Source organism: Suncus etruscus, chromosome 9 (genome assembly GCF_024139225.1).
Source record: "Suncus etruscus isolate mSunEtr1 chromosome 9, mSunEtr1.pri.cur, whole genome shotgun sequence".
Lineage (NCBI taxonomy): Eukaryota > Metazoa > Chordata > Mammalia > Eulipotyphla > Soricidae > Suncus > Suncus etruscus.
This window is the reverse complement of record NC_064856.1, coordinates 104,814,915-104,879,661: the sequence shown is the minus strand read 5'-3', so window position 1 is coordinate 104,879,661 and position 64,747 is coordinate 104,814,915. Positions and strand designations below refer to the sequence as shown.

At 50.9% G+C, this 64,747-nt stretch overlaps 2 protein-coding genes across 2 annotated transcripts; one reads left to right on the top strand and one right to left on the bottom strand.

The window, feature by feature from the left end:
• The first annotated feature begins 9,193 nt into the window (after positions 1-9,193).
• On the top strand, positions 9,194-23,399 carry VPS37C (VPS37C subunit of ESCRT-I). The gene is given in 10 exon segments (XM_049779995.1): positions 9,194-9,249; positions 19,714-19,857; positions 20,909-20,932; positions 20,934-21,081; positions 21,566-21,648; positions 21,974-22,141; positions 22,143-22,328; positions 22,330-22,497; positions 22,500-22,554; positions 22,557-23,399. Coding segments are annotated over 9 exon segments (1,011 nt in total). The 5' UTR covers positions 9,194-9,249; positions 19,714-19,764; the 3' UTR covers positions 22,643-23,399.
• A 4,036-nt stretch (positions 23,400-27,435) lies between these two features.
• Positions 27,436-37,159, bottom strand: CD5 (CD5 molecule). Its single transcript, XM_049779914.1, has 8 exons — positions 36,916-37,159; positions 36,289-36,351; positions 35,796-36,128; positions 31,879-32,160; positions 30,820-30,945; positions 29,499-29,552; positions 28,114-28,227; positions 27,436-27,524 (listed from the first exon to the last, which is right to left on the bottom strand). The coding sequence occupies exons 1-8, from the start codon at positions 37,142-37,144 to the stop codon at positions 27,436-27,438; spliced, it is 1,290 nt and encodes a 429-aa protein (XP_049635871.1). The 5' UTR covers positions 37,145-37,159.
• Between the last annotated feature and the right edge of the window lie 27,588 nt (positions 37,160-64,747).

The following is a 64,747-nucleotide window of genomic DNA, read 5'->3' as shown; positions in this document are numbered from 1 at the left end:
CTGTCTCTCTCCCTTTCTGTTTTGGGCTACCCTGGCAGTGCTCAGGGGTTATTCTTGACTCTACACTCATCATCCCTGGCAGTGCTCAGGAAACTATATAAGATGCTGGGATCAAACCCGGGTCAGCCATGTGCAAGGCAAGTGCCTTACCTGCTGTACTATCTCTTAATTTTGGTTGCAGTGGGCACACCCAGAGGTGCTCAGGGGCTACTCCTAGCTCTGCACTCAGGAATCACTCCTGGCAGGGTTTGGGAGGGGGGACCATATGGGGGCCAAGGACCCAAACCAGGTTGGCTACATTCAAGGTAAACACCCTCTCTGCTGTACTATATTTCTGGCCCCCATTTCTCTCTTCATGAGGGACCACCTTAATTTAGTCTCTAAAATGGGGAAATGAACCCCAGAAGGCAGAAGAGACTTGGCCAAGGCTCCCCACCCACACAACTAATGGGATTTGGTTCAAAATAGTGTTGAGCTCTAAGGTGTGGGAAAGTGTGAGCCTTGAGCAGCTTTCTCTGGAGCTATGGGATTGTAGTCACTTGGCTACAAACTGGGGGATGAAGCTCTGGGGATACCAGATTTTCTTGGGCCAGCAGGCCTGACCAAGTCAAGGATGGCCTGACTGATCACTGACTGGTCAGGGCCTGAGAATAATGGCCTGCAGTAAGAGGGATTCTGACATCTGATGTCTACAGAAGCCCTGAAGCTTTGAGATTTGTCCTTTTTATCTCCTTCCTTCAGGTTCCCTGGGGTCCAGGACAGACTATGAGTCTGGCTTACACCAGCTGAGCACTTTATCAGCCCTCAGTTCATTCCCTGTATATTGCTCTTGGCAAGAATTGTGTGTTGGCATGTATGTGTCTTGGGTCCCCTTGTGTATGTGTGTGTGTGTGTGTGTGTTTGTATGTGGTATGCCCATGCCTCTGTACATTTCATGGTCCCTCATGGATCAAGCCAGTGTCAGTTCCTGTCCTGGGTTCTTAACCTTTGGAGTCTAAACAGATTCTTCTTGGTGGGGTCCTGCTGTGGTTCCAGAAGACAACAGGGTGTGTGGACTTTTCTGACACTCTCTGAAGCTGTGTTTCCCCTGGAATGAGGTGTCTTTGTTTCTACCAGCACCAGGGAGTTTATTGGAGGATCTGACACCCATCGGCCTTTGGTGTCCTTAGCCAGTGGTTCAAAGGTGCCCATGGATGGCAGAGTTCAGCTCTCTTGCTCCTGGTGAGAGCACTTTTGAAGCTGGACTTCCTATGGGGTCAGGTGGAGCATGTCTCCACCGGGTCTGTATGAAATCACCCCCATTTTTGTCTTACTTCCTCTTCTGTCCTTCATTCCTTGCTTGTTTGTCAAATACATCCTTGTACATCAAACCTCATTTCAGGACTGACTTTGGGGGATCTGACCTAACATGGACCCCTCCCAAGTATCCCTGGATCACTTTGAATATGTTTCTGCTGCTTGATTTTCTGAAGCCCCCTCAACACCCTACTGCTCAGATTTTAGGGGACTGGGGTCTCTCTGACTTGTTCAGGAGAAGTGGTTTGAATGAGACCAAGTTCTGTCAAAACAACATTCAGGGGCCCGGAGAGATAGCTCAGTGGCGTTTGCCTTGCAAGCAGCCAATCCAGGACCAAAGGTAGTTGGTTCGAATCCTGGTGTCCCATATGGTCCCCCGTGCCTGCCAGGAGCTATTTCTGAGCAGACAGCCAGGAGTAACCCCTGAGCACCACCGGGTGTGGCCCAAAAACAGAAAACAAAAAACAGAAAACAAAAAAACAAAACAAAACAAAAAAACCAACATTCAGGCAAAGCCTAATAGAAATCAGAGTAAACACAATTTCTTTTTCATGGAACCATCTAGGAGTCTCCAGGGTGGAAGGGTGTGTGTGTGTGTGTGTGTGTGTGTGTGTGTGTGTGTGTGGTGGGAATTCTGCTGGTCAGTTCTTTAGTGAGGAACAGAGATGAGCGCTGGCTTGCTTGACTCAGGGGAAGGGGGCATGTGACTCTTTGGGGTTCTAAAAGGTTTCTTCTTGCAGAAAGCTCATATTACATCGGCCATACTTCATTGCTGAGTGGCATGAATGGCCATGTGGGAGAATTCACATGGGTGAGTGTGAGGGGAAGGGTGGGGATCCCGATCAAGAATGTCCATCACAAGTCACAGTGGTCCCACTCGTCTTTCACAGACTGTTCTTTCCCTCCCCTGGGTCAGTGAATTCTTATTCAGCGGGATCTTGTGAGAGTCAGTCACTCGGCTGGCTGTTAAGGAGGTAGCAAATTGGAACCGGAGAGATAGCACAGCAGGGAGGGTGTTTGCCTTGCATGCAACTAACCCATGTTTGATCTCTGGCACCCCACATGCTCCCCTGAACATGACCAAGAGTAATTCCTGAGTACAGTATCAGGAATAACTCTTGAGTATCAGCAGATATGGCCCCAAGCCCAGACCAACCCCCTCAAAAAAAAAATAAACAAACAAAAAGGCAAACCAATCCGGAAAAAAAATTCACACACTCTGCTTTAAGAAAGCATGTTTATACACACCATTTTGCTAGGATAATACATGTCTTATGTCAACATTGAATACAATCACAAAGAAGATAAATCTGTGAGTTCTCAGGAAACTTATCAAACCCAGTAAAATAGTAAAACTGTCTCACATGAATGCACCCTTTCAGGTTTAAGATTAGCTGCATATTATGAAAGCCTTAAAATAAATAAAATTTAAAGGGAACAAAACTTGACCAGGTCCCCCTCCCCACCCCATTCAAACAAATTTGGATGTAGGCCACTTTGAGCTCAAAAACATTTCCTTCCCATGATTGCCTCATGGTGCAAAAGGGATGCAGGAGTGTCAGCCATTAATTTACGAGCAGTTAAGAAGCCTGCCCACGTTAGGGAAGGCACTGAGATCCAGCTACCAGATGGCCCACAGGCATTTCTTCCAAAAAAAAAAAAAAATTCCTGTCAAGACTCTATTACTGTCATAAAGTCTCCATCCCAAAAAGTGCCCGAAGGAGGGAGCCTTCTGAGCAGCAAAGTCACATTCTCTGCCTAAAGTGAGCTAGAGGTGTGGGTTGGGGCGGCAGAAGCGAGAGACAATTTGATCTGGGGGCATGCGATTTGCCAGGTGCAAGAAAGGATAGTTTTTCTTGCAGTGAATTCAGAGCATGGAATCAGACCTGCTACTTGTCTGGAATAACGTCTTTCCACCAGTTCCTAGTCTCTGTTTCTCAAATCCTTGGTCTTTGTTATCTTGGTAGCAACCTTTCATCTTCCCCTCTTTTGATGACAGATGACATCGGTTCTTTACCCGGTCAACCAGTAAAATAAAATTCAGTGTAGGGGAAACGAAACCAACAAGTTTTGGGAAGCCACAAAGACTCTTTTGACTGTAATGTATTTTCCCAGTCTCGGATCAGTCATCAGAAGGATCGAGATACTTTAGGGTTAGGGAAGCTCCTGCTTCTGCAGTCAGATCCCAAAGGGTTGAGACTTCCCAGGCTTGCAAATGGCAACTGTGCGTCACATGCATGAGAGTGAAGGAGTGAAATGGGCAGAGATTTTCCTCCTTTTTCCCTCCCTACTCCTCTCTCTCTCTCTCTGTCTCCCTGACTGTCTCTGTCTCCTCTCTTGTCTTTTTCTTTCCCATTTCCTGTCTCTGTCATCTCTTCTCTTTTTCCCTGTCTCTGTCTCTCCTATCTTTCTCTCCTCACCTGTCCTTCTCCTCTTTCCTATCTCCTGCCTGTCATCTCTTCTCTGTCTCTCTCTCTGTCTGTCTGTCTGTCTGTCTGTCTGTCTCTCTCTCTCTCTCTCTCTCTCTCTCTCTCTCTCTCTCTCTCCTTACTTGTCTTACTTTCACTCCTTACTTGTCTTTCTCCTCTTTCCTATCTCCTGTCTGCCATTCTTTTCTCTCTTTGGCTGTCTCTCTCTGTGTCTCCGTCACTCTGTCACTCTTCCCCTACTCCTCTCTCTCTCTCTCTCTCTCTCTCTCTCTCTCTCACACACACACACACACACACACACACCTCCTCTCATATACATCAGGGTCACTTTGATTATGAGCAGAACTGGGTATATACCTAAGCCATGGTACATGGGAACACAGTCACTGATCAGAATCCCAGAGCCAGTGGGTTAAGCTGAAAAGGCTCCTTAGAGGAATGCCAGAAACCCAGACAGGAAAAGAGAACGCTTTGTCAGGAACACCTCTGTTGAGAGCTCATGTCCTGACACTTTCCCAGACTCTCTCCCTCCTTTGCTCTATTTCTCCTTCCAGTTCTTCCTCAGATGGGCCAGTGTATCCTGCCTGCTCCCTAAGCAATGACGCTGTTGATGGAGAGTGAGGTGTGGGGCCTCGTCCACCTTCCATGTCACATCTGTGGCTACCACGCACACATCACTTGCAGTTACCACTGTGGGAAGTGTTGGTAGCAGCTGCATGAGATGATGTTTAAAATAGTCTCTGCTTGTTCTTTGAGAAGAACTATGCAGAGGGGGTGAATGCCAAATAGCAGATAGATGCTGACAAATGAGGAAATGATAAAAATAAAAAAGGAGAAATGTGAGTGCTGGAAGAGCATACAATATATCCAGTCTTGGAGGGGTATAATAGGACTTTCCAGAAGGTTAGTCTCAAGCAAAAGGGCTCGAGGGGCAGAATTTGAAACCAAAGAGACTCACTGAAGGCGGCTTACTTATCTTTCCGGTGGAAGTACAGCGGGGTACAGTGTTCCCCCAGAGAGTCAGTTCTCAGGATGCTTCTGTGTTGTTGTATTACCAGGTGTGATTACCCTCCATTTCTCTGACCACCTCACAGTTCAAAATGATTACTTTAGCTCCAGCCATCACATTCATTTTTCTCTCTCCAGCACAGTTCCAAGGAATGAAGGAAATGCTGAATATAAATCCTGCTAACCCTTCAGTATTGTTTTCTGTTCTTGCCACTCAACCACACTCCCTGCTCCAGGAGTAAAGGAAGGAACATAGGACTAAAAATGGTAGCACATTCTAGGAATATGCCCTGGGGGGCCCCCAAAACACAATTTAGAAAAGCCCTCTGTGCTACTATGTTCATTGTAACATTATTTACAATAGCCAGAATCTGGAAATGACCCAATAGCCTGAGAACAGATGAGTGGATAAAGAAATGATGGTACATCTGTGCAATGGAATATTATATAACTGTCATAAGAATGAAGACTGAAATTATCTTATCTGTGGGTGGATATGGAAAGTAGTATACTGAGTGAAATGAGTCAAAGGGAGAGAGATAGACATTGAATGATCTTATGTGTGGGATATAAAAATAGATAGTACGGTATTATACCCAAATACAATAGATATGAGGGCCTGGATGATCCGTCCATGGTTGAAAGCTTGCCACAAATAGTGGAGGAGTGAAGTTAGGGCATAGAGGGGACTACTATGACAGTGAGAGTTGGAAATGATCCCTCTGGACAAGAACTGGGTACTGAAAGGAAATGAAGTGTTATGCATGATTACCCCTTCGGTAACCATGTGTCTAAAAGGAAAAAGAGGAAGAGAGAGACAGAAAGTGAGGGAGAGAAAGAGAAGAAAAATGTCTGCTACAAAGACAGGCAGAGGGGCCGGAGAGATAGCATGGAGGTAAGGCGTTTGCCTTTCATGCAGAAGGTCCGTGGTTCAAATCCCGGCATCCCATATGGTCCCCCGTGCCTGCCAGGAGTGATTTCTGAGCATAGAGCCAAGAGTAACCCCTGAGCACTGCCGGGTGTGACCCAAAAACCAAAAACAAACAAACAAACAAACAAAAAAAAAACAAAGACAGGCAGAGGGGAGGGCAGGGGAGGAACTGGGAACATTGGTGGCTGGAAAAGTGCATTGGTGAAGGGTGTTGTGTCTTGTATGACTGAGACTCAATCAGAAACAACTTGTAACAGTATATCTGATGGTGATTCAATTAAAGACTCTATTTATTTAAAAACTGTAGGACACAAATAGCTTTATGTCTCATCAAAAAAAAAGTTAATATCACCTGAATTCTCAGAAACATTTTCTTTTTTTTAAATTATCTTTATTTAAACACCGTGATTACAAATATAATTGTACTTGTATGATTACAGTCATGTAAAGAACACCCCCCTTCACCAGTGCAGGATTCCCACCACCAATTTCCCAGATCTCCCTACTCCCCACCTCACCCACACCTGTACTCAAGACAGGCTTTCTTTTTCCCTCATTCATTCACATTGTTATGATAGTTTTCAGTGTAGTTATTTCTCTAACTGCACTTATCATTCTATGTGGTGAACTTCATGTCATTAGCTGCACCTACATGGGAGGATGGGGGGAAGTAAGGGTTGGGACTGAGGCAGTAAAATATTAGAAATGAGCTTTGTAGGGCAGTATCAAGGTCCCAATACAAGATGGATATTATGGATATATAGAATATATGCACACAATAATATCAATATGAAAAAAAGAAAAAAAATTTCCAAAGTGTCCCAATATAAACCAGTGCTAGAACAGCCTGCCCTCCTCCCAGAGTGCATTCCCATTAGTGTAGGGAGAGATAGGGGGGAAGCCTGTTGACCCCTATAGAGTCCACCTAGACCAGTGTCCAGGGAAAGACTGAAGTCCAGGGGAGAAAAACCCTATACCTGGCAAGAGCTGGTCTCCAGAATCAAGGACGAAATCGGAAGCCAGATGTCTGCCCACCCTCCTCCCCATGCACCTCCCCCCCCTGGAGTATGGAGGGAGGGGGGACCCTGAGGACCACTAAGAGTCCACCTGAACCCACTTCTGGCCATCTGAGCTGGCACCCAGGGAAGGCCTGGAGTAAGGGGAAAAAGACAAGGACGGCTAGGGGCCTGCCATGCCTCCCAGCACTCGCCAGGCTAGGGAGAAAAGCTCTGGTATGGGGCTTCCCCAAACCCTATACCTGGCAAGAGCTGGTCTCCAGAATCAAAGAGGAAACCGGAAGCCAGATGTCTGCCTGCCCTCCTCCCCATGCGCCTCCCCCCTGGAGTACGGAGGGAGGGGGGAACCTGAGGACCACTAAGAGTCCACCTGAACCCACTTCTGGCCATCTGAGCTGGCACCCAGGGAAGGCCTGGAGTCAGGGGAAAAAGACAAGGACGGCTGGGGGCCTGCCAAGCCTCCTAGCACTCCTCAGGCTGGGGAGAAAGGCTCTGGTATGGGGTCAGAAACATTTTCAACCAGGATTCCAGGCAGCTGGTAATGGGAATTGAGCTGACATCATTAATGTTAACCGCAAACCATTTATGGGATGGAGCCATAGAACAGTGAGGAGGTTACATATGACCTTACATGTGGCTGACTTAGGTTCTAGCCTCAGCATCCATATGGTTTCTGAGTCTGCCAGAATTCCTGAATGCAAAGCTAGGGAAACCACCTGAGTATTGTTGGGTATGGCCCAAATCCCCTCTCTCCTTCCACAAAAATAAGGGAAATGACTGTTAACCAACCCTGACCTTCCTCAGAATGAATCCCTGTCTCAGAAAGGTCAGATTTGAAATAGTCTCTCTCACTTATCACTTCTGAATCCTCAGGGATGACCAGATTGGACAGGGGCCATTTCCTGACCAGAATAGTATTGATTCAGACCAGTCAATGACATCTGTCTTAGTCAATCTGGATGGTTCCCTTTAGAAACTGAAATAGAAAATGCAAGACTCTACTGAAAAGAGTGATTACACCAATGAGAGAGAGGAGGGTCCGATTCAGGCCAAGGCCTTGAAAACTGCTCTTGCTAGTGTTATGAGGTAGCCCTGAGTTCTATGAGACTGACCGATAACACAAACCCCAAGTGCTTTTGGAGAAGCTGGCTTGAGTTGGGTTTCATTGGTTTAAACTTCATTGTCAAATAAGGTATTGAATTTTGCTTGGCATGGTTTTCTTGGCCCAAGAAACCTTCCTTTTAGTATCTTGTGTTGACAAAGCAACAGTTCTGGATATCACTGAGAGGCAAAATGGGATGGGCTTTGGTTCCTTGTTGTTGGGCTTGCTTAGGCCTAAATCTGGACCATAGAGATTTGTGAAACTTCCATAATTTAGGACACCCTTACCCCTCGCCACCCCTTATACACATCCACACCCAGGGCCTGGCAACATCCAAGCTCTCTTGGGAAGACTCTGGAAGAATCCTTTAATCTTTTAGCACCTGTTTTCTTCTCCAGTTCCCTGTCCAGCTGTTGACCCTTAATATCTTGCAGTGACCCCCAAACTCATTTTCATGATTTCCATCTCTGGACCATGAAACACCTTGGGAGCCAGAGGAGAGAAACATACAATAATGCATTTGCTTGTTTGCTTTGGGGGCACACCAGGGGATGCTCAGGGGTTACTCTGGTTGGACTCTGCATTTAGGATTCACTCCTAGGGGAGAAACAGTGCTTGACAGGAACTGCAAGCTTTGCTAGGGGACATTGCACTCAATTTCAGTCCTTGGGGACAAATGTGCCAAAGATGTGGAAGTGTGATTTGCCATGGCAGAGGCTGCATTCGATTCTTCTTGTATCCCTAAAACCTAGTAGTCTCAGTTTCCCCTAAAACCTAGCCCAGAAAACTTCAGAGTTAATGTCTTTTTGTATTTAGGCTAAGGCTTTAATTTTTTCATTTTACCCATATTTTTCTGGGCCAATGCAAACAACAATTGCCACTCTCACACCGTTATTACTGTATTTTTTAAACTCTTATCCTTTTTTTTTAAAAAGAGCTTACTAAATATTTTGCTGGTACTTCAATGAATTCACTGTGAGTCAATAATTTTCAAAAATATTCTTTCCTTCCTCTTCCATCTCTTTAGTTTTTCTGTCAATTTTCTTTTTTTAAAAAAAAACACGTAAAAAAAAGAAAAAAGAAAAAAAACACGTTGCTTTTGGACTCCCTAAAAATGTATGATTATCAGTTATGTCAACTATGTAATGCATTTTCTTTAAAGAAATTAATAATAAAAAAAATTCCCACTAGCATCTTTGAAAGACTGGCAAGGGAAGCCTGCGCAGGCGCACTCGCTGTAGTGAAGGCACACCAGGCCCCGCCTGGTGGGCATTTCCGTTTCCGGGTCGGGGCCTATCGCCCAGGAGGAGCGAGTGGAGGAGCAGGCCCGGTGGCCCGGACGTTGGCGGGGGGGGGGCTACATCCGGTGGGAGGGGGCGGGCCTTGCGGACCCCGGAAGTGTGGCGCCGGCCTCGGGTTACTCCGAGGCAGCAGCGGCGGCGGCGGTTGCGGCGACAGTCCCGGAAGGTGAGCGGGACCCCGAGGGGGAACGGGAGAGGACGGGCTTGCGGGGGGGGGGGGTCGCAGGCCACCTCCCCTTAGCAGAGGCCGGTGATTGGGCGTGAGGGTCGCGTGACTCCGCTGCCCCAGCCCCTTGCACGCGGCGGGGGGGAGAAGGGAAGGGAGGAGGAAAAAAGGGGTGGCCCTGCCCCCTAATCCCAGATCCCGCCTGCAGCCCCGCCCGCCCCAGCACCCCCAAATCTCATCCCCAGACCTCTCCGCCCTTCTGTTGCAGCACCGGTTTTGGTGATCTGAGAGGAGTTTTGCACACTGTGCTGACTTGACAGGGCCCAGGGGCCCCAGTTGGGGGGCTGGTCTCTCAAGGAGCAAAGTGGGGGGCAAAGCAGGGATCCCCCCCCTCACTGCTGGGCTTTGGCTTCCCAGGCCCTGAGCTGGTGGCTCAGAGAGGACCTTGACCCACCCTTCCTTCCTTAGCCTTTGTGGCAGAAGCAAGGCAAGCTCTGACCTTCCTGCCTCTGGTCGCACCTGTCTGTCCCGCCTCAATTTCTGCACGCAAGAGGCTTGTGTGTCATTGTGGGGGGTGTGTGTGTGTGTGTGTGATTTTTTTGCAGGAGGACGGCTTGCCCCCGGTCTCCCTGTCCCCACCTCAATTTCTGCATGCAAGAGGCTTGTGTGTCATTGTGGAGAGTGTGTGTGTGTGTGTGTGTGTGTGTGTGTGTGTGTGTGTGTGTGTGTGTGTGTGTGAGTTTTTTTGCAGGGGGACCGCTTGCCCCTGGGCTCCTTTTTAGTGAGGTCCCTGGTAGAGTTGTGAGGCCTCCCTTCAGGGTTTCTGCAGCTAAGCCCCAAGTAGTCCTTGCTGCTTTCTCTGCTGCAGTGTCCCGGTTCATTAACCAGGCATAGGATATCCTGTCCTAGGACTTCCCTTGGTCCTCCACTCCAGGAGTTCTCTGCCCCCTGGGGTTTTTTTTTTTTTTGGGGGGGGGTACGGGCTCTCTTGAATCTGGCAGTGGATTTTTATTGGTCTGAGCTCCGTTTTCTCCTATCAACTGTCCACCTCCTTCTGTCCTTCTTTGCCTGCCCTGGAGTTGGTGTGTTGACAAAGAGATGTGGGGACGTTTTGAGGCAGTTTTCCCAAATTGCCACCCTACAGCTCTATGCATTGTGGTTCTGGATAGGGGGTGCCCAGCTGCCAAGTTGAGCATCCACTCTCCAAGTGCCCAGAAAAAGCATTTTCCCCTTACATTTCCCCACAGTCTGGCCCCTGCCTTTGCCATTTCCAGGAACTAGAAACTTGGCTGTGGACTCATGGGGAGCATTTGTCCAGATGCTGCAATTTGTTTCCTTGCCTGGCTTCCATGTGCTGTGGGCATGTTCTAGGGCCTGTTGTTCTTTGTGAACAAGTGGAATCCCGAGTTCACATCTTGGAAGGTGGTGGTGACTCTACAGAACAGTAAAACTGAGTCATTAGAGGCTTTGCGATAACTGCTAAGCAGTTGGGATATTTTTAAACCCCTCAGTCTTAAGTCGGAGCTTATGGACTTGTCCTGGCCGGAAGGAACTTCTATGATTGTTGGTAAAGACACAGCTCACCCCGATTGGGGTCTCGGAAACTGAGTTCCTTCCTTATGTTGGAAGGGGAATCCAGGAAGCTGCATTTTTTGTTTGCTTTTTTGGGCCACACCCGACTATACTCAGATCTTATTCCTGGCTCTGCACTCAGGGTCACTACTTTTCTTTGTTTTTGTTTTTGTTTTTGTTTTGCTTTGGGGCCACACTGGGTAGTTCTCAGGGGTTACTCCTGGCTTTGTGCTTAGAAATCACTCCTGGCAGGCTGGGGGACCATATGGGATACTGGAGATCAAACCCGGGTCCATCCTGGGTCAGCAGCATACAAGGCAAATGCCCTACTGCTGTGCTATCGCTCTGGCCCCTTAGGGCCACTTCTGACAGTGCTCAGGGGACCATATGGGTGCAGTGTATCCAAATTGAGTCAACCTCCCGCAAGGCGAACACCTTCCCCGCTAGATTATCGCCTCAGCTTCCAACCCTGCATTTTAATCAGGTACACTGGGGGAGCCTTATTCATGTCAGGCAGACTTGGGAGGCGCCACTGTATGAAGCTTAGAAGTGCTGCACTTGGCAGTGGGATTATGTTACTATTTTTTTTTTTAGCCACACACAGGATTACTCCTGGGAGGCTTGGGGGACCATATGGAGTGCCAGGGATTGAATCCAGCTCAGCCGTGTACAAAATAAGCGCCCTTCCCACCGTCCTATCACTCTGGGCCCCTGGAACTGGGCTTATTTCTAAGAGTTCCTGCTTTGTGCATTTTGCTGTGAAATGCTGCTGGTTGGTCCCTGGTCACAGTGGTCACCTGATTAAGCAGCCGAGTGAATCATCTTTGGACACTTTGGCCTGGTAGTTAGGGGCTTTCCAGGCTGACACAATAAGTTCCATGAGGATTGGATTTGTGGGGAAAATCTGAGTTTCTGTTCTCTGTTGGGAGTTGGCAGAAAGTTCCGATCTGTTGCACTGTGCCGTCGATCTCTTGTTTTGTCCACAATCTCTGAGGTCTAGGCACCCATGAATTCAGCAGCTACTGTTTCCCTGGTCTTCCCATCCTTGGTGTGCTTTTGCACACCTTGAGCATTGTCAACCAACAGGTTTATCATGATTTAGCTGACAAGCAGAGGAGCTCTGGGGCTCCTCCTGGGGCTGGGTTCCCAGGAGAGGAGAGGCGAGGCAAGAGGTGAGGTTCTCCATGTACTTGACACAGCAGATAGCCTAGGTCAGGACTTGACACAGATAACCCAGGTCAAGTATGCAGAGCATGATGATGACTCCAGCCCACTGTCACACTTTCCTTTTGGGTTTTGGACCCCACCCGATGATGCCTAGGGGTTGCTCCCGGCTCTGCACTCAGCAGTTACATCTGGAGGTGCTTGGGGGAGAGATTATATGGGATGCCAGGGATCGAATCCAGGTTGATTGCATGCAACGCCAGAGCCCACCCCATTTGCTGCACCTTACCTGGGGTGGAAAGAGTAGGCACAGCTGGGCTCTGTTCTCCTGCTCAGCCAGCTCTGAGTTCCAGTTTAATTTCTCTGCGAACGAGGCTTCGTAGTGTGTGGTTTGGATTGGGGGAACATACGAGGCTTGTGGTTGGATGGTTGGCCCGAGTCCAGGTTCTTGACGGCTCTGTTTATATACTCTCTAAATCCAGTTCTGTTCAGTGGCTGGGTGGGCCTCTCCTGTGGCCTCTGTTTTCTTCTTCTACAAGCTATTCACAGAGGGCGGTGAGAATTGTGGTTGTGGTTAGATTCACCCATTTCTTCTGGATTGCTTTTTGCTTCACACAGCTCTGTGATGGAGCCCCAAAACATTCTGGAGGGTTCTTGTCTTTGATGAGTGAGTCTCTTTTGTCATGAAGTCAACCTTTTCCTCTTTGCTCTGAAATCACTATGCATGGCTCTGTCTTAGTCCGAGAGATGGTCCGCTTTTAATTTTTCCTGTTTGTTTGTTTTGGGGCCACACTCAGGGGTTACTTCCGACTCTGTGATCAGGTATTCCTCCTGATGGTGCTTCGGAGACCATATGGAATGCCAAGGATTGAACCCGGATCAGTCACATGCGAGACAAGAACCTTCCCTACAGTGCTATTGTTCTGGTTCCCATTTAAAAAAAAATAGTTGATGATATTTTGAATACAGAAAGTACATCTCTAGCCCAATGTCAAATAAGCAACCTGATTTAAGTATGACGAAACCTTGACTAGATATTTCTCCCATGAATGAATGAACAGAGGACGAATGAGCCCTCACTTGTGATCAGGGCCTGCAAAGATGAAAATCCCACTGAGCTACTTCTGCCTGCCTGATCCCCAAGACCTGGGACTCGCTAGTTCTGCCTGGTCGGAATGTGAAATGCACAGCTGCTCGAGCACAGAAGGGCAATTTCTTAACAGCGAGACAGAGCATCTGGTCCTGCGACTCCTGTTATGCACACATGCCCACAGAAAGGGAAGCAGAGGCATAGACACAACCCCCCTTCCATGTTCCTGAGCACCCGCAGACAGAGCGGCCACAGACAGCATTGAGGTGGACAAAGGGTGGCGGCCCACATGCCTCATGACTCATTTTACCAGGAGCTTGATGGGAGAGGATGGGTTTGCCACATAGGTAGATCCCATCTTGGCACCCAGGAAAGGAAGGAAACTCAGAAAAGGGAGAATAGCCTTGGTGATGGTGATGCCAGAGATGGTCCTCTGGCCTCCTCCATGCACTAACTCTAGGAAGGACATTTTGACACTTGTCAGCCCCTCAAGGAAACCTGAAGAAATGGTGTTAAATAAATAGTGCTTGAGTGTTAGTGGATCCAGTGAAAGGTTCCAGAGGTAGGATGCAGTGACAGCCCTATAACAGTCCCCACACTGCAGACTTCAAAAATGGCACGGACATTAGTGAGAGGGGCTGTGCCTTGGGATTCCTGTGAAGCACCCCAGCTCTGGCAAGAATAGAGGCTAGGGACCAGGACAGGGCAGGGCAGTAGACTACTGAGACCAGAGTCCAAGGGACCACGGGGCCACAACGGGCCTGCAGGACCCCGAGGGCTCAGTCAAGTCTGCAGTAGGCAAGGTCCAGGGCGCGGATACTGAAACCTACTGCTTGGGTTCCGACTGAGCTAGTAGAAGGGTGGGTGAAGAAGTTGGTGGGAGCGGGAGCTAGCTGCCGGCTTTGAACTCTGTCACATTGGGGAGTGGAGGAAGGGGATGCCAGCAAGGGGGCCCAGCAGGAGCAGAGACAGGGAAGCCGAGCTGGGAGTCCTGGAAGGGTCCTTCTGACTAGGCTGGACATAACGGGTCACACTGTTAGTGATTGGGTTGTTCTGGGATATAATGTTATGGAGCTGGACTTGGTCTGAGGACGGACAGACAAGAGATACACAGACAAGACAGATACAGAGACAATACAGACAGACACAGGACCGCCAGGGCTCATCCCTGAGCTCAGAACTAAGAGTCAGCCCTGAGCACTGCCGGGTGTGGTCCAGAAACTCCCAAGAACTTGCTTCTTGGCAATTGCATTGCTGGAAGCAGAAAGCCATTGATTGTGGTCGCCGCCAGTTTGTGGCTCTATACAGATGCTGTCCCAGGAGAGATCTAAGTTCTCTCTGCCAGGCTCATGTGGGAAGTGAGTAATTGGCGACGGAAAAGGAGCTCAACCCCAGTGAAAAATCTCGGCGAGAAAGCCACCCATCAGCCCGGCCAGGCCCTGCAACCTCTCCCTGTCCTTATCATGGCCCTGTGTCATAGAAGACACCTAGATGCAGAGAGATTAAGTGAACGGTCTGAGCGCTCCCGCCAACAGGTGCTCACTGGCCAGGGGCCGCTTCTAGACCCATGTGTCTAACTTTGGTCGAGCTCCCCTTCAGGGCAGCTGCTCCAGTTTGGGGATTCTGGGCCTTGTGGCCTGGCTGAAGTGTTTGACCTCTCTCTGGGGTGCAGGGAAATGTTGTTCCCCATTTTTATTTGTGGGAAATGGGGCTTCTGAATATGCCCCGCTTCTCAGGAGTTAGGTGGAAAGATTTCAGGGCTGTGGAAAGATTTCAGGGCTAGTGCTCGCCAAAGCAGAGCTGTTTCGTGGACTTGAGCATGAGGTGGGCCATGTCATGGCGGAGATCTTGGACGTGAAGACAGATAGTGGTGGCCACGACTCTCATTTGTCCTTCTGAGCTGGTGGCCACTCAAGACTTTGTTTCCCCGTTCTGTGGACTCCATGGGCAGTGCAGGCCAGTGGAGAGACACATATAAGGAATAGCACATGGACTGGACACTGCAGACTTGCTGGGAGCTGCAGTGCCACTTCTCACTGTCTGCAGAAGCTGGGGGACCCCTGCCCTCAGGGTCTTGGCCCTGGACCCCTTTGTTAGTTGGTCCTGCCCTGTGCTTCTCCAGGTGGGACCTGCCTGCTGGAACTTTTCGCCTCTGCTCCTTGGGTGCTCTGATATACAGGCTCCCTCTTGCCTGAGTACCCAGAGACTGGCCCTCACTTCTCTGCCATGCTGGTTGGCATCACCCCTGAGAGTGCCCAGGTCCGGGGCTGGACTAGAAGGGGTGGTGTAGAACAGCAGAGCTGGGAGAGTAGTTAGTGTGCCCCTTGGACACAGGGACTGAGAAAGTGGGGAGAGGAGATGGGTTGGCCAGAGGGTGGTGAGAAAATGAGGTACCCGGGTCCTGGAGGTGGGGAGACCCTGGTGGTTTCTGGTTTGGCCGAAACCTGGCATGCAGCCCTAAATGCTCTGAGCCACTTGGATAGAGATGCTGGCTCCTGTGCTGGCCCCGGCCTTAAAAGGTGAGCGCTAGGTCTTAGGGCACATAGTGTTGGTGGAGAAGAAAGGAGAAAGGAGAGATGGGGAGGGTCAGAGTGCACCCCTGGTGGAGGGAGGTGAGCAAATAGGTTATGGAGAGGCCTGAGAGGCCAGTCGGTCTGGGGAGCCCATTAGTGGGGCTCAGTTCTTGGAGTAGGGAGCTTTTCTTCTCTTCCTGCCATGAACAGGCTTGCTCATCTGTTCTGCTGCTTCCCACTGGGGAGGGGGGGCCCTGCCTCTTGGAACGGGGGTTCAGGTGGCAGGATTGAGTCAGTGGACTCCAGTGCATTTCTTCATGTCAAAGTGACTGTCCTTCAGAATGCCTTGTCCTAAGATAGTGCCTCATGATAGAAGTATGAATGGAGCATGCAGCTTACAGATGTACACACATGTAATGTACATTCCTCATGGATGCATGTTTGTAATGTCCACCCATAGACGTGCATGTATATAACATGTTTCCCCTGGATGCATGTTTGTATGTTTGTAATGTCCATCTCACACAGATGTGCTTGAAGCATTCATGTGTGTGCCCCACAGATGACATGTAATGTCCACCTTGAGTCTGAAACTCAGGAGGTGTGACCGGGTCTCACAGTTAAAGAGTTGAGAGCTGTCAGCAGTCTTGGGGTCAGGGGACCCCCGCCTTCGCCTTACTCTGCATCTAGAGGTGGGGGACGGCCTGGACAGAGCGGGCCGCTACTGTAAATTGCCTGGAACTGGCATCCCTTACTCTGTTCAGTTTGAGCACAAATTAAAAATCCTAGCATTTCGTTTCTATCTTTGTGCTTGCATGCATGTATGTATATATGTACATTTATTCACATGCATTTTTGTGTACAGGAAGGTACACTTCTTTGCGTGCATATGCACTTGCGTGTGTGTGCACCTGTGCCTGTGTCTGCCTGGTTCATTCCTGATGCGAATGAGGATTTACTGCACTTGGGATGGGCTCCCGAAATCCCAGTGTGGAAGGTGGGATCGGGAGCATGGAGGAGAGCTGAGTTTTGCCCCCTCAAACCTGGCAGGTGAGTGGCAGAGCTGGACCACCATGGTCCTGTTCTGTCTTGCCAGGCTGTAGGACCAGGTGGAACCGTGTTGGTGGTGTGTGGGTGTGTGTGTGTGTGTGTGTGTGTGCTGGCCAAGATATGGCACAAGGTATGGATATCAGGTCCTGTTCTGTCTTTGCCAGGCTGTAGGACCAGGTGGAAACTTGTGTGTGGTGTGTGTGTGTGTGTGTGTGTGTGTGTGTGTGCCAGGGTTCCTGTTTCTGTCTTGCCAGGCTGTAGGACCAGGTGGAACCTTGTGTGTGTGTGTGTGTGTGTGTGTGTGTGTGTGTGTGTGTGTTGCCAGGTCCTGTTCTGTCTTTGCCAGGCTGTAGGACCAGGTGGAAACCTTGTGTGTGTGTGGTGTGCTGGCCAAGATAGGGGCACAAGGTATGGATATCAGGTCCATTGGGCCAGTCTTGGCGCCTGGGAGAGCTGTGGAGTTCAGCTGCCCACAGGTCCAGAGGAAGAAAATGGCTAGGAACCCTGGACTGACTGGATTGGGATTCTCATGATCACACACCTCACAACCTCACATTAACTCCCAAACCAAGAAGGTTTACGGGCCTGAACCCTGATTTTCTTGGGACCCAGGATGGGGACATGGGTATTTTTCTCAAACTTAAGTTCCATGCTCAGGAGCCCCCAGCGGCCTGTCCCAGAGATGTTGGGCTCTCTGGGCTGGCACCTTAATGTGAGGGCCTGAGGATGGGGAGCACTCCAAGGCTGCACCTGGCAGTGCTGGGGGGCCAGTGTGATGCTGGGGCAGCACCGGGGCTGGGTCCTGCCTGTACTGTCTCCCCCGCACACTGTGCTGTCTCCCTGCCTCTTGCTCCCTCCCTCCCTCAGTGAACAGAATTAGGACACAGAGTGGGAGGGGAGAGAAAGAAGAAAGGGAGACACACAGACACCATCCGTCAGTGGGCACCATCCCAGCCAGGGCTGCTCATGGAAGGCAGCGATGGGCAGCCCCAGGCCAGACTTTGTTGCCTGAACCATCTTGTCCTCTGCCCTGGCCCATGTCTGGGGGCATTCAGGCCCATGCCTCTGCCAGTCTCATGGCTGGCAGGTGGCTGTGCCTGAGACCCTGGTCCATGTGAGCCGAGCCTCCCATGGTATTGGCGTTTCAGAAGGTGCCAGGCCTGGGGGACTTGGGGTGGTTTCTGAGTGCTGTATTATTATTTTTTGTTTGTTTAGGTTTTCTTTGTTTGTTTGTTTTTGGGTTATACCCAGCAGTGCTCAGGGGCTACTCCTGGTTCTACACTCAGAAATCACCCCTGGCAGGCTTGAGGGACCATATGGGATGCTGGGATTCGAACCACTGTCCTTCTGCATGCAAGGCAAACACCTTACCCGCTGTGCTATCTCTCCAGTCCCTGGTGCTTGTATTTTTAAGTTTATTCAATTCTGGGGCCTGCGTACCTGCTCTTCTCACCCTCACCTCGCTTTGGACTAAGGGGTTTCTGAGCAGTAGAGGGGAAGCATGGACAGATTGTGGGTTTGGATGTCCCCCCTTTTTCCCTTCCACTGCTGGGTGCATGATTGCCACCCCCATGTAAGCTTTGGAGAAAGAAGGGGTTCAGAACCCCAGTGTCGGGCCACCAGCCTTGGACTCTTTGGTCTGGCTGTGGAATATTCTGGGGTTGGCATGCAGCTCAGCAAGGAGAGTGCTCGCCTCACATACAAGGGGGGTCCCTGAATTTCCTTCTGGCAACCCCCACCCCCAAAGTGGCCTAGATGTCTGTAGGGCTTCCCTGTAGTTGTGGGCCACCCGTGGTGGAAAGTGGACAATGCTTGGGCCCTGGCGGTTAGTTAACCTCCAGGAAGTTATTTCAGCTGTCCTGGGATGGGATCAGGGCACACTCACCTTCTAAGGAACATGCCCCGGGGTTCAGGTGCACACCCAAGGCCTGGCATGCCTTGTCCCAGAGGGGAGGTCTGGGGCAGAGATTCTGGCCTTTGGAGAACAATCAGATTGCTTATCAGTAATCAGACCTTTGCTGGCCAGAATTAGCTTTAGAATTTGTTGTCTGATCACTCGGACACTTTAGAACATGTAAAGGTGCCTTAATAGCTGAATAAGCCCGTTCTAAGAGAAAATAGGAGGGGAGGAGGGCCAGGATTGGGGTTCTCTCCCCAGCTGCATTGCTGTGTTCTGAGGGGACCGAGGGGGTGCTCCGGGTCCCTCCCTGCCTCCTGTACACAGGGCCCTTAAAGCTCCCTTTCTGCCCCACCCCATCACCTCATACGAGATGGTCACACCAACCTGACATCTACCCTCGAGATGTCATTTGGGTCCCATGACAGAGAAACAGCCTGGAAGGTCACCCTCGTGTGTTTCCATGACTCCTGAGTAACCCCTCTGTGTTTGTGCGAAGAATGTGGGGACCAGATAGGTTCCTGTAGGTCTGGGATCCCTAGACAGAATGGAAAATGCCCCACCAGGGTCCCAAAACACACCACCGACAGAGATCCAACCCAGAGTGAGCTGAAGCCCCTGTGTCAGGAGATTAGGTACACAGGAGCTGGGTCCCTCCAGGGGCCTGACTGGGACCCCTCTGACTTCCCCCTTGTGTCCCCATGCAGAGTGACCACTCTCTGGTCAGAGCAGGTGTCCTATGCATGGTCTGCCTCAGTATCCCGGTCTCCTGCACGCCTGTTGGGGGATTTCTCTTTTGTTCATCAACTCCCAGAGAACATAAAGATGACTGTCTTTGGGGTGTGTGTGTATGGGTTGGGGGGTTGTAGTCAAGAGAATCTGCGATCCACTGAGGGTAGCAGCTATGGTGAATGGGCATGGCTAGGCCATCACCACCTGCCCAGGAGAATTTCCGACTGAAACATTCCTCGAGTTGGGGGGCATGTCTGGATCCCGGGCTGGATCCCCAAAACCGGATTTTTGGTCTGTTTCTCAGTGAGCCCATCACCTAGCCCCCAGGAAGTGTGATTTGCTCTCCTCTGGCTGCTTAGCTTCCTCTCACCCTCTCCTGATGGTTTGGGGGGCTTCCCTTTGGGGGTAGGTATAGCAGCAGTAAATCCTCAGGGTTTGTCTGACAGAACTTATCTGGGTTAGAGGTCCCCCCTGTCACACTGTGTCCCGAAGGAGAGATGGAGACGCTCAGGGACAAGACCCTAGAGGAGCTAGAGAAGATGCAGAGTGACCCCGAGATCATCGACAGACTGGCCCAGGAGGCCCCCCAGGTGAGTGAGGGACCCACAGGAGGAGTGCCAATCTGCAGCCCCCCAGACTGTGTGTGCCTTGAAATGTGGGTGGGACCTGGGAAGATGCCTTTGTTTGCTGCTGGGTCTCTATGTACATTCAGGCCAAGAGGCCTGACCTCACCCCGTACTCCACTCCCATGTTGGTGGTGCCACCCTGGGGGTATCTGGGGTCACAGTGCACTCTCCCAAGAGTGTCACACTCTGGGGCTGGGCGGGTGGCGCTAGAGGTAAGGTGCCTGCCTTGCCTGCGCTAGCCTAGGACGGACACACGGTTCGATCCCCCGGCGTCCCATATGGTCCCCCAAGCCAGGAGCGACTTTTGAGCGCATAGCCAGGAGTAACCCCTGAGCGTCAAATGGGTGTGCCCAAAAAAAACAAAACAAAACAAACAAAAAAAAAGAGTGCCAACACTCTCTGTTCTGGTACCACTGACTGCTGAGGGCCCCAGCAAGTAGAAGGGCCCTGGGGTCATATAGCAGCTCTGGGCTAGGGTCCTGAGGCTGCCAGCTCCCAGGAGGGCCCAAGAGCAGCTTGTCTGAGGAAGTCCTTCCTGGGGAACCCACTTCCTCTGTTGGCCATGTCCCTCATTTCTGCTGGTCTTCTGTCACCTCTCCTGAGCCTGAATCCCCAGGCCTGGTTGCCCCACTTGTCAGAGGTCACTTGGGGCGGGGCTCACAGTGACCTCTGTGTCCTCCTCAGTCAGCTCAGGTCTTGGGGATAAGGGCTCAGGCCTTTGGATCCCTTCCCTCCTGGAAGGCCCTTACTCTCATGTCTTGGGGTTCCCTCCTTGCAGCCCTGTGCACCCCCAGAGGGCTTGATGTGTTCTGTGGCTTTGGACACGCTGATCATAGCCTGTACCACACGAGGGCCATGTCCCTGACATGTTAGCACCACAGCCGGGCACCCAGCTGCCACACTCAGCGATTCCTGAGGTGTCTGGACTTGGGGACCATCCTGTAGATGCCGCTGGGCCCTGGGGTCCCCTTGTGGCACAGTGTTGATTGATAGTTCCGTGTCTGCCATATCCCAGGTCCAGGATCTGCAGCTTGAGCGAAGAGATGGCCCTGGCTACCAACCGGAGTTTGGCGGAGCAGAACCTGGAGTTCCAGGGTCCCCTGGAGATCAGCCGCTCGAACCTTTCTGACAAGTACCAGGAGCTGCGTCAGCTGGTGGAGCGGTGCCAGGAGCAGAAGGCCAAGCTGGGTAGGGCGGTGGGGAAAAGGTGTCTCTGTTCCTCAAGGCCCTCTCAGACCCAGGATATGGGGTACAAGGCCAGATCCCCAATCCCTCTACCTCCAACAGGCTGGAGGTGCTGAGGGTCACAGTCTCCTCTCCACCGGACCACCGTTGCAAGGGCCACCTCCTTCCCACCCCGTGCTGATCCCCTTCCCGACCCACCATGGGATGGGTGGGTGCCAGGAGAGAGCCGGGCATGGGCAGGACCCCACATTGCCAGGGACTCTGCTGGGTCTCAGGGACAAAAGAGTCTTGTGGGGTTGATGGTCAGAAGCCTGATTCTCCTGCACCCCCATTGTCATCTCTGTTGGGGAAGGCTGGGGGGGGGGCATGTCACCTGCCAGACTGCCCCCCCCCCCATCCCTTCTGCTCAGGAAGGCGATCCCAGGGATGGAAGACAACCCCCAGGTGAGGGACACTAGGGGACACTGACCTTCCGCCCTCCTCCTAGAGAAATTTTCTGCGGCACTGCAGCCTGGGACCCTGCTAGACCTTCTGCAGGTCGAAGGCATGAAGATCGAGGAAGAGTCTGAGGTGAGGCAGGCCTGGCACTGAGGGGAAACAGACCAGGATGCCCCTCAACTGGGGCAAAGCCCCATGAAAGGAGTCATAGCAGCCCTCTCTGGCCTCCATGCTGGGGTCTGGCACAGTCTTAGTGGGTGGGCACAGGTCGGCGCTGTCCCGTCTCCCCGGGCTCTGTTGGGTAGCGGGAAGCCACCTACCATCCAGTGGCTGTGCCCGCCGTAGCCACCGTGGGAAGGACAGAAGCCCTGGCAGGCACTTGGGGGTGGGCAGAGGAGGCACAGGCGTAGACCCCTGGACCCCCACCCTCATCTCAACCACTATCTATCTCTCCCAGGCCATGGCTGAGAAGTTCCTGGAGGGCACGGTGCCCCTGGACACCTTCCTGGAGGCCTTCTCTGCCATGCGGGTCCTGGCCCACCTGCGGCGTGTGCGCGTTGAGAAACTGCAAGAAATGACACGGAGGCCGGTGCCGCCTGTGAAGCCTCCGGGGGACGCGCTGCTGGCCCCCGCGCACCGCCGCCCCCGTTACCCCCACAGCGCCCGGCGTGCCCTCTGCCACACCCCCCATGGCTGAAGAGCCCCGGCCGGTGCCCGCTCCCTCACCGATGCCCTCCTACCCGCCGCTGCCCTACAGCCCGGCCCCTGCACTGCCCCCGGGTCCCATGGCCCATGGCGCACTTCCACCCGCACCCCTTCCCCGCGATGCCCCCGCCTGTCTTAGCCGGCACTGGCCCGGGCTACCCTTGGGGCCCCCAGCAGCCTGGGCCGGGCTATCCTGTGCGCCCCCACTCTGGTGCCTTGGGCCCCGGCTATCCTTTGGCCGGGGGCCGGGCCACCAGTGCCGGCTATCCTCAACAGCCCCCCCCTATCCCATGCCAGGAGCGGGGAGGCCCCCGTACCCCACACAGCCTGCCGTGGCCCCACGGGCCCCCCCTACCCAACGGGCCCAGCTCCACCCTACGGCTTCCCCCCGCCCCAGGGCCCAGCGGGGTCCGGGTATTAGTGTCCTGCTGGCCCTGGGCCCCCTTAGGGGGGGCAGGGGCTGTCTTGGTGCCTCCGGGGGTAAGCTGGCACTCGGCATGGACCCCCTCCCTGGGGGGCTGTGGGAGATGAGGAGTGAGCCCCCCTTCCACTGATGAGTCTTCCTTACTCTTCTGGCGCCAGCCTATGGCGTTTCTACCTCTCCCCCTGTCTGTGGGTGAGTGGGGTGGTGCAGGTAAACGCCTCCCCTCCTGCTCCCCCTGGGTGCGACAGATTGTCAGAATGCCCACATAGGAGGCTGCCCCTAAGGCTGTGCCTCCGTGACCCCTTGACTGGTGCTGGCTCAGGGAGCTGGCAGATATGTCTTAAAGCCAGAACTGAGTTCCAAAGCTGAGGCGGTTTGCCCAGGGGGTCCTGGGTGCGGTAGGAAGTCGCAGGTGTGGTCCGAGCCACAGCTAGACAGGAGGGGTCATCCCAGCCTTACCCGCACTCTGGGAAATCTGGGAGGTTGCATGGCACCCTCAGGCAGGATGGGGAAGCCGGCATGTTATGGGACGTTTTGCTCACGCCCTGCCCATATAGGAGAGGGCCAGGCCGCCTCCGTAGGGACTGTCCTTTGGCTGGCAGTTTCTGAGGTGCCCTCTACACCCGTCCATTCACTCCTCCAGTGCCTTGAATCTCATTCACAAACACCCTACCCCCAGCTTCTTCCCGAACCTCCTGGGATTTAGCTCCCCCCAATCTCGCTCCTACCACGGTGTGAGAAGACATGGGGGCATTGGCTTCCCAATACCATCTGTATGGCGAGGGGACCCCATCTTTGTATCAAAGAGGGGTCTAGACCCTGACATGCAGCTCCCCAGCACCCGGAAGCATGTTTGGTCACAGAGGCGACCTCACTAGACCAAAGCGTGTGAAAATGGAGCATTAACTTGGTAGTCCTTGGCCTGAGCTGGGTCCCCACGGCGCAGTGGTGCCGCCGCTGCTGAGGAAGTCCTAGGTGCCTTGACACGTCTCCCCAGTGCTCAGCAAGTTGGGGGCCCTGAGAAAAGACTTCTGGTGCTTACGCCCCTCCTCGGTCCATGACGTGAGTCCTCTGAGCATGCCCCGCGCCTGGCGCCTTGGGCCAGGTCCGTGCTGTCCCTGACCCTGGAGCTTGCTGCCTGTAACTTATTTATCAAGAAACATCGCTCATGGACGCCTCTGGTCCTAGCACCTCCGAACCTGGACCAACTATCGATTGCCAGTATAATTCATTGCCAGAATAAACTTGGATGAGTTCCACGGAGTGGTGGTGTGGCTGCCAGCTTAGGTGGTCTCTGAGTCTCTTTCCCAGCCTGGGGGGAGGGGGGCAGAAGGTCACTTTGATTCCCATCCCTTCCCATCCCTAGAGCTCTGTAATCCGTATATTTCCCCTCTCTGGTGCTCCTCTGCTGATCCACCTACTTCTTACAGCAATCTCATTGCTGGGGGTGTCTGGGCGTGCAGCACCAGCAGATTTCACTAGTGGGCGTGTGAGCTCCAGTCTGGCCCTAGCAGTGTTGCAATCCTGCCCCCTGCTGGGCTCACGGCAGATCGACAGTCTGTCTGCTAACCCTAACCCAGAAAACCCCGGGTAAGGTGGGGAATCTTGCCATACATTTTGTCAACAGGCTCAGGGCCTATCAGGCCACTAGGTGAGGTGCTACCACCTGCCCCCTCAGCTGTCCCCCAGAGCCTTGCAGGTTATGAAACTGGAAGGGTGCCTTTTGGCAGCTTTGGGGATTGTGGTGGGGTCTGATTTCCAATGGGCCTCGAGCCATGGCTGCTTTCCGTTGCCTGCAAATTGGCCCGGGCAGGCTGCTCTTGGGTGATGTCCAGAGATACCAGTAGTGATCACTGCTTCGTATTTGGCCAGGCTGTGTGTGTGTGTGTGTGTGTGTGTGTGTGTGTGTGTGTATGAAACCGCCTGGGTCCTCAATTATTTTTGTTGTGGGCGGAGGGCAGGGGTGCTCAGGAGCCCAGGGATCACTCCTAAAGTGCTTAAGGGGCCATATGTGGTGCCAGGGATCATATCTGTTCTGACTGCATTGCAAGGCCAGTAAGTGCCTTATCCCCTCTCCCATCTCCCATCTCTCCAGCTCTGCTGATTAATTTTTGCCTGCCAGTGCTCGGGTTACTCCTGATGGGTCCCTTGGGAGACCCATATGGGATGCTGGAGATTGAACCCAGGTCTCCCACTTGCAAGGCAAACACATTACCTGCTATACTATTGCTTCGGCCCCTGCTTATTAATTTTTAATCAGATATTTTTAAACCAGTTAATATAAGAGAGTGAAAAGTTCTACTGATTGAAAACTTAGTTTAAAAGTAGTTGAAAAGGCTATTTAAGGGGCCGGGCGGTGGCGCTAAAGGTAAGGTGCCTGCCTTGCCTGCGCTAGCCTTGGACGGACCATGGTCCGATCCCCCGGTGTCCCATATGTCCCCCAAGCCAGGAGCAACTTCTGAGCACATAGCCAGGAGTAACCCCTGAGCGTTACCGGGTGTGGCCCAAAACCCCCCCCCCCCCAAAAAAAAAAGAAAAGGCTATTTAAGTTCATAATTAGGGACTGGAGCAATAGCACAGCAGGTAGGACACTTGCCTTGCATACAACTGGCCTGATTTGATCCCTGGTATTACATATATCAGACCCCATATGGTCCCATGAGCCTGCCAGGGGGATCCCTAAGTGCAGAGCCAGGAAGAAGCCCTGTGTGGCCCAGAAACCAAAAAGAAAAAGAGAAGTTGATAAATGGTGGCTCACAGGCTATGGTGAGCTGCTCTAACTTCGTATACCAATGCCATGAACTTTAACCCGGCCGGAACCGTGTTACCTAAATGATAATAATTGGGAGCAATCAGTCACACTCAGCTGGGATCAGGGCTACTCCTGCTGAGTCTGCACTTAGGGATCACTCCTGGCACTGTTTGGGGGACCATATGTGGTACCAGGGTTCCAACGGGTGTTAATTGCATGCAAGGAAAGCTGCCTTAACCCGGGTGTCTCTTCAGCTGACCCTAAATTTGATCCTTTGTTTTGTTTTTGTTTTTGGGGTCACACCCAGCGATGCTCAGGGGTTACTCCTGGCTGTCTGCTCAGAAATAGCTCCTGGCAGGCATGGGGGGAACCATATGGGACACCGGGATTCAAACTAATCACCTTTGGTCCTGGATCGGCTGCTTGCAAGGCAAACACCGCTGTGCTATCTCTCCGGGCCCATTGATTCATATTTATTTTGGTTTTAGGGGCACCACTGGCTGTCTGCAAGGGCTACTCATGGGGGAACTCAGGGACAGAAACCCTGATAAAAATCCAGGTCTCCTGCATGGGAACGAAACCTGCCTCAGCCTTCAGCACTTTGGGGTGTCCCCATCACCCATTTGGGAATCCCCAATGTAAGCTATGGAAGTCACCTGTCCCCCAGAATAGATACCAGGTCAGACAGAGCCTTGGAGAGGCCCCTTGGAACAATCTTTTGTCCACAGCACTCCCGAACCAGGGCCAGGACAGCTTTGTGGGGAGACTGGTGCTCACCCACCCTTTTGTGTCCTCACTTTCTGTGACTTCCATATGAGGACAAAGTGCCAGAGATCGGGGCAGCACACTCAGATGTTTCTGGGGTCAGGTGGGTAACAGAACTTGGGCGTTTTGGGAACCCCAAGTGGGCACTCCCTGGTGACAGTGTATGCAATTATATATATCTTTGCACATTGTGCACTTGTGATGGATACATGCATGTGTGTGATCACACTCATGTATTAGGTATGTGTAGTTCTCATGTGCGCATGAAATCTGCATGCATGCAAGCTTGTGCAACCTACCCACACTTGTACATGTATGTGTGTGCACTTCCCCTAGTCTGCCCTGTTTCTTCTCCACAGTCACTCTGTTCTTGGGTGTCTGTCTGAGCTCTCAGTGGATGCAGAGCCAGGGTTGGCGTCTCCTGAGGGGCTCCCGTGCACTGAACCCCAAGTTCCTGGGGCCTGCAGATGGAGCAGCCCAGGCACCTGGATTAGGTGTGTGGCTCTGGCCCATTGAGCCTTTGGTGGGTGAAGGATGCATCACTCCTCTCCTTGCAGTTGTCACTAGGCTGGACCCAAGGGTTGCTGATGTCCACTGGTATGACAGCCATGAACCCCTGTTTTTTTAGCGGTGCCTAAAAGCGGGGGACAGAGAGGTCAGGAGTGGGGAGTAGCCAGGACAGGGTTCTGGGCCAGGCAGCTGTTATATCGTGGTAACTGACCCCCAAATCCCTTCCCATGGTCACCCCCATGTGGAACAGGATAGAAGAGGCTGAACCCCCCAAACCTCAGGATGGACAAAAATTTTTATTTACAAAGAACGTGAGAAACTCACTAAGACCCTACCAATCCTGAAGACCTTCATGCCAGTCGTGGTGGGGGTGTTGGGGGACCCCACTTCCACAGGAAAGGGTGCTTGGGCTGGTGTCCTTAAGGATCTGGCCCTTTCCAGTGGCCATCCTGGGAGGAGCCCCTGGGTAGGGTAGGAGGTAAATGGAGTAGAAAGAGCTGCTTGGGAGTAGAGACTGAACCCTGAGTGGTGGACAGGACCCCTACTCTTGCTTTCTGGGGCTTCCTGGTTCTGGTTCTGCAGGGTGAGAAAGGAGGACCTCAAGCTAGATGAGGTTCAGGGGTTCAGGCAGGCCCCAGGCCCCTCATCCTCCTAAGCTCTCTGGGGGTGATGTGGGAGAGGCGCTGGGCTCCCACTATTTGGTGAGGCCCCCCACTGGGGTGGACAGTGGGGGGCGGTGCAGGGCAGGTAGGGGTCCCCATTCCTATAGTCTCTGGGTCATGTGCAGATCATAGTCGCTGTCAGAGGAGTTGTCGGGCTGGACCGAGGCACGGTGCAGGGCACCCTCCAGAGCTGCGAGAGATGGGAGATGGGATATAGGACATGGGGTAGGGGGACACAGCACACACCACATCACACCATGCCATGTCATAGCACACACACCACAGCACCACATCATGGCATGCCACACCACACACATCATACCATGTTATACCATGCACACGACAATATGCACATGAAACCACATGACAACATGCTAGGCCACACATCATGCCATACTAGCATGATGCACACATTGCATCATGCTAAACATACCACACACCATGCAACATCATGTCATGCCACACAGCACGAAACATCCCGTTCCAGATGTTTCCCAAGTTTCTGGCCAGCATATCTGAATCCCTCAACCCCCCTTGCCCTCAGGCAAACTGGGGCTCTCCAGAAAGTGCCAGGCAGAGAGGGGCCCTCAACAGCTCCTTTTGGCTTCCAGGAAACCCAGGGCCTTTGGTTCAGCCTGCTAGCTGCAGAGACTCAGCTCAGGGCAAGGCTGGGGACTAGATCAGAACATTGTCTCCTGCTGGGGAGATCAGGGTGTGTTTCTGGCCCCCCACCCAATGATCCCCTGCAACCCTGGTGTGGCTTGGGCACCCGGGCTCACCTGGGTATGCGGAGCAGGCACTGCTGGGAGGTTGGCTGTACTCATTCTCCATGGCAGGGGCAGCGGAGTCTGTCGGGGAGCGCACGGTGGCCGTGTGGTTGCGATGGAAAGACACTGAAACAGAGAGAAGCAGGAGCCGTGCTCAGAGGGCGTCCCTTTCCCCATCCTGTTTCTTGTGCTCATAGGGTTGGGGTGGGGGACGGGGGGCCCCCCTCCCAAAACCTGCCCTTCTTTGGGGGGTGGCTCAGTGCTGCAGAATCAGACTTTCAGTGCAGCGTGGGGCTGCCCCCCTCAAGCCTTCTGCCCTCAGTCAGCAGCATTTATGAATGTGTCATTGGATAGAAGTGATGGGCAAGTACAGACCCTGTCCTTTCAGCGTGGGGGGGTGGCTGGGGCATCTATAAACATCTATAAAACAGACTTGAGGGGCTGGAGTAGAGTGGGGAGGTTGCCTGCTTTGCACACAGCCAACCAGGGTTCGATTCCCCGGCATATACTTGCTTTTGAGATACCCTCAGCAGTGATCAGGTCTAGGAATGGATCCCAGGTCAGCTGCATGCAAGGCGACTGGCTGCCTTGACTTTGCTCTGTCTCTCTTGCTCATGCCTGATCTGTTTTTATTTTTATTTTTGCAGTGCAGAGATGAAGCCCAGGGCCTCACACAGGCCAAGCCTGTGCTTCATACTACTGAGCTACATCCCCTGGGGAATGTGTGTGTGTGTGAGTGTGTGTGTGTGTGTGTGTGTGTGTGTGTGTGTGTGTGTGTGTGTGTTTGGGCCACACCCTGCAGTGTTCAGGGTTACTCCTGGCTCTGCACTTAGAAATCACTCCTGGTTGACTCAGGGAACCATATGGGATGCCGAGAATCAAATCTGCTGCGTGCAAGGCAAACACCTTCCATGCTGTGTTATTGCTCTGGCCTCACTGCCCAACTCAAGGCTTTGGAGATGAGCTAACTGAAGCTGAACTTTCGATCTCAAATATCCAGAGAGAAGGGAAGGAAATGAGTGGGGTTTTAGAGCAGTTTCTCAACCCTAAGCCCTGGCCCCCCCTGCCGGGTCAGCCCCAGGACATTCCAAGGAGGCCACAGATAAGAAGCTTGTAAGTGGGCAAGACTAGGTGGGGGTCAACCAGTCAGCAGGGCTTGGAGGGTGGTGGTGGGGAGCAGGAGGGAAGCCAGGCTGGAGAAGGGCAGAGGAATGGCCCCTCAACGCTGGCTCAGGCAAAGCCTCTAGGGTCAGGCAGCCCCATTGACACTTCCACCAAGTGTGGTGGCGGTCATAGGCCACAAGCAGCTGTGGGCCTGTCTGTGGTCAGACCTGAGCCTTGGTCTGCCTCCTGCCCAGTCCTGAACATGCAGGGTGGGGGCCCCAAAAGACACGTACTGTTCTGACTCATCTCCGTGGGGCCGATCCACTGGCGCTTTTTCTTCTGGCGGACTGAGGGACAGAGACAGGAAGCAAGTGAGGCAGTGGAGGGAGGTTGGAGGCCCAGCTAAGCTGCAGGATGAGGGAGTTTCAGGTGGGTCTTGCCCTTTGTTTCATGTCTCCTCCCTTGTCCGGGGTGCTGCAGAACCAGTAGAATCCACCGGAGCGTTCGTGTAGGGAGCAGCCGGCCTGCGCATGCCCACTTTGGGATTCCGCTGTCCAGTTCCCATGCCCCCATCACTTTCTTTTGTTGTTTATTTGTTTTGGGGCCACACCCAGCATTACTCAGGGGTTACTACTGGCTCTACACTCAGAAATCTCTCCTGACAAGCTCAGGGATTATATGGGATGCTGGGAATCGAACCTGGGTCCACCCAAGGCGAACACCCTAATACTGTGCTATCTTGCTCTGGCCCTCTTTTTCTTTTTCTTTTCTTTCTTTTCTTTCCTTCCTTCCTTCCTTCATTCCTTCCTTCCTTCCTTCCTTCCTTCCTTCCTTGCCTTCCTTCCTTCCTTCCTTCCTTCCTTCCCTCCTTCCTTCCTTTCTTCCTATCCTTCCTTCCTTCCTTCCTTCCTTCTTCCTTCCTCCTTCCCCCCTTCCTTCCTCCCTTCCTTCCCTTCCTTCTTCCCCTTCCTCCTCCTCCTTCTTTTCTCCTTCTTTCTTCCATTTTTGTTTGTTTGTTTCTTTGTTTTTGGGCCACACCCAGCATCACTCAGGGGTTACTACTGGCTCTTCACTCAGAAATCGCTCCTGGCAGGCTTGGAGGACCAAATGGGATGCCGGGGATGGGACTCAAGTTCATCCTGGGTCGGCCACATGAAAGGCAAACGCTCTACCACTGTGCTATCCCAAAGGCCCCAGCCATCACTTTCTTATCTTTGAACAATCTCTTCGGGGCTTTGCAGGCCAAGGGCCACCCCTCCCTTGGAGCCCTCTCTGACTGTCCCCTCCTTGGTGGATGAGAAGATGGAGACTCAGACCGATGTGGCACCCTCACACCCTGAGTGATGGGGGAAGGTGGGGATGGCCCAGTGCTCCTGTCTCCCAAGGTCCGAGGCCATGTGACCTGCCCCCTTGGACCGGGGCTGAGTCTGATTGGACACTCCATTTCCTGTGACTTCAGGAAGGAAATAGCCAGCGGGCAGTGGAGGGGCAGGCTGGCAGGTGAACAGAGGTGCCCTGGGCTGACTCTGCTGGGGGGATCCTTCCCTTTAAAGCCCCGATACCCCCCCCCCCCAGCCCCGGGCTGGAAGGCAATGGATGGGTTCCTGCACATACGTTTCTTCATCAGCTTCCTGTAGGCCATGGGCCCGAACATGGCCAGCAGCACTGCCGCCAGCACAAGACCCAGGATGATGCTCAGAATGGTGCCTGCGCCCAGACCCACGGGGTTTGGATCCTGGCCTAGAGTGAGGGACACAGTAGTTAGAGGGGACCAGAGAGAAGCTGCCATCTTCCTGGCTGCCTCAGAAGTCCAAGGATAGGAGTGGGAGGAAGCTCTGTGGGATTGTCAATCCACCTGTTTCTAGAATTCTCGGCTACTCATTCCTCCAATAATCGATGCTTTTCCAGATATATCTACTTTGAAATAACTATTTTGCTACCATATGACAGGAATCACTTTGCTAGCAATATAAGCCAATATCCATCCATCTGTCCACCTACTCACCAACTCATCATCCATTTAGCAACAGAAATAACACATACATAGAACTCATATTTTCTCTTTTTCCACATTTATTCACCCACCCACTCATCATTCATCCTTCAATTTACTTTTACTCATCCTTCCACCCATTGACCCACTCACTCATCCATTAATGCATCTATTCCCATCTATCCTTCCTTCCATCCATCCATCTACTCATCATCAATCCATCCATTCATCCATCCATCCACCTATCCACCTGTCCACCCATTTACCCATATGTTCATCCACCCATCCACCTATGATCAATCCATTTGTCCATCCATCCATCCATCCACCCACCCACCCACCTATCCATCCATCCATCCATCCATCCACCCATTTCTCTGCATTTGTTACTCAGTTGCCATTACTTAACAGTAAAGCAAGTATCTACCATCTATCTCTTGCTTTTCTGTCTTGCATTCTTCAAAGAGAGAGGAAGACAGGATGCAGAGTTCTAGAATTCATCCAATCTCCTGCTTAGGGTTCCTGCTCATTGCTGACTGGGTTCTTCCTTGTTGCTCCCTTCCCGCTTCCCATGTTATCTCTCCACACCCTCTGTCTAGCTCTGTCTAGTTTCCAGGACTGTTATTCCTAGAGAGGACCCAGGAGTGGTCTCTGTATCTTGACTGGCTCTGCCTACTTACATGTGACGAACACCTTCTTGCAGCGGACTCTCTTCTTCAGCAGGTGGCACTGGGACAGCTTCTCCTGGGAACACAGGTACCCTGGGGAGTTCTCACTGGCTTCCAGTATTCGGTAGGATCTGAACTGGCCACACTTCTGTTCCTGGCACACCTCCTCCCACCGTGCTGGGGACCTGGAGGAGCTGCACAGCGCCTCCCACTGGCCATCCTGCCGCACCTCCACGGACCCCGCACATGGGCTGCTGCCCCCTACCAGGCGGCTTTGCACCTGGGGCTGGAACCCTGTGGGGCAGGAAGCAGTGGGTTTGGAGGTTCAGAAGATGCTGGTGGGGGGGGGGGCAGAGAGATAGCACAGCAGTAGGGCATTTGCTTTGCATGCAGCCGACCCACAACGGACAGTGGTTTGATTCCCAGCATCCCATATGGTCCCCGAGCCTGCCAGGAGTGATTTCTGAGTGAAGAGCCAAGAGTAACCCCTGAGAACCGCCGCCAGGTGTGACCCAAAAACCAAAAACCAAACCAAACCAAAACAACAACAAAAGAAGATGCTTGCTTAGTGATAAGTCTGCTAGCCTGGGGTCAATCACAAAGCAAAACAGGGATGGAGGAGCTGCTTTCCCTGTGTCCTTCCCTCCTGCTACTGTATCCCTGATCCTTTCTTCATTGATCTCTGGCCTGGACATCCGTGGGCAGTTCCTGGCAGCTCAGGCACTTCCGGTGGGGATGCCAATATCTTGCCATGGCCCAGTACTAGGGAGTCACCGAGAGAGAGCTGCAGGACATACTCTCAGAAAAAGCCTCATCCGAGGAGTTTTGAAAAAGGGAAAACAGAGGCTGGATCGATAGCACAGCAGGGAGGACGTTTGCCTTGCATGTAGTCAATCCAGGTTCGATCCCCAGCATCATATATGGTCTCCCAAGCCCGCCAAGAGTAATTCTTGAGCACAGAGCAGGAGAAACCCCTGAGCACAGCTGGTGTGGCCCCTCCAAAAAGAAAGGGGAAACTGAGGCCCAGAGGTGGAACCACTTCCTGGTAATGCTGGATGGGGGAGGGCACTGCTGCAGCAGAAACTAAACTCACACATGTGTGTGTCAACATTTTCCTGGAGCTTCAGAGCCAAGACCCTCTCCAATATCTCCCCAAACTCAGGTTAGAGTCAGGTGTGAATGCTGTTGTGCTGTTTTGGGCCGTTTCCATAGCAACGACATCCTCAAAGCTCGGGTAAATTGTCCTTTTTTTTTTTTTTTTTTAGCAAGCCAAGGGTTTGAGCTGGGCTGCTGGCCCGTAAGGCCTCAGTTTCTGGGGAGCACGTGGAGAAACACCCTGCAAGCAGGAAGGCCTGTGTACCCTCATCAGGCTTTAGTCTGTCACAGGGGCTGCTTTCCGCCCACATCTGGGGGAGGAGAGTGGGGAAGTTTGCATCCTTTCTTTTCTGTTGTTTTGTTTTGGGGTCACACCCAGCAATGCTCAGGGGTTACTCCTGGCTCTATGCTCAAGACTCACTCCTCAAGTTTCTCAGAGGACTATGTGGAATGCCAGGGATTGAACCTGGGTCAGCTGCAAGCAAGGCAAGTTTGCTACCTGCTGTGCATCTCTATGGCCCCGTAGTCTACATTTCTAATCACCAGTCTGACCAAGCATCCTCAATTTAGTCGCTGGCTCTCGAGGGGTGGTCCCCTCACCACTACCAGGGCTCAGAAATCTTGGTCAAGATCTGAGTTTTTTCAGACCTAGGTTCTTCCATTCCTCAGCTAAATACAGCACCCAGTTCTCCCCACTGTGAGGAGGAGACTGTCAGGAGGGCTAAGCACAGCAGGGAGGGCCTTTGCCTTGCATATGGACAACCCAGAGTCTATCCCTGGCATGCACATGGTCCCCTAAGGAGTAGCTGCTGCTACTCCTTCCTTCCTTCCTTCCTTCCTTCCTTCCTTCCTTCCTTCCTTCCTTCCTTCCTTCCTTCCTTCCTTCTTCCTTCCTTCCTTCCTTCCTTCCTTCCTTCCTTCCTTCCTTCCTTCCTTCCTTCCTTCCATTCTTTCTTTCTTTCTTTCTTTCTTTCTTTCTTTCTTTTCTTTCTTTCTTCTTTCTTTATTTCTTTCTTTCTTTCTTCCTCTCCTTTCTTTCTTTCTTTTCTTTCTTTCTTTCTTTCTTCTTTCTTTCTCTTCCTTCCTTCCTTCCTTCCTTCCTCCTTCCTTCCTTCCTTCCTTCCTTCCTTCCTTCCTTCCTTCCTTCCTTCCTTCCTTCCTTCCTTCCTTCCTTCCTTCCTTCCTTCCTTCCTTCTTTCTTTCTTTCTTTCTTTTCTTTCTTTCTTTCTTCTCCTTCTCCTTTTCCTTCTTTCTTCTTCTTCCTCCTCCTCCTTCTTTCTTCTTCTTCTTTTCTTCTTCTCTTCTTCTTCTCTTCTTCTTCTTCTTCTTTCTTCTTCTTCTTCTTCTCCTCCTTCTTTCTTCTTCTCCTTCTCCTCCTTCTCCTCCTCCTCCTTCTCCTCCTCCTCCTCCTTCTTTCTTCTTTTTTTTTTTTTTTGGTTTTTGGGCCACACCCGGTAACGCTCAGGGGTTACTCCTGGCTATGCGCCCAGAAGTCGCTCCTGGCTTGGGGGACCATATGGGACACCGGGGGATCGAACCGCGGTCCGTCCAAGGCTAGCGCAGGCAAAGGCAGGCACCTTACCTCTTTGCGCCACCCCCGCCCGGCCCCTCTCCTTCTTTTTTCTTCTTCTTCTTCTCTTCTTCTTCTTCTTCTTCTTCTTCTTCTTCTTCTTCTTCTTCTTCTTCTTCTTCTTGTTCTTCTTCTTCTTCTTCTTCTTCTTCTCCTCCTCCTCCTCCTCCTCCTTCCTCTCCTTCTTCCTCTCCTTCTCCTCCTCCTCCTTCTTCTTCTCCTTCTTTTCCTCTTCTTCCTCTTCTTCTTCTTCTTCTTCTTCTTCTTCTTCTTCTTCTTCTTCTCTTCTTCTTCTCCCTCTTCCTCCTCTTCCTCCTCTTCCTCTTCTTTTTCTCCTCCTCCTCTTCTTTATTATGTTTTTTTGGGGGCTACACCCAGTGGTTACTCCTGATTATGCACTCAGAAATTGCTCCTGGCTTGGGGGACCATATGGGATGCCAGGGATCGAACCATGGTTTGTCCTGGGTAGACTGTGTGCAAGGAAAATATCTCAGGCCCTGTTTCTGAGCACAGAGTCAGGAGTAACCCCTGAGAACCACTGGGTGTGAACCAAAAAAAAAAAAAAAAAGACTGGGGAATGGTCCTGACAGCTCTATCATTTGGTCCAAAGCCTCCAGAATCCCAGCTCAGCCTACTCCCTCCAGGCTGGCTGAGCCTCTTTCTGAACCGAATGTCTCCTTGCCCAGGCCCCGAGGATCCTGGCTTTGGGGTCTCACAGAAAAGCCTCACCCAGCCCAGCACTGCCATGGGGAGGCCAGCAGCCTGGTCCCTGCAGGAAGCCGGTGGTCTGCTCTGGTCTCTCTCCTCTATACCTTGAGCCCTTGTATCTCCTCGAGACTCACATATTTACAGTTCCTTTCTGGCAAAACTCTTCTTCTTTTTTTTATTTTTGGATCACACCCAGCGGCGCTCAGGGGTTCCTCCTGGCTCTGTGCTCAGAAATCACCCTTGGCAGGCTCGGGGGACCATATGGGGTGCTGGGATTCGAACTGCCATCTGTCCTGTGTTGGTTGCGTGCAAAGCAAATGCCTTACTGTTGTAATCGCTCCAGCTCCAAGATTCATCCCTTCTGAGTGCTCCCTGCCCCTGGGGCCTGGGGAGCAAACCGTACTCCTCACCTAAAAAGCCTTCTCCCTTTGCTCTCCCATCTCCAGGAAACCCAGCACCCCCACAAGGCATTCCCAATCCAGGGCACATTTCCACTGTGCCCTGTATCTTGGAAGCCAGCCCTGGACTTCCTCTGTGGGGCCCGAGTCTCACTCACCAGAGCAGAGCAGAGCGAGAGGCCTGCTGCTGTCCTGGGGCTGTGTCGGGATGAAGCATTGATCAGGGAAGGCGCAGCTGGCATTCCGGAGTCTCCAGCGAATGGGCAGGGGCTGACTGAGCGCTGGCTCCTGAGCCCTGGCTGTCTCATCTTCTGGAAGGTCCTTCACGAAGGAGCCACATTGGAGGGCCTCACAGATGCGGTTCTTGAGGCTGTGAGTCCTGTCCAGAGCCTCAAAGAGCACTGATCCGCCCAGGCCCCTGGCATAGAACTCCAGCAGACCCGCACAGTGCAGGCCCCAGGGGCCCGCCACCAGCTGTAGCCTGGGAGGAGCTGGGGGAGGGCAGAGAGGAGAGGGGGGCAGGTCTGAGTGCTGAGGGTCCTGAGCCACTTGTTCCCCGATCGCTGATGGCCAGTCCTGGACACACGGCGAGTGACAGACATGTCTGAAACTCATGGACTGGGGTTTCCTGGACACCCAGAATCCTCTTACCTGTGGGCTCCGGAGTTGTCACGGTTGGGGGGCTCGTGGGTGGAGGAGCCTTCTTTGGGGGTTCTGAAATGAGAATCTCTGGTGAGGTAGGCACAAGGGACTCTGGGAAGGAGGAATAGGGTGGGCAGGAGATGAGGCTATGGGCAGGATTGAGGGCATCTGGGCTGAAGGGTCCTTTAGGTTGCCTGGACCACACATGAATTTGTATGTATGTATGCATGAATGTATGTGTGTGTGTGTGTGTGTGAGAGAGAGAGAGAGTGAGAGAGAGAGAGATAAAATCTTGGAAGAAATAGAATAATGTGTGTGTCTTTGTGTCTTTGTATATGTGTTTGTGTGTATTTGTGTATGTCTATTTGTGTGTGTGTGTGTGTGTGTGTGTGTGTGCTTGTGCCAGGAACCTATCCCAGCCTCTTTCACTGTTGGGAACCCAGAGGTTTGCATGGCATAAACCAGTCTTGGTTTGTTTTCATCTTCCCAGACAGGCCTGCTTCAACCTCAGGCTACCCCCTGTGGTGTATGTTTGTCCAGGTAAGATGAGGCGAGCAGGGCATATAAATCAAGGTCCCCCCTTCCCACCGTGTGTGTGCCCAGGCTGAAAGTCCTTGTATGGCTGCTGTCACCCACCTTCACAGATGAGACTCAGGGACTTCCTTGAGATGCCTCTGCTGATGCTGCAGTTGTTGAAGGAACCCACTTGGCCCCAGCAGCTGAGCTGGTTCCTGGGTTGGCTGACGTGGGTGGAGTAGGCCAGGTCCACGGCCTCTCCACAGTTCAGCTTCTTGCAGAGCTTTGAGGCCTGTTTCAGATCGTCCTGGTGGTCGCTGCCCAGGCCCCAGCTCTTACTGTCCACCATGTATCGTGTGCTGTTTATATAAACTTCCACCTGGCCTTGGCAGGGTGAGCTTTTAATTTTGAGCTGCACTAATAATCCTAGGGTTCAAAATGGGGTGTAAGGGGAGGCCAGGAAAGGACAAGACCTCCCTGTCCCTTCCCGTCATCCCTGGTGCCTCCCGCCACTGTCATCCCAGACCTTGGGGTCCCTCTTTTGTTTTCCTTTGGGGTCATACCTGACAGTGATCAGGGATTACACCTAGCTCTGCTCTCAGGAATCACTCCAAGTGGGCTCAGGGTACCATATGGGATGCCAGGGATCGAACCTGGCTGGACCATGTGCAAGGCTAGTTCCCTACCCACTATCTGTCTCTCTTGGCTCTGATGGATCCCCAAAACTGGATACCAGGGAGATGATGTACAGAAACGTCCCAGGAGACAGTGGGCAAGGGGGGACTCTGTATCTTCTGTCCAGTGGAACTGCCAAGCCTGAATATCTTTTCTGTAGTAGAACTGAGATAGGCTTATTTCTTTCTCCCCAATCTCCTTCACCTTTAAAATCAATTTTATTGGGATTCTGTTTACAGCACAGAATACTTGCTTTGAGGCTACTGTTTCTGGGGACTTGTAACCATGTCCACCTCTACACTCTGGCGCCCAGAAACTCTGTCACTTCCCTGGATACAGCCTTTGGAAACAGTCACTCACAGCCCCCTCCAAACTTGTTTGTTTCTATCTCTGAGGTCAGAGGAAGGGAACCAGCAAGTGTGTGTCTATGTGTGTTATTGCCTGTGCCTGCAACTCCTTCCTCTATTTTTTATTTTATTTATTTATTTATTTTGGGTCACACCCAGCAGTTCAGGGGTTACTCCTGGCCCTCAGCAGGCTCAGGGGACCATATGGGATGCCAGGATTCGAACCACCGTCTTTCTGCATGCAAGGCAAATGATCTCTCCAGCCCCGACTCCTTCCTTTTTGATATGGGATTCTGGGGTTGTGGGACAGTTTTCCCCGATGTGAACATACCAGCACTGGCTCCTTTCCTTCCCCCAATGAGCAGCTCCAGATTTGGGCTACCTCAAGTAAGGCTGTGATCTCTGCTCATTTGTGTATGATTAAAAAAAAAAAAAAAAGGAAATTGGAGCCGGAGTGATAGCACAGCAGTAGGGCATTTGCCTTGCATGCGGCCAACACAGGACGGACCCCAGTTGGATTCCCGGCATCCCATCTGGTCCCCCCCAAGCCTGCCAGGAGCAATTTCTGAGCACAGAGCCAGGAGTAAACCCCTGAGTATAGGCCGCAAGGTATGACCCAAAAAACCAAAAGCAAAACTAAAAAAGAAAGAAAATGAAATTTGTGTGTCTATGGGGTCTTACTCCTGGCAGTGCTCCGAGGGCCATATTGAATTGGGTTCGTCTTCATGCAAGGGCAGTGCCTTAACCCCTGTACTATCTCTCTGGTTCTGAAAGTTTATTTTCTTTTTGGAGGGAAAGAGAAGAGTTTGGGCTGTACTAGCTGTGCTCAGAGCTGGATCAGTGCTCAGGGACCACTCCTGGTGAGGCGTGGGACCATATGTAGTAATAGGGATCAAATCAGGGTCAGCTGCACTCTCTGCTGTACTGTCTCTTCAGCTGTTGCCTCTTGCGGGCATCTGCCCCCCTTTATTTACCCAGAAAATAAATACCCATATCCATGGGTGAAATTGCTGGAAGAATCATAGGGATATAGCTTGTGTGTTTCAACACAGCCGAAGACAGGGAAAAACAAGAATCTATTTTTGGCGCTGAATGATAGTATAACTGGTAGGGAGATTGCTGTGTATGCTGCCGACCTGGCTTCACCCCTTGGCATCCTGTATGATCTCTTGAGCCCTCTAGGAGTTATCCCTGAATTCAGAGCCAGGAATTACCCTTGTACATTGCCAGATTTGGCCCCCAAACAAAAGGTTGGAAGACTGGGCTAGAGAGAGCCCACAGGGCTGAGCGCAGGGTTTTGCATATGGGGACCTAAGTTGGATCCACAGTAACACATGATCCTCTAAACACTTTTGGGGTGCCCTTCCTCAACCCCCCAACAATAAAAAAGAAAGGTTGCAAGGCTCCTTCACAGCAGGACCTTAGAGCTCTTCCAGGGTTGAGTGGCACATTCAGACAGTTCTTGGTAATGTGAAGTGTTCTTTCTGTCTGGTTCTAGAATATTCCAAGGAGCCTTAACCTCAAGGAACAAGAGTATCCACAGGACCAGGTTCCACAGACACTAGCCTCAAGGTTTAAGGCCTGACCTCGAAGCAGAACATGGCACAGATGTTACTGCTGTGGCTGCTAGTGTCTTGGGTGAAGGAGCCTCTGATTGGTTTTGAAATTGCAGAAACGGGAAAGTGCTTTCCTGGTCAGAGCACTTCCTGTGCGGGTGAGGGACTTGTAGGGACAGCTCTCTCGAGAACTAGTCTGACGGAGTGTTCAGGGGCACGGAAGGCATCTACTTGCATTTTCAATGTGTGTGCATGTAGGAGGCACTGTGAGGATGGAGTTCACCTTGGTTGATGGTCTTGCTCTCCCTCTCCCATCCCCTACATAGGCCCTGGAAGGTTCTTCCTTACCTGGGTTCTCACACCTGCTCCCTTCAAGGCAGAAAGTGACTGTGGAAAAGACAGAGAAAGTCAGGAAGTTTTGCCTCCCCTCCCTTTCTCCCTACCTACAGCCCAACCTCACCCCTGTCCCCCAGGGCTCACCATAAGGGCCTCCCTACTCCTCCAGGTCAGGAGGGAGGACCATGAAATAAATGGTCCTTGAAGGGGGTGCAACATACTGAATCATATACATATACTTTATGAGACTGGAGAGATAACACAGCTGGTAGGGCGCTTGCCTTACATACAGCTGGCCCAGGTTCAATCCCCAGCATCTCTTAGGGTCCCCAAGACACTGTCAGTCCTCTGATGTCTGAGTGAGCACAGAGCCAGAAGCCATCTAGGAGTGATCCCTGACACCTCCACATGGCCCACATAGCCAACAGATAGCTTGACTTTTCAAACAAACACATGACCCATGGATGTTCCTCGGGCGCACACAGCTCTAGGCAGAGTTGCACATCTGCAGACCTGTGCCACCTTCTTCAAAATTAAGGCACAAGACCGTTCTGTTGAGGTCGGAGCCAGAGTACAGTGGGGAGGGGGCTTGCTTGCCTTGTACACGGCCAACCTGAGTTCAGTGGGTTTAATCCCCAACATCTTGCACGGTTCCCTTGAGTCCAACAAGAGTGATCCCTGAGTGCGGAGCCAGGCATAAGCCCTGAGCATTTCCAGGTGTAGCCCCCTACCTCCAAAAGTAAAAGTAAAAAAAAAGTTCTATTCCCTACCCAAATTTCCTCCTGCCATGCTTCTGTAGAGGAGAAACCCACAATTATCCTTTGAAGGCATGTGGCTGTTAGGGCCACACCAGAGGTGCTCAGAAATCACTCCTAGTGGTACTTGGAGGGGGTGGGTGGGGTGGGTGGGTAGGAATGTGTTGCTGGCAATGGAGCCCAGGGCCAGCTCTGTACCTCCGTACTATCTCTGGGGCCCTATAAAGTGAGGGGCCAGAGCAATAGCACAGCAGGTAGGACATTTGCCTTGTATATGGCTGACCTGAGTTCAATCCTCGGTATACCATATGGTTCCCTGAGCCTGTTAGGAGTGATTCCTGAGTGCAGAGCCAGGAGTATCCCTTGAGCACGTCTGGTTATGACCCCCCCCCCCAAATAAGTTCTAAATGAAATGATGCATGTGTTGGGAAGAAGGATCACATTTTAGGTTGAGAGCTAAAAAGGAAAATGTGCTGTGGGAAGTGCCCCATCCAAAGAAGGGAAGCATGTTGGTTTCCAGGGGAGAGGGGGAGGAAACAGAGACTCAACCTCGGGGCTCCAATCTCCAGTCCCGGGGAACAGGCCCGACTTGTGAGCACATCTATTGCCTGACCCTGAGAATTGCATGTGGGTCTGGGCCAGCCTGCTGGCCTGTCCCACTGGGGCAGAGGCTCCTTGGAGAGTTCAGAGTAGCTGTGACCAGCTGCCCTGTGGCTGCTCCAGGTTTGATTTTGGTGTGGACAAGGCCGGGATGCTGCCTGAGTAAGAAAGCCTGAGCTTTCTCAGAGGGGCCAGCTCTGCTACTGTGGAGTTCATGCTTAGATCATCATCCATTTGACCCTGAATCGCTTTTTTTTTTGGGGGGGGGTTACAGCTATCATCTAGATGACTGTGATAAGTCACTTCTGAAGAATGTTTCAGGGTGTTTTATCAATACAAATCAGGCCTTAAAGAGTCTATTCCTAGTAGGAATGTAAATCAACCACAGTGCCTAAAAGGAAGACAGACAGAAGAAAACTGTCCCCCATAGAGGCAAAGGTGGGAGAAGGGTAAGGGGGAGGGAAACTGAAAACATGGGTTGTTGGGAAATGGACACTGGTGAAGGTGTTGGAACATTGCATGACCTGAAGAATTCAACCATCAACTTTGTAATTGCATATCTCAGGGTGATTTAATTTTTTTTTTTTTTTTTTATTTTTGGGTCACACCCGGCACTGCTCAGGGGTTACTCCTGGCTGTCTGCTCAGAAATAGCTCCTGGCAGGCAGGGGGACTACATGGGACACTGGGATTCTAACCAACCCCCTTTGGTCCTTGATCGGCTGCTTGCAAGGCAAACGCCGCTGTGCTATCTCTCCGGGCCTGATTTTAATTTTTTAAAGAAAAAGTTCTATCCTGTGGAATGTTCTGAAGCTTGTGATGGAATTACAGAATTTGAATTGGGTGTGGAGGTCACTCCCTAGCAGTGCTCAGGTTTTAGGCTGAGGGTCTGAGAATATGGGGCTGCTCAGAATCTGCACTGCCAGGGATGGGGATGACAGGTTTTGACCCTTCGATGCTCAGGAGCCTCTGTGACTCTACCCCACAGTGCTCAGGGAACATGTGGTACTGGGGATAAAACATGAATCAGGGGGCCAGAGTGAGAGCACAGTGGTAGGACATTTGCCTTGCATACGCTGACTGGGGATGGATCTGGGTTTGATTCCTGGCATCCCACATGGTCCCCTGAGCCTGCCAGGAGTGATTTTTAAGCACAGAGCCAGGAGTAATCCCTGAGTGATGCTAGGTGTGACCCTAAAACCTAAATAAATAAATAAATGTTTAATAAATAGATAAATAAATAAATAAAATTCTTTTAAAAAATCCTGAATCAAGTCATGCTAATCCCTGTTCTCTCTTCCTGGTCCTTGATTTTTTAATTTGTTTGTTTTTGTTTAGTTTTGTTTTTCGTTTTTTGGGCCACACCTGGTGACACTCAGGGGTTACTCCTGGCTATACCCTCGGAAATCACTCCTGGCTTGAGGGACCATATGGGATGCTGGGGGATCGAACTGAGGTCCTTCCTAGGCTAGCGCAGGCAAGGCAGATGCCTTACTGCTTGCACCACTGATCTGGTCCTATTTGTTTGTTTTGGGGTAACACCTTGTGATACTCAATGCTTACTCCTGGCTCTTTGATCCAGGTAGGGCTCGGGGACTGTATATGTTGCCAGGGATTGAGCCCAGGTCAGATGCTCACTTTACCCTCTAGGGTGGAGTTTAAGGGGACCCTCTCAGCCCACCCCCAGCCTTGAGCTCAAACTCCTTGCAGTAAAGTGCTGGTGACCTATGACAAGTGTTCCCAGCAGAGTGAAAGTCAGTCAGTGTCCTGGAGCACTGGGCCAGGGAGAAGGAAGCTGGTGTTCCTCTTCTCAGGGAGTGTGAGACCCAGGGCGGTGGCCGGGGCTCTGAGGTAGAACAGTTGACTGTTACCCCCCACTTAAAGAAGGCACGCACCAGTCATGGCTTTTTGCCTTCCTGGGGCAGTGCCTTCCTCCCAAAGAATTATTTGCCAAAAGGCCCGCTCAGCAAAGTCAATCATTTGACCCTTTGCATGGATTATTGGCGGTAAGTCCAACATGGCTGTAACATTACATTTTCTCTTTATTTGGACACTATAGAAATCCAATCTCAGCTTTCCTACAGACAAAGAAATGTCAGTACCAAAAACCCGCCAAAAGTTCCCTGCTGGCTAGTTTATTTGTGACTCGTATTTCTAGTATAACCTGGCGCCAGCAGCTTGTTTTTCTAAGTCTAGCCTATGATGGTAAACAATTATTTCCGTCCCCCCTAAAATCTATTTTCCGGCAACTACATAAACATCATAAATATCTCTGTCTCTCTCCTCCTGGTTTCTTGAAAAACCTGCTTTTTGCTATACCAAAAACATCTCTAGCTCTTGTTTCACAACTCTAGCAGGGGTCTTTCTCACCTATAGGATAGTCGTTTTGATATGTAGATTCTAGGTCTGGTTCCCCATTGTACTGCTCTCCTGCTCTTTGTTCTCCCTGAAGACTCCTTGCATAACAGAGTTTGTGCTTATAAATGTCATCAGCTGAAAAGTAAATTTGTCTCTTGTCCCTTGGATGAGGGTCCCCATATAATGCATTTTGTGTGGTCTCATTTATTTCATTTTCATTATTTCATATTCGTCCGCCTTGTGTATCCGCTTATTCCAGTGGAAATTTATCTGACCCACTAAGGTTTTTGCTTAGGGATGCTAACATGTCTGCAGCAGTTGACCTCTTTCTGGGGACCAGTTTGCCCTTGCTTGAGCATCATTTCCTGTATCTTCTCCCATCACCAACCAGTACCATTGTCTCTTCCATCACCATTGTCATCAGCACCATTTTCTTCATCAACATCATCACTGTTTTCATCACCACCACCATCATGATGTCCACGATCATCATCCCACCATCCCGTATCCACCATCCCCAACATCCTCCTTAGCACCACCACCACCTTCTTCCCCATCCTTCTCACCATTAGCATCACCCCGCCATCTTAGAAGTAAGTTACATGTACCTGGCGCCCAGAGAGTCTATGAGAAACTCTGTACACAGGGCCACAGGCTATTCACCTCGTCTGCCATCTACAACATGCCCAAAATGTCTGTGCAGGGACCCAGCATCTTCCTCCAGAGTTCCCCTTCTGTCCATCTTCAACTTTCCTTAAGAGACAAGCAAGTGGGACTGAAGATAGCATAGCAGATATGGTGTTTGTCCCTGCACTCTGCCGACCCCAGGTTCAATTTCTGGCGTCCCATATGGTCTCCCGAGGCTGCCAAGAGCGATTTCTGAGATTTCTGAGCACAGAGCCAGGACTAATCCCTGAGTGTCTCTGGGTGTGACCCAAAACAAAAAATAAACAAATAAATAAACAAAAAGAGACAAGCAAGTCCAGGCAAAGTTCAGGACTGAAAGAGAAGGACTTCCGGAAGATGGCAGCTCCGAGGGCTGAGCACATGCTTGGCATGCAGGAGCTCAGGGTTCGATCTTGGAGGCACCACTAAGATTGGCTCACTGGTCATCACCTCCACTTCTGCAGAGATCTCCCTCCGCCTACCCCATGATCCTGGATGAGGAGGGGCTCAATGCCTGCAAGCAGCGCTGAGACCTGCAAAACTTCATCCATTTCCTCTGTTTGCCTTCCACACCCTCAGTGTTCTAGAAGATTCTCACTTGAGAACTATGCTGGCCACATCAGTCATAGATGAGGATTTTTTATTTGTGGCGGGGGGATGCCACACTGGGCAGTGCTTAGAGGTTACTACAGGAATTATGCTTGGTGGTGCTGGGGGGATCATATAGGATGCCGAGGATCGAACCTGGGTCAGCTGCATGCAAAATAAATGCCCGTACTCGCTGTACTATCTCTCTGATCCCTAGTTGTGGATGAGGTTTATTTTGCATTTAGATTTTGTTGGTTTTTTTTTGGGGGGGGGACACCCATCTACACTCAGGGGTTACTCCTGGTTCTGCGCTCAGAAATCGCTCCTGGCTTGAGGACCATATGGGATGCCAGGGATCAAAACCCCCTTCCATCCTGGATCAGGCCCCGTGCAAGGTAAATGCCCTACCACTGTGCTAGCCACTTCGGCCCCTGTATTTAGAATATTTTTGAGTCAGAAAATTTTTTTTTGGCGCGGGGGTCACACCTGGCAGCGCTCAGAGGGTTACTCCTGGCTCTACGCTCAGAAAATGCTCCTGGCAGGCTTGAGAGGGACCATATGGGATGCTGGGATTTGAAGCACCATTCTTCTGTATGCAAGGCAAACACCCTAACTTCATGCTATCTCTCAGGGGCCCTGAGTTAGAATTTTTTTAAACTATGTTGTTGGGGGGGGCACTTTAAGCAGTGATTGAGTACCTACATAGTTCTGAGGAGTAAAATTTAGGGCCTCACAGATGCTAGGCATGTGCTTTGCCATGTAAGCCACTTCCCTGTTCTCTTTAGTCATAACTATTTTTGTGAGCTAATGCTCAGTCGTTCTCTGGGGCCGCTTCCTGTGGCACTCAGGGACAATTTGGGCACCCCAGTGAAGGAAACTGGGGTCCTGCACAAACGAATTGTGTTTCAAAGCTTTGAACTATCTTCCCACATCTTTCCAAATCCTCAAAAAAAATTTTTTTTTGTTTTGTTTTTGGGTCTCACCCGGCAGGCACTCGCGGGTTTCTCTCCTGGCTCTAACACTGAGAAATCGCTGCTGATGGCAGGCTCGGGGGGACCATATGGGATGCCAGGATTTCGAACCACCATCCTTTTGCATGCAAGGCAAATGCCTACCTCCATGCTATCTCTCCAGATCCTCAATCTTTCTTCTTTAATATTTTTTAGGTTTAGAGTGGTGATACAGTGGGGCAGAACACTTGACGTGCAGTGTAGGCCAACCCCAGCACCATATATGGTATGTCTGAGCCTGCCAGAAGCGAAGTCCTGAGCACAGAGTCAGGAATAAGTTTTGAGGCACCACCAGGGATCACAAAACAAAATCCTAGGCCAGTCCTTTCAGATGCAGTTGTTAGCATTTCTGGGATCCCAATCAGAGTGGAAATTCTTATTTCCTGAATTATGGAAATGTTTTGAACTTTATTTTTTTTTAATGGTTTTGGGCCACTCCTGGCTTTGCACAGGGCTTATACCTGGTTCTGTGCTCAGAGATCATTTCTTTCTTTTTCTTTTTCTTTATTCTTTTTTTTTTTTTTTTGTTTTTTGGTCACACTCGGGCAGCACTCAGGGGTTCTGCTGGCTCTATGCTCAGAAATCGCCCCTGGCAGGCACAGGGGGACCATATGGGATGCTGGGAATCGAAACACTGTCCTGCATGAAAGGGCAAACGCCTTACTTCCATGCTATCTCTCCGGCCCCCAGAGATCATTTCTGGTGGTGCTCTGGGGACCATATGGGATGCTAGGGATCAAACCTGGGTTGGCTGTTTTGCAAAGCAAGTGCCCTACCCACTGTAGCCATCTCTCCTGCTCCCTGAACTTGGGGTATTGTCTGATGGGTCCTGGGTATATGAAATGCCCAGAACACACACACACACACACACACACACAAGCTACCCTCTCTACAATTGAATTATTCTGGGGTTCTCTGAAGGCCTGGCTGGTCGAGGACTAAGGGAGTGATTGTGGGCACTAGGCACCCGCCAGACTCCTGGGGTCTCCCCAGACGCCCTCTGCCTGCCTCTCCTCCCCATCTTGCCGCTGCCAAGTACACCGTCCAACAGAAGCTACTGATACCCTCACCCTCAAGAACAGGCATGACCCACTGTGTCTAATTACCAACCTTGTTCTGTCATCCCCATGACTTCCATCATCAACCGTGTCCCCAGCACCCCTGTTGATCCTGTCAGGGACCTGACCTCTCACTGCTGTGTCTTGAGCACTTCCAATAGGGCCTGGGCTCATCATAAGTGCTCAGGACAATGTGTCTGAACCCATGGTAGTTCCAGGGGCATGACCACCTGACAACTAATCTCCACTTCACAGAGAAACACTGAGACTCGAGGCACCTCTAAGTCTGAGGGGGCAGCTAACTAGACTCACACACAGACCCACTAGAGGCCTCTGTGCATCACCATGTACAAGAACACACAAATTTCTATTGGCAGACAATATAGACATGCCACACACAAGCACACACTAGTCACTGAGCGCCAGACACCACACACATACGTACACACACATCTCGCACCACATATAACACACATAGTCTCTGTGGTGCGTGCATATCCACGCACATCTGGCTCACATAACCTTCACACACAGAACACAGGCTCGAGACACATGGAGTTGTAGCATACACGGGACACATGGCACTTGTGGCAACACACATGTCAAGCACAGCACACTAGTGGCACACAAGAGCACACCCAAAGCACATCGCACATACATAAAAACACAGTATACACAGCAATGATTGGTCTACACAGTACACAAAGCATACGCATGGCAAGCATAGCACACACAAATTGTGGTATACATGGAACATACTCGGAGACTACACGCAATGACATGCATGGCATATAGAGAACGCACATAGCCCACACACATAGTGTTCGACACACGGAACACAGAGAGGACACATAGGACGCATTGTACACAGAACACATGGCACGCATGTAGCAACAGAGCATATAAGTTGCACTTGTCACAGGGAACATGCATGTGGTACATGCATGCTACGCATACACACACACACACCAGGTACTCCAGGCCTGCCTGGGGCCGTGGCCCATGTTCCACAGGGTCCCCTTCATGACTGTAACCTGGCTCAGATGACAGCTCCAAGCCAGGAGTCTTGGGTGCTTTGCACAGTTCAAGATGGGTTGGACAGCAGGTGCTACAGAAATTCTGGCCAGGAGCACAGCAGAGCTGAGGGACACTGGCAGATAGGCCAGGCTCGGCTTCTGTCGGGGGAGGCCAAAACTGGCTGCTCAGGAAGGACGATGATGCCGATTGTTAGGGCTCATGCTTCACCGAGTCCCGACAGATTCTCGAAAGCAGGGAATAGAGGCTTCCTGGACAGTCTGAGTCTCCCAGCTGGCAGAAGGAGATGGGCATCTTAACCATGGATCCCCTGGCTACTCACCCTGGGTCCTGTGCTGACCCCTGGGGTCCTGGTGGATAGTGAAGCAGCTGTACTGAGGGTCACAGGGAGCCCCAGGCCTGATGTGTCTCCGTACCCCAGAGATCCCCACATGTACTTGTATGTAAAGTATTGTGTGGTGGCAGCCAGGAATAGGCTCCAGGTCTCTCTGCGAGTCTGGTCTTTGCAGTTGTAGATAAAAAAGAACCCATACAGTCGGGCACCATGTTGTGATCTTGTAATGGAAAGTCACCACTCAAAGGCCCTAATGCATCTCTCTCTCTCTTTCACACAACACATACACAGAATATATATGACACACATATGCCCAAATATGATGCTCTATACACGCATAGTGCACACACAATGCACATGCTACAAGTCCACAATACCACACATGCAATGACATACTCTTCCACACCACACATATACTCAAAACTTCATAGATTTTACACACACACACAGATTCAAGTGCACATACTGCTCAGACGCAGTGCGCGTGCATACAATACAACATGTTATCCGCACCACACAATGCTTTACATGCATGTACATGACTTCTCTCATTACAAATCTACAAATGGGACTCCTGGCACACATCTGGCTAATACCTGCTCAACTGTAACAGATACATGCTGTTCCCCTACACTCCACATCTTTCTACCCATACAAAAAATTCGTATACTTTTTGCACAGATAAATACACATAGGTTCATATACACACACTACACAATCATACATATATGCCTCACACACAGCATACATGACACAGCATATCATACATATGACACACTTTACATGCATGCAAGAAACTGATGGCTCCTCACATAAATTGACACATAAACTTGTACAAATACTTCTCACACATTATCCACATGCATGCCCTCCTCACATGCCAGATATATCATCCATGTAAACACTTTTGCACCTCTATTTTTGCACATAGGCACACATATATTCACACACCTACTTCATACTAATATACACACATGCACCGGCCTTTCAAGGAAAGAAGGGAGGCTTAATGCTCCAGTAGACACTCCCTTGGGTCTCTCCCCCAAAGAGGGGAGATACGAGCCCCTTCTAGTGGACCTTCAACACCCAGTCTGCAGCCACAGGCCTTTCCCAGTTGAACGCTCTCTTCACCCCGAGAGGCCTCAGGGCCCAGTTTGAGTCTGCATTGCTGGCGGGGAGACGGAGGAGGACGAAGGCCCAGATTTGGGCAAAGGCCAAATCAGAATCGGGGGCTCAGGCCTTGAGTACTCTGCCACCCCACTGTGTCTAGCCTGGGCCAGATTCCACCACAGTTTGAGTGCGGGTGGAGGACCCCGAATTCTCACGATGGCCTCCCATCAAACAGGAGCCTCAGTCCTACTCTTCCCCAGAACCTTCTCCCACATATTCTCCGAGATAGCCGGAGTCTCTCCTCTAGGCCCAAAGCTTGAGCCTGCCAGAGGGTCCTGACAGGGCGGCTTGTGGTCCTGGCTTCTGCTGGCTCTGCCTGGGCCCATTGGGCTTGGAGGCTGGACAGAATCACCCCGAAATGTGAGTACCCCCATTCCTGGAGCCTCCAGGGAGAGAATGACATGCTCTAGGCCAAGACTCAGTTGAGCTTGGAACCTTGGGCGGGGTGCGATCGGCCCTCGTCAGTACAGAGTTGGGGCATCCCACAGCTCAGCGAGGGAACTGAGCTAAGGTGGGGGGTGCCAGCTAGCGACCCTGGGGCAGGCCCCTACCCTCCATCATGCTCCAAAGGGCAACACACAGGCCCAAAGATAGGCCAAGGAAGAAGGGGACTCTCTTCCCACCTAGCCCTGAACCCTGAGGGCTACTCACTCAGTATCCCCAGCAGGTACAGCAGCACTTGATGAGAGCCCATGGGCGCGGCTTCTGCTGCAGTTCTCGGGTGAGCGTGGCCGTGGTGTGATGGTGTCTGGGGCCCCGGGGTGCCCGGGGGGGGCGGAGCAGATCAGGCTGGGTGGGCCGGGGCGGGGCGGGGAGCAGGAGTGTGTGGCCTGCGTCACCCGTGTTTGAAGTCGAACTGTCAACTTCCTCCTGGCGAAACCACCTGCTCCAGAGCAAATGGGGGGGGCCTGGCACTGCCAGCTTCCTGCTAAGGGTGCCCAATGCAGAGTCCACCCCATGCCACTCTGGGACCCCCCTGTGGGTGGGAGTGGGAGCTAATGGGAAGAAGGAGGCTGGTCCCAGAGAGCAGGTCTGGAAGAGTGGGATGCTCTGTTGATGGTCTGGGGAGGTCAGAGACGGGAAGTGGGGGGGTGCCCTGTTATCCCAGTTCTTGCTACAGACTCAATGGGTGACCCCGCCAATGGAAGCTCCACCTTCCTCATGGGGCTGAGCAGGGATTTGAGATGAATCTCACAGCAAGGCCCAGAGGAGGCTAGTCCTTGAGAGAATGCCGAGGTGCTTGTGTGTGTGTCCTCGTGAAATATCGTCTGAGAGACCTCCACATCCTCTCATGCCATCTGTGTTCATGCTTGCAAGCTTCATGTACACATGTGATATCCATGTCTCATGTGACCCCTATCTCTATGGTTCCCCATGTCTAAGTGTGTACCTTTTTCTGTCCATGCATTTGATTTCTGGTGTGACCTCCATATCCATGGAGACATGGGTCACCATGTCTATGTGGAATAATCTCCATGCTCATGGCGTGTCACCTTCAGCCTACAGTAGGACATTTATATTCATGGCCTTCATGTCTTTGTGTGACATTTATGTCCATGGAATATATGTGCTTTCCCCATTCATGTATGACTTCATGGTTAGTGTGTGGCTCTCCTTGGCCATGATTCGCCACATCCACACACCTGAGCTCTATGTCTGTATGTGTTGGCATGTGGCTTCATGTCTCTCTGTGTGTCTATATCTGTGTGCGAGTCCATGTTGGTGTGTGGTCTATTTTTGGTGGGTGACATACATGGGGGGGGGGTCTCTGTGTGGGTCCATGTTGTGTGTGGGTCCATAGTGGCATGTTATCTCTAGGTCCATGGATCTGATCTCTGGCTGTGATGAAGATATAGTCACTGGGTTTCCATAGAGGAGGCCTATCCTGGAGCTCAGGGCTCCATCTGCCCTCCAGCTCCTCTGAATCCCATGTGAGGGCTTCAGGTCAGTGTCGAGTCCTTGAGGACTTGATGGTAAACATCTGTGCAGTGTTGGGGGCCAGAAGGGGAGCAGTCAGACCTGGGAGCAGACTCAAGATTCCTCCAGGTTAGTGACATCCACTTAGTATTCCGGCATCCAACACTCCCAGTTAGCTAACACTGGGATGAGGAGATTGTGATCACTTAAATTCATTCAACAGAGGAAAGAGTGGTTGGTGGGGACCAAAGAGTGAGGATCCCTAAAAAGAACTGTAATTGGGCCATATCCAGCATCTCAGGCAGTTTCATGAGATGGCTGAGTCTCTTCACAGCCAGGCTCTTCTGGCCTCCTCCCTGTACTCATTGCTATCCTTCCTGGCTACTAGTGCTGGAGCTCTGTGACTCTATATTTTTCTATTTGTGAGTCCTTCATTCATTCTTTCACACGCACTGCTGGCTCTGGACTGGCGCCATAGTACAGTGGCTAAAGCACTTGCCTTGCAGGTGACCCACCTGGTTAGACCCCCAGCAACCCATATAGTCACCTGAGACCACACAAGTGAATTAAAGAAAAGCAAAGCTTTATTCCATCTACCAAGAGCTCCAAACTGGCTGGCCAAGGTCACTTACTGAATAGGCGACCCCTGCCCGGGGGTCACACACAAGTTTATATAGGGTTTTGCAAGGGAAGTCCACAGTGGGGGAATGAAAACAGCCTTACCTAATATGGTCACATGTCCTTGATGGTTTCTTGGAGTTTATAACTGGATCTTGCATTATGCCGCAGAATAGTGCAATTTACTCTCAAGAACAGAGAATACACACATAAAGCAGAACCCAGAATAACCGACTCAAGTGCCTTCACAATTCCACGCTAAACACCAAGAGTCAGAGATGAGAAAACATCTCCCCCTTATCAACCAGGATTTAAAAACTTGGCTTTTATTTTGTTTGTTTATTTATTTATTGGTTTTTGGCCCACACTAAGTGGCACTCAGGGTTATTCCTGGCTCTGCACTCAGAAATTGCTCCTGGCAGGCTTGAGAAATCATATGGGATGCCGGGGAACCAAAACCCAGGTCTGTCCAGAATCTGTTGAGTGCAAGTGACCTGCCGATGTGCTATTGCTCTAGTTCCAAGACTATGGCTTTTAAAAGCTATTTTTTAAAAAATTGGGTTGTGGTGAAGGCCCATTACCAACCATGTACTTCAAAATCCTACACTTCAATACTATTACAAACATGTTACCTGCATGAAAACTTGTGAATTTACTCCTTTGGTTTTGGGGTCCACACCCAGCAGTGCTCAGAGCTTATTCTTGGTGCCCCTATGCTTAAGAAGCATTTCTGGCAGGGTTTCAGAAGAACCATAGGTGAGGCCAGGGATTAGATCAAATCCAGGTTGGCCATGTGCAAGGCAAGCACTTCCCTGCTGTATTATTGCCCAGTCCACTAACTTAAATTCTTTAAAAAAAAAAAAATGTGATAGGACAAAAAAAAAAGATAGGACAAAAAAATGAACAAAAATAAAAAATATTAAGAAATAAAAAAAAAACACCAAAAGGGGCTGGAGAGATAGCATGGAGGGTAGGCATTTGCCTATGCAATGCAGGACGAAATCCCGATATGAGGGTCCCCCCCTGCCAGCCAGGAGCAATTTCTGAGCATAGAGCCAGGAGTAACCCCCGAGCATTGCCGGGTGTGACCCAGAAAACAAACAAAAAAAAAATAAAAAATAAATAAAAAAAATAAAATAAATAAATAAAATAAAACACCAAAAACTCAAGGCCAGGAGAGACAACATAGCAGGTAGGGCATTTGCCTGGCACATGGCTGACCTGGGTACAATCCCTGACATCCCATATGATCCCACGAGCATCGCGAGGAATAATTCTTGAGCACAGAGCCAGGAGGAACACCTGAGTGCCACAGGGTGTGGATCCTAAACAAAAATAAAAAAATTCAAAGGCATTTGGGATTGGGGAGGGGTTGTAGCCCCACCTGTCTTTCCTGGATCTGTTCTGAGGCGTGGGGATTTAAGGGCCTTTAAAAGCTCTTAGTGACCACTTTGGGCATGGTTTGAGACTCGTTTAGAGGCCCCATCTTGTCTGAGTTCCCACTCTGTTCTCCAACAGCAGTTGACAGGCAGAAAAAAACCTGGTGGGATCCCAAATCAGAACTGCCTCCTTCTGTAAAAACCCCTTCTTGAAAATTGGGTGTTTCTTCCCATTTCATGACGAAGACATGGAAATTCAGGAAGGTCCATGAAGGTCATCGTCAAGATTTGAACCCCATAATCTCCCAGATCCCTTCCCCTCTACCTCTCACCCCCAAACACCCGCACAGAAGGGCAGTGGCTCATCAATCATCTGGGCATTTCCTGGGCTCCCCTGGCCCGCCCCACAAGCAAAGGGCTTTTTTTCCCACGCTTTTCCTTTTTCTGTTAGTTTTTGGGAAATTGAAAGCTACCCTGGCTGGCTAGGTCTTGTGGCTGCTCTCACTGGCCCATGTTGATCTCTCATCGGGCTGAAAGGGTCCCCCCAACACTGTCCAGGAGGCAGCCCACAACAGAACCCCCCATCTGCCACACACCCCACCCCTGTGTCTGTGCCCTGGGGGTCCCTGGACCCCATCCTTGGTTCTGCTTCCTGCCCCCATCACCACACTTTCTTTCCGTGACACAAAAGGAAGTCGCCGGGCCAGGGCAGGGTTTTTCCATCAGCCAGGCCGGGTTGGAGGCCAAGGGGTGGGCCAGGGTGGGGGGGATGTTGAGCAGCCCCCCAGGGCCCGTTGGACTGCTTCAGTACCTGGCTGTCTGCACCCCAGAGAGGCGCCTTCCTGGACCTCAGCGCCCCTGAATACACCAGGTAACCACTGCGTCCGAAAGCATCTGCCCAGATACAGCATCTGTGCAGCCACTGGGGGAGGAGGAGGAGGGAAAGGGAGGCACCCAGGGGACGTGAACCTCACGGAGGTCTGGTGTGTCACAGCAATGAATCCAGCTGTGAGATGCTCCCCTCTCCATCGGGGCTGGGGCTCCCCTCCACTGGGTGGCCAGAGCTGGAGCCGCTGCTGAGGAGGGAAGCCAAGAGAGCCGGTGAGGTTTGTTGAATGACTGTAATCAGAGTCTCAACCTAGAAGGTATCACCCTTTCTTTTATTCTTTCTTTCTCCTTCCCTCTCTCCTTCCGTTGGACCTTTCCTTTCTTCCTTGGAGTTGGCTTATTTATTCCTAAGTGGGGCTCACCTTCCCCAACCTTGCTAGAAGAAGGACCCCCGCTTTTTTTGGTTCTGAGGAACACGGGGGGTGTTAGACGACCACTTGTGTTCACTTGTGTTCAGATTAAGTTCGACGTTAGCCCGTAGTAGTAACCTGCTTATTTGTAAACCACGGGACTGGTTGTGAACCAATCTTCCTGGGCAGACTCAGATTGGGGGGTTTCCCTCCTCTGGGACCTGTTTCTTGAGTAAGGTGTCACTGGGTGCTGGGGTTGGGGGGGGGGAGGGGAGGAAGGGGCAGAATATCTGTGGCCCTGCAAGTTTCTCCAAAATCCCAGTAGAGGGAGTAGAGTTACCTTCTCTAGGGCCTGTCCCTCCTTCCACTTTTCCTAGGCCCCTTCCCGGAAACGCCAACACTGCGCCAACCAGCGCAGAATCCTTAAGTAAACGACATGGGAAAGTCCCTTCAAACCTCTTTCTTCATCAGTAAAATGTTGGGGGGGTGGTGGTGAAGTGGACTCTGGAACCACCAGACCAGCCCAGTTCTGTCCTCACTAGCAGAGAAACCAGAGCCACTGTGATATGACTGACTGGGTGGAGAGGGCAGGAGGGTCTGGAGGCCAGAGGTTGCCTTTCTATCTTGCATAAGTCATTTCTCCTTCCTGAGATCCAATTATCTTCCCTGGACCAGAATTGGGGGGTCGTAGGGAAGCTTCCCTGCATAGCAGAGGCTTCTGGGAAGAATTCAATTAAGGGCTTATACAGCCTTCACGTGCCCTGTGCGAATGGGGATGTGGTCATTTTGGGGCCTAATCATAGCTGTAGCCCACCTTCATGTCCTGTGGGTCCATTTCTATCTCTTTCAGAAGTGCCTCTGAACAAAGCAACTTGCCTTTTTCTTCAAAAATGCACTCAGACGACATAGACACACACTTGCGCATACACGCCTGCACACACACATGTGCAAAGAGGCCTCTCCGTGGCTGGTATTCTAGCAACATGTGCCCCGCAATGGGTGCAGATCAGATCACCTTGAGAGACTCAGCACTTAAATTTCCAGGAGACTGGGCCTATTCCACACGAAGGCACCCATTTTGATAGAGAAAATAAGACATCATGCCAATAGAGTAAGAAAGGTGCTAATTGAGCCCATTCTGATGATGAGGAACCAAGTGAGGCTTGGGCAGTTGAGGTGAAGCCAAACCCCCCAATAGGCAACCAACAGCTAGTTCTAGCTGGGCTGAACCCCCAAGTCTCCTGGCCTCTGGGGACCTATTCCTATCCCCAAACCCGCTTTCTCTCTCATCTTGGCCGTTGCTCCCTTGCAGTTTGAGGGGTTTGCAGAGGCAGCCGCAGACTCAGCTCTGTGTCCTTTCTGAAGCCTCCACCTGTATGGCCTTTCGAAAATGATCAGAGAGGAGACTGTCTTGTAGGCTTCCCAAACCCCCTATAGTGTGGAGTTTGTAAACTGGCAGAAGCTTGTTGGGAAGTTGTTCTTGTCTTTTATGCACCAGCCAAAACCTTGCCTCCTAGCACCCAAATGCCCTCACCAAGCTATCTTTACACAGAGTGAATGAGGCAGGGGAGTTTGTCGCTTGGGGTAGGCGAGGTGAAACAGACATGAAATACATTGACAGATGTGAAACAGACTCAAATGCAGGCCACGAAAGAGACATGAAACAAGACTTTACCTTAGACCTGGAAACAGAAATAGACTTAACAGGTAGATCTTGACATTGACAGGAAAGGCCATGAAACTGACATGAAATAGACTGACAGGCAGGCCTTGAAATTGACATGAAATAGACTGACAGCTGGCCTGACCATAAAACTGACCGTGAAATAGACTGACAGATAGGCCTTGAAAATTGACATGAAATAGACTGACAGGCCCATCTTGAATATTGACATGAAATAGACTCATCTTACCCCCCCCCCCCAAACAGAAATAGACTAGAAATAGACCTTGGTACTGACAGGAAGGACATGAAACTGATATGAAATAGATAGACAGGCCAGATCATGAACTAGGAGAGAAACCTACCCAGTGCCTGAGCACCCCCCACTAGTGGGAAGACCACCTGATAGGCTGCCTGGGCATGATTAGGCCTCACCAAGAGGTGCCGAAGGAGTTTGTGTCTGGTCCAATTTCAGGGAAAGTCCAGAAAGGCTTCCTGGAATGGGAGACATCCAGAGTGAGATCTGAAGGGTGAGTCGAGTTTGCCAGTTTGATCACATGGTGGATTTTCTGGACTAAGAGCAAAGGCTTCAGAGAAGGAGTTCAGTTCTTGTGTTAGACAGGTGGGAAGAATTTCTATACTGGGAGGAAGCTGGATGTCAGTCCTCATTCAGCCCCTATCAGTCCAGAGGTCTTTGCCACGTTGCAGCTATCTGTCAAATAAAGGGGTTACATTGACTGGTCCCCAAGAGTTCTTGGTCTGTGAGGGGAAATTTGAGGTCAGAAGAAATGCCATTTACCTGAATCTGAAAAGTGGATATAGTCCTTTTTTTTTTTTAAGTGAAGGACAAAATTGCAACAGTCATAGTTTTGCAAAGTTCAGACATGTGCTCCTTGTCAAGAGCTTGCCTACTTCAACAATATATAATACCATAGAGGGGTCAAGAGCAAGAGGAAATATAGGTTAGAGGCAAGACCAGGTACACACAGCTTTGCTCTGAAGTACAATGTAGCCCGAGGAGGGCAAGTGCTGATGTGGGGAAAATATTTAGTCTGTTCTGTAGAAACATGGAATTTCTTTCTTTTTTTTTAATTTTAATTTTTTTTGTTTGTTTTTTTGGGCCACACCCATTTGATGCTCAGGGGTTACTCCTGGCTAAGCGCTCAGAAATTGCCCCTGGCTTGGGTGAACCATATGGGACGCTGGGGGATCGAATTGTGGTCCTTCCTTGGCTAGCGCTTGGAGGCAAACACCTTACCTCTAGTGCCACCTCACCGGCCCCAGAAACATGGAATTTCAAGGTGGTTTGTATGTGTCTGTGTTAGTTCTAGATGAGCATGAATTGAAAGTTAAATATCGACAACACATTTTTTGAAGAATATTCATAAAAAATAATGATATTAGAGATAAATGGTGGGAACAGGATTTGGTAAAATGGATGAACTAAACATAGTGGGACTTCTGTTTTATTTAGGGCACATTTGAATTCTCTAGTGTTTTTATGAATACATAATATAATACATTTGTTACATACTCAGTGTGGTAAAAAAAATACTTCTCTGCTTTTTTTTGGGGGGTTGCTCAGGGTTTATTACTAGTTTTGTGCTCAAGTATCACTCCTGGCAAGTCTCAGGGCCCTCTATCTCTTTTTTTTTTTTAAATAAATGTTTGTAAAACAAAACTTAAAAAATAATTACAATAATTCTAACCAAACAAAAATGTAAAGGATCTGTAAAAAAAAATCTTTAAAGAAAAAGTTATTTTCAATTTATATGATTATATAGGATAGAAATTTTATAGCATGATTTTCCATAATTATAAAAACAACACATTGGGGGCGGGAAATTAGCAAATAAGATATAAGGAAAAATCAACCCCCAACTTCCAACTTTACCTGTTATTGCACTGTTAACATATTCGGCTATCTACCTTGATTTTATTTTTTGCTTGTAGTTACAGTGATTTTAAAATTTTCAAAATTAGTAGCATGGTTAGTGCTGTATCTCAGTCACTTGTCTTACCTGTGTGAATTCTATCCCAGGCTACATAAAAAAAAAGTCACACAAAAACAAAACAAAATTAAGTATCCTATGTATGATACATATTTTACATGTATTTCTGTAAATGTCATGTATAGATTTGTATTATGTATTAACACAAGATATGGATGTATAAAGGCATATACATTATATGTTTTTGTATCCAAATGTTCTGTTCAAATGTGTCCTGAGTATCAGCCCAGGCAAAGATTTATGGGAGACAGGAGAGATAGGATAGTAGGTAAGGCATTTGTCTTGCACATAGTCAACCCAAATTCAATCCCCACTTCCTATAGGTCCCCAAGCCCACCAGGAATAATTCCTGAGCTCAAGCCAGGACTTAGCCCTGAGCATAGCTGAATATGGTCATAAAACAAAACAAAAACCTTATAAAGTATGATTTTTTTTAATGGCTTTACTTGGGCTAAAGTGAGAGTATAGCAGGTAGGGTGCTTGCCTTGCACATGACTGACCCGGGTTTGATGCCCAATCTCCCTGAACCCTGCCAGGTTTGATCCTTGAAAAATAAGCCTTAAAAGTAAGTCCAGAGACAGGAGAACCCCATATACAGTACTCTGGGATGGTGCTTGGCCTGGTAGATGGTTTGCAGGACTGAACACACAATCTCAGGCTGCTCCCCCATGGTGCTCTGCTCAGTCCTCTAGAGATAGTTTTTGATGATTTTGGGGCTCTTCTCTGATGTATTATATGTCTGAAATCTGGGCACATGGATGGAAAGTTGGGGGCTTTCAGGGAAGGGACAGACATTCTGAGAGAGGAGGAGACACCCTGGACACGATCATCTTTGTCCTGCTGGAAGGGACAGGCGAGGTAAGGGCTCTGGGGAGAGCTGACTGTGGACTGGCATGGAGGCTGGGGGTGTGCCTGTCCCTGAAACCCTCAGCATCAGGAGGGGTTCCATAGACTCTTCCTTCTTCAGCTGTCTGGTGGGCAGGTGGTCCTTGCTGTGTTGACCAGGGGATGGTATGGAAGCAGTTGTCTGTTGGCTCTGTGCTTTGTGTTATGTGCTGAAGGTGGTGGTGGGAAGGATGACGGTGGTGGATGACAGAGATGGTGAGAGATAATGGCAGAGACCCTGAGGACGACGCAGATGAGGCTGGTAGGGATGATGAGGAGCATGGATTCAGTAACCATGATGGTGGTTTGGAAAGAGAGAAAAGGGTTTAAGGCCCTTGCTGTTCTCATGATTAGATTTAATTCCCAGCACTGCATATTTAAGTGACCCCTGAGCACAGAGTCAAGAGGAAGTCCCGAGCACAGCTGGGTGTGGCCCAAAACATGATGAAAAAAAAAGATGGTGTCTGGGTCTGAGCTGTATCACAGCCTTCGCTTCTCAAGTGGCCGACCCAGGTTCAATCCTAGACACCTTAGATGGTCCCCCAAGCCTGCCAGGAGTGGTTCCTAAGCCTGCCAGGAGTGGTTCCTTAGCACAGAGCCAGGAGTAATCTCTGAGCACTGGCAGGTGTGGCCCCAAAATCAAAACAGAACAACAACAACTACAAAAAGATAGTGTTGATGATGGAGACACTTTCTTGGGGCTCACGCATTCTGAACAAGAAACTCTGGGGGCTGGAGAGATAGCATGGAGGTAAGGCGTTTGCCTTTCATGCAGAGAAAGTCATTGGTCCGAATCCCGGCGTCCCATATGGTCCCCCGTGCCTGCCAGGAGCAATTTCTGAGCATGGAGCCAGGAGTAACCCCTGAGCACTGCTGGGTGTGACCCAAAAACCACAAAAAAAAAAGAAAAAAGAAAAAAAGAAACTCTGATAATTTATCCTGGTGTTTGTGTGACATCTTTGCTGGCAGAAGGTGCTGAGAGATAGAGAAGTTGAGAACCTAACAGAAGAGCTATTCGTTTGCTTTCACTGATCTCAGTTTAGCAGAGAGAAAATAGACCCTTAGTACCCACAGGCCTAAGGTGATTTATGACGATGATATAAAGTTTCATTTTTAGATTTTTGGGCTTTTTTTGGGGGGGGTCACAACCGGCAGCGCTCAGGGGTTACTCCTGGCTCTATGCTCAGAAATCGCTCCTGGCAGGCTCAGGGGACCATATGGGATGCCGGGATTCGAACCACCAACCTTCTGCATGAAAGGCAAATGCCTTACCTCCATGCTCTCTCTCCGGCTCCATCATTTTTAGATTTTTGAGATAAAACTGCTCCTTTAGGGTGGGAGGTGGGTGTTAAATTCATATGTGACACTGGGATTAAATCTGTGTCCTTTTTTGTTCGTTTGTTTTTTTGGGCCACACCCAGTGGTACTCAGAAATTACTCCTGGCAGACTCGAGGGACACTAAAGAGATGATAGGGTTTGAAACTGCATTAGCTTTGGGCAAGGCAAATGCCCTCTCCACTGTGCTATTTCTCTGACCCAAGTCCTAAAGAAGGGATTGGAATAGCTGCTTGGAGGTTCCTTCGGGGCAGATGTTAGGATGAGGAGAGGGGAGAAGTGGGTGAACCTGCAGGCATCCTGCAGACTGTGTGTTCCTGGCATGTGGAAAACACACAGAGAAACATATACAGTAAAAGTGCACCTGTCAGTGACTTCACAAATAGCCTTTGCCGCTGGTGGCCAGATCAAGAACATTTGCAGGAATCCCATGAAGCCCCTTATTCTGGAGAAAGAGCTCTGCCCCTTCATGGATATGGGGGTGGGAGGTTCTCATCAATTTTTTTCTTTTTTTTTTTATCTTTATTTAAACATTTTGATTACAAATATGATTGTGATTAGGTTTCAGAACACCCCCCTTCACCACTGCAACATTCCCACCACCAATGTCCCAAATCTCCCCCATCCCACCCCACCCCCACCTGTACTCTAGACAGGCTTTCCAGTTCCCTCATTCATTCACATGGTTATGGTAGTTCTCAGTGTAGTTATTTCTATAACTGCACTCACCACTCTTTGTGGTGAGCTTCTTGAAGTGAGCTGGAAGTTCCAGCCCTCCTCTCATTGTCTCTGAGGATTGTTGCAAAAGTGACTGTTATTTTTCTTAAAACCCATAGATGAGTGAGACTATCCTGCTTCTATCTCTCTCCCTCTGACTTATTTCACTCAGCATGATAGATTCCATGTACATCCATGTATAGGAAAATTTTATGACTTCATCTCTCCTGACGGTTGCATAAAACTCCATTGTGTATATGTACCACAGTTTCTTTAGCCATTCATCTGTTGAAGGGCTTCTTGGTTGTTTCCAGAGTCTGGCTATTGTGAATAGTGTTGCAATAAATATAGGTGTGAGGAAAGGATTTTTGTATTGTATTCTTGTGTTCCTAGAATATATCCCTAGGAGTCTCATAGATTTTTTCCACGATTGATTATTTCTGTCTGCACTGAATCTGATGGTAGCACCAAGCTTTGCTATCCCAGCAATGATGCTTCCCCTGGATATTGTATTTGGGAAATTCCTCCTTTTTTATTTTTTAAGGGGGAGCTGGCACTACCTCTTTCTGGCTTCCTGATGAGTTCAAAGTGCCCTGCTGCACCCCTACTGCAGTGCTGCTTCTGCCCTACCCTTCCCTGCCTTGCTGGATGTCTGTCTGTCTGTCGTCTGTCTGTCTGTCTGTCTGTCTGTCTGTATCTGTCTGTCTGCACAGAGTCCACGGGTTTTAAGCTCACTGCTCTGCAGCTACTCACAGCTCGTTAGAATCAACCGGACTTTGTCTCAAAGGGCTGAGGGTGCTAACACACAAACCCACAATTTCAAAGGCAGCTGCTTTTCAGGCTGCAGAAAGGCCTTGAGGTGGCCTGGGTGGTGAGCGGTGTCGGCCCTCCTCACATTTCTCTTGTGGCCTTGCACTTTATTGTTTTTGTGTGGCTGGTGCAGGGAATCGAACCCAGGGCCTTGCATGTGCAAAGCAAGTGCTCTACTGCTGGGGTGCTGCATTCCTGGCCCGTGGCATTGAATATTGTAAGGCATTTTTTCCAGCAGCCTCTAAGGGGTGGGTTGGAGGTACCTAGTGTCCAGGATGTAAGAGGAAACTAAGGTTCAGGGGTAGCCCTCCAGCAGCAAGGGTGGGGGTACCACACAGGATGCAGAGCCCGGACTTGGCCTGGTGGATCTGGCTGCACTAAGTTCTTGGCTGGTGAATCTCAGATGCTCAAAATCTGGAGGTTTGAGCTGATTCCATAGCTGATTTAACGTCCAAACCAGACACTGGTTTGAGAATAGACTACTTCCCGTGAGGAGTAAAATCAGGAGATGGGGTGTCGGTGGGGGGATCTGTGTTCCTCTTGAGGGGGAGTTCCGTGTCCCCATGATCACACGCAGCCCTGACTGTCTCAGAGCTGGGCATTTTCAGACATCTCAGTGATCTTATAAGCCAGCACCGCACAGAGACATTTATTTATTTATTTATTTATTTATTTATTTATTTATTTATTTTTGTGATGATGGGGGAAAGGCACACATTTGTGGTCTCTCAGGGGGTCAGGAAAAACTGGCTCAGGGTTGGGTAGCCCCAACATCCATCCCTACAAACAACCCGGAGTGACAGCCAAGCTCCAAATTAAGAGTCACCCCCATGCACTGCTGGGTGTGTCCCTCACACAAAATAAAACAAGAAAAAGGAGCCCAGACTTCTGCTCTTAGTCTACTGAGGGCTGACCCACCTCCAGGTCCTCCTTTGAGCCACTTTCGGGGGATCATGGACACAGAACCAAGAGGCTATGATGTTTGGGGCCTCTCCAGAACCTGCAGAAAAAAGTGCAGCCTGGAAGGAAGATGGGATTGGGGAGGCCTCTGGCATTCAACTCACACCATCCGACCCTTCTCCACAGATGGTGTGTAGTGAAGGGGTTGGTGTATGTGGACAGATAACCCCAAGATGGATTGGTTTGGGGACAGGGGCCAACGGGCTCTTAGAGCTATTTTTTGTTTGTTTGTTTGTTTTTGGGTCACAGCTGGCGGCACTCAGGGGTTACTCCTGGCTCTGTACTCAGAAATCGCTCCTGGCAGGCTCGGAGGACATATGAGATGCTGGGATTCGAACCAGAGTTGGTCCTAGGTTGGCTGCGTGCAAGGCAAACACCCTACTGCTATGCTATCTCTCCGACCCCTAGAGCTACTTTTAAGTGTTGTGTTTTACCCACTGAGCTAGAGCCGGCCTGCTGCGGGTGTCCTGAGGATGAAGGCAGGCTGAGATCAGAGCCTGGAGCCTGCTCCCCATTTCCCTCCCTCCCTGCTGAGGGGCAGGGCTGTCTCTGCCCTGGATTCTGTGCAAAGGTCACTAGCCAGGTTTTTCCCAGACAGGAAAGCTAACAGTGTCCCAGTGGGGGAGCACTGGGGAGGGGACATTCCCTAGAGACCGCTGGTCTGACTGGGTGGTGGAAGGTATGGCTGGCACCCACCACCCCTTGCCTGTCTTACTGGCAGTGGGAGGAGTTCCAGGCCTGCTGTTGGGGTGATTTTTGGGTGGTGCGTGGGTGGGAAGCGGTGTGTGTGTGGGGGGGGGCGGAAGGAAGCTGGAGCTGGTTCTGCCCCCGCTCTCACCCTCAGCCATTTCTGGCCCTGGCCTTCCTCCCCCAGGAAGCCTTGGTCCCCTCTCTGCATGGTAGAGACCGGGTGTTACCCATCTTTCTCCTCGATGTGTCCTTTGAAGCTTCGCTCTAGCCAAAGCAGAAGAGGCAAAAAAGATGGACTTATGTAATCCTGAAGAGCTCGGTTCCCTTCAACCCTTGGAAAGCAATATCCAGTGTAGAAGCAGGGACCGAGCCTTCCAGGTGTAGATGGCAGGGACCAGCCTTTCCTGGGGAGACCGCAAGGGAGAATGGGGCAGTGATCCATGTGTGAACCCAGTTTCTCCTGGATTTCAGGGGGTAGAGAGGGGGTGTATGTTTGGGTGTGGGTCGACTGCCCTGGGTGTGCACTCAGGGCTGAGGGCCCTGTCATCCAAACACAGAGCTGCTGCTGTTTGGGGTTCTTGTATACCCACCAGGAAACCCCCACGTTGCGAATTCATCTAATGGGACCCTTTCAGTTCCAGCTCAGAAAGCCCCTTGTAGGACTCAGACTTTGGGGACCCTGGGAGTGGGGAGGAGGACACCCTGAGGGACCCTCCAGAAAGCTGCATGTCCATGGACTGTTGGACCAGAGCTGGTGGCAACTTGGCTTCTGCTCCCCCCCATTGGAGGTTGTCAGGGGACACCCTAGGAGGGTACAGGGGGCCCCTCGCTGCCTGAGAGCTTGGGGCTCCTTGTGTGCCATGTTCTCTTGCCTCCTGTGCCTTGGTGGCATCTGGAAGCTGTAACCCCGATGTGCAGTGAAATGTTGGTGTTCATGTCCCCTTGGTGTTCTGTTGGGTTCCAACCAGGGTCGCAGCTTCTGCTAAAAACCACCTCCGGGCTGGGCCATAGTGCTGGGTTTGTCAGGGCTTCTTTCGGGGTTCTTGGCAGCCTCACTGGGGTGCAGCTCTGGGTGGATGCTGACCGCGTCCGTTGCTGTGCAGAGAAGGCAGGAAGGCCTCCATGCATAGGCTACACTTTGGATCTGGGACCTTTGTCCCCCTCTTGGACTACCCTTGGCCCTGGGTGACTGTAGAACCTGCAGGAGGCAGCTTTGGGACATGTTGGCAGTGAAGGACCA

Bases quoted from the DNA above. Each gene is read 5' to 3' on its own strand.
- CD5 (XM_049779914.1), bottom strand. From the start codon at position 37,144: ATGGTGGACAGTAAGAGCTGGGGCCTGGGCAGCGACCACCAGGACGAT. The intron at 30,946-31,878 runs GTAAGTAGGCAG...CCCTCACTCTAG, and splicing joins CAAGAAGGTGTTCGTCACAT to GCCAGGATCCAAACCCCGTG. The intron at 28,228-29,498 runs GTACGTGTCTTT...TCTCTGTTTCAG, and splicing joins CACGGAGATGAGTCAGAACA to TGTCTTTCCATCGCAACCAC.